The 72,089-nt window shown below is 39.5% G+C and overlaps 1 protein-coding gene across 3 annotated transcripts; it reads right to left on the reverse strand.

Annotated features, from left to right (window-relative positions):
* Window positions 1-25,624: 25,624 nt before the first annotated feature.
* On the reverse strand, window positions 25,625-32,560 carry LOC107802857 (uncharacterized). 3 transcript variants are annotated; one of them, XM_016626433.2, is made up of 7 exons: window positions 32,385-32,560; window positions 30,171-30,446; window positions 29,949-30,004; window positions 29,777-29,855; window positions 29,551-29,689; window positions 26,380-26,493; window positions 25,625-26,130 (listed from the first exon to the last, which is right to left on the reverse strand). In XM_016626433.2, the coding sequence occupies exons 2-7, from the start codon at window positions 30,338-30,340 to the stop codon at window positions 25,939-25,941; spliced, it is 750 nt and encodes a 249-aa protein (XP_016481919.1). In that variant the 5' UTR covers window positions 30,341-30,446; window positions 32,385-32,560; the 3' UTR covers window positions 25,625-25,938. The 3 variants fall into 3 exon arrangements, with proteins under 3 accessions (XP_016481919.1, XP_075089478.1, XP_016481921.1); XM_075233377.1 differs by having other exon boundaries at window positions 25,625-26,180; window positions 32,385-32,549; XM_016626435.2 differs by having other exon boundaries at window positions 32,308-32,386.
* Between the last annotated feature and the right edge of the window lie 39,529 nt (window positions 32,561-72,089).

The raw sequence follows: 72,089 nt of genomic DNA on the forward strand, positions 1-72,089 counted from the left end.
ACAAGGACCCAAACAAGCTTGGGTACCTAAAAGAATGTGACAATTCTATTTTGTAGGAACACTACAGAAAGAGCTGCTAAGGAAAATGGTATTTAGACAGTGCGTGTTCCAGTCACATGACGGGTGATAAAAATTTCTTCAAAGAAGTTACAAAAATAAATGGTGGAAATATCAAATTTGGTTATGATTCAAAAGGAAAGATAGTTGGTACCGGTACAGTTTCATTCAACAATTATTGTGATATTATAGAGGTATATCTTGTAGATGAACTCAACTACAATCTTTAGAGCATAAGTCAGCTATGTGATTCTGGATATGAAGCAAAATTCAAGAAAACAGGATGCGCCATTGAAGATGAAACATGTAAAATCATTCTTCCAGAAAAAATATATGGAAATGTGTATATTCTTGATGGCATTGAAAATCTAGATAGTCATATTTGTCTAGCATCCATTTCTGACGATCCATGGCTTTGACATAAAAAATTTGGTCATGCAAGCATGCATCTTATTGAAAAACTCTCCAAGCATGATTTAGTTATTAGTCTTCCCAAACTCAACTTTTCTAGAAATAATGTATATGATGCATGTCAGATTGGTAAACAAACTAGAAACTCTTTTAAACCCAAGGACATTGTGTCAACTACCAAGCACTTGTAATTGCTTCATATGGACTTGTTTGGACTCGCTAGAACTACCAACATTGGAGGTAAATGTTATGCTTTTGTTATTGTCGATGACCACTCACGTTTTACATGTGTAATTTTCTTATCCCATCAAGATGAAGCATTGAAAAGTTTTGAGATTTTCTGTAAAAGAACTGAAAGAGAAAAAGGGTATCTTATCACAACCATCCAAAGCGTCCATGGAGGAGAGTTTGAAGACAGATCATTTGAAGAATTTTTTAATGATAAAGGGTATACCCATAACTTCTCAGCCCCAAGATCACCCCAACAGAATAGGGTAGGTGAGCACAAAAATAAAACTCTACAAGATATAGCAAGAACAGTGATATTAGAACATTCATTGACAAATCACTTCTGGCAGAAGAAGTTAGTACATCATGTTATATTCTCAATAGGTGCCTCATAAGACCTATTTTGAAGAAGACTCCATATGAATTATGGAAAGGTAAGAGGCCTAATATTGGCTACTTTCACCTGTTCGGAAGTAAGTGTTTCATTCACAATAATGGTAAGGATAACCTTAGAAAATTTGATCCAAGGAGTGATGAAGGTATTTTTCTTGGTTATTCAATTAATAGTAGATCATTTAGAGTTTACAATAAATATATTATCTGTAGAAAAATCAGTGCATGTTATATTCGATGAAAATAACTCTATGGCCGAGAAATGAATCATTGCAGGTGATGAAGATACTAGCCAAGAAGTATCACATATAATCCACAAAAGTCGACTGATACCCCGGTCATAGTTACAGAGTCAACTAATGAACATGTGATCAATCCTGCTAAACCATAAAAAGAGTCCACTACTTCTGCAGGTGAACCCGACCGAATGATGGAGAAGCGAACCTGAATATCCTCAAAAGTTCATCATAAGGTATCCAAATGAAGGGATGAAAACTAGATGGTCTCTCAAAAAGAAAGCAAATATTACACTCATCTCTCAAGTAGAACCAAAGAAAGTTGATGAAGCCCTAAAGGACTCCAGCTGGATACAAGCTATGCAGGACGAACTTGATCAATTCGACAAAAACCAAGTTTGGGAATTGGTACCTAAGCCAGCAAATGCTACTATAGCCGGAACAAAGTGGGTATTCCGAAATAAGCTAAATGAAGAAGGAAAAGTAGTGAGAAATAAAGACAGACTAGTAGCTCAAGCTACTCACAGCAGGAAGGAGTTGACTATGATAAAACCGTTACACAGGTAGCACGGTTAGAATCAATTCGTATATTTCTTGTGTATGCATCTTTTAAAGGTTTTAAACTATTTCAAATGGATATCAGAAGTGCTTTTCTAAGCAATTTCATTGATGAGGAGGTATATATAAAACAACCTCATGGCTTTGAAAACTCACAATTTCCTTATCATGTGTATAAGTTAGCTAAAGCTCTCTATTGACTCAAACAAGCTCCTCGAGCTTGGTATGAAAGATTGAGTTCCTTTTTAACTAATCATGGGTTCACCAGAGGTAAGGTGGATACTATTTTATTTATCAAGAGATCTGCTGAAGGAAATCTCATTATTCAAATCTATGTAGATGATATCATATTTGGTAGTACTAATCTTTTTCTGTGCAATGATTTCTTGAATCTCATGCAAAGTGAGTTCGAAATGAGTATGATGGGAGAGCTGATATTTTTTCTTGGACTACAAATCCATCAACAGAAAGTGGAATATTCATCTGCCAAACCAAGTATACAGAGGAGTTGATTCAAAAATTGGGAATGAGCAATGCCAAATCAATTAGAACTCCTATGAGTCCCTCTACAAGTTTAGACAGGGATGAACAAAGAAAATCTGTAGACAAAATAAAGTATTGTGGAATGATTGGATCTCTATTATATCTAACAGCTAGTCGACCAGATATCATATTCAGTGTTTGTAAATGTACCAAGTTTCAGTCAGTTCCTAAGGAGTCTCACTTAACAGCAATAAAGCGAATTATTCGCTATCTTATTAGAACCACTTCTTACAGACTTGGTATCCTCGATCTAACAATTTTAAACTTGAGGGATTTTCATATGCTGATCTTGCAGGAGACAAGGAAGATAGAAAAATCACAAGTGGGACTCATCGGTTACTAGGAAAAGCACTAATCTCCTGGAACAGTAAGAAATAAGGATCAATAGCTCTTTCAACAATTGAAGTAGAGTACATTGCAATTGGACAATGCTGTGCTCAATTACTATGGATGTATCATCAACTCGGTGACTATGAATTATTTTTTAAGCCTGTTCAAATATTCTGTGATAATTCTAGTGCTATTTTTCTATCAAAGAATCTTGTGCATCATTCTAGAGCTAAGCATATAGATATTAAGAACTATTTTATTAGAGATCGTGTTTTTAAAGGCAACATAGAAGTATTGTTTGTAAGTTCCACCGATCAATTAGTAGACATATTTATAAAACCCTTGCTAGAAGACAAATTTTGTGCATTACGAGACTCTCTTGGCATTGTTTCTATAAACTCATAATTTTAGGGCCTTTGTGGTATTTTTAATTATTACCGTATCTTAGTCTAAATATTTCCTTAAGTATGTAAGGTGCATTAATTGTGTGTCTGTTACTTTTCCTTTTTCACATCTTTTCACACCCTTTCAGAGACCGGTCAATCATTGCGTCAAATCTCTGATGCCTTTTCGTCTATACTCAACCGCCGTTTATCATCCTTTTAGATCAAGGTCTCTTCAGTCCTTCTCACATTGTTTGTATCTCCACTCTCCTGTTCCAAACCCTACCATGGCGAAGCACTCCAAAAACCCCTCTGCTTCAACCCACAAAAGCACTCACTCTAGGACAAAACCCTCTTCTGAACCTCCTAAACCAGTTGATCTAGGATCAGAAAGCTCTAAGGATTTTGCCTTCTTTCAAGATCTCTCAGATGATGCTCACAGTGTCAATGAAAATGCCCTAGGAAAATGACTCATGGTAGACCCCCCTGAAACCATCATTCTCAAAAATCCCAAAACTGATCTCTCTAGTTAACTTGAGTCTAACCTAAATTTTTGGAACACTCCAAACAGGGATGCTTTCATTGCCTTCAAAGACAAGCATGTCGCTCATGGCAGAGTTGTTGATTTAAATGTCTTGGACAGTCTCAACTGCAAAGTGAAGGAACTCTTCGACTTTCAGAGTTGGAAAATTTTTCTCTCCTTGCCTCCCCCAAAGGTATATGAACCCCTTGTTAGAATGTTCTATGCTAATCTTCGCTCTACAAAACTGATAAGTTAGAAACCTTGGTTCTTGGCAAACATATTATTTTGGACTATGCTATATTTGATACTATTTTTCAATGTAGTTGTTCTGGTTTTTCTATGCTCTTTAAGAAAATCTGGCCTGAGGACGTTGAAATCCCTTTTGATTAAGCTAAAAGGTGTATAGCTGAATCACGCTCTGACTCTCTTCCTAGTCAACTAGGATCCAATTATGTCTACTATGAAACTTGTGTGTTAGCACATATTGTAGCAACTACTCTTCTTCCAAGAACATGATCCTTCTCTACCTTCTCCCAGCATGATGCCTCCTAGTTTACTGTCTTCTGACTAAACACAAGGTCAAGTTGTCTTCTAGGGTCATCAATTTGATAGAAAGTGTCGATGATCCGACAAGTCTTCCTTATGGTATGGTTATCGCCCATCTGCTAGAAGCCAACAACGTATCCCTTGTTGACCATCCCTACATCATTGTTACCAAGTCTTACAATTCCAGGAGATTTGCTAGCATGCGTTATATTTTTGTAAAGGGAGTCTAGGTCAAGAAACAAGAAGGTAAAACCAAGAATGTCCCCTCCAGCTCCAAGGCAAAATCTCATGTGTCTCACCCCAGTACAAGTGATTCTAAGCTCTTAGAAAAGCTTGTCTCCATCAATAAAACATTATCTGTCATCAAGGATTCCCTAACCTTTATGCAAATCAAGATTGAAGATATCTATAGAATGGCAAAGGAGACAGGGTTCGACGTGTCCAAGATTCGAGTGGAGATTCTCAAGAGTGTAGAAAAAGCAGTAAGGGCCTTCAAAGAGATGCACGACAGAATTGATGGGGTCTCTGTCACAGTGAATGCCAGTGTCACGATCCAAATCTCCTTACGTAGGAGGTCGTGATGGCACCTGGTCTTGGAGACTAGGTAAGCCTAACAATTATTGAAATAAAAACAATAATAAATAACGATTTACAAATGCGGAGAAGAAATCTTGGTACAAAGTTTACAATCCCTAAACTGGTAATACAAGTCATAAGCTCTACAGAGTTTGCTAGAAACCTCTAAATACAATTGTTTCGAAATAAGGGTAAATATTGTAAAAACACGACATCAAAAGGTGCCTCCGAAGCATGCGAACGCAGTAGCAGGTTTACCTTAAGTCTCTACAGCAAAAATCCGCACAACTAGCTAACGATCGACTGACTTCGAAATACCTGGATCTGCACAAAAATTATGCAGAATCATAGTATGAGTACACCACAACAGTACCCAGTAAGTATCATGACTAACCTCAGTAGAGTAGTGACAAGGGACAGTCAAGACACCTACTGGACTAGATAAAATGAACAAGTATAAGTAGAGAACTAATAGAGTATGGTGTCTCTACAAAACTATGCATAATGACAATAATGATACAGTGCTTACAATGAGAAAACAGAAGTAACAATTAGCAGCAGAGCACAACAAGTAATAACACAGTAGAGTAAGTTGATCACAGTCTAAATCCGATTAAAATAGATAAAAGAAGGATAAGTAGCAACTCAACAAGAATAACCGTCTTCACACCACATTTTTCCATTAACCTCCACAAGGTACCAAACCTCAAATATTCACAAATCACGAGTCTCACTTTATAAACCCTAAACACTTGGCATCTTCTGCCCTCATCTCAATTGATAACTGCATGGACGACTCACGTGCCAATAGAACCGTTCTCATATAGAAGGCATGTAGAAAAGGGTGGGCATCAATACTCAATAATATCAGGATCCATCCTCTTAAACCGATAGGAGTGATTGACTACGTGTATGCTTGTGCAAGTGTTCTAACACAGTTCATGCCAGCTAGTAAGTGTTTAGAAAATGGATAGCACGTAAGAATATTTTCCCATAATTTTCCACAAGATAAAGCTCACACAGGTAAGTGTACCATTACATAAGTATCAACAACAAGAATGCCCCCAGGCTATCACAAGTCATCACAAATCAATCCCTAACATAGCCCACCTTGTCTCGCCACATGCGCAATAACAAAGTAAATGCCCGCCTTGTCTCGCCACACGTGCATAATAATATTCCTACCTTGTCTCGCCACATGCGCAACCCACATATATAGCTTGCCTTGTCACGCCACATGTGCACATATCAATAATAACAATAGCAAAGTAGAAACCTCGTGCAACACAACTACAACCGCACGACAGAAACCTCGTGCATCACAATAACAACCGCGCGCCAGAAACCTCGTGCATCACAATAACAACCGCACGACAGAAACCTCGTGCATAACAACACTGAGTACAACATCAACAATAACAATTACACAAGAGCATGGAAAGTAAATCAATTCAAGAGCTTTCTATCACAAAGAAACAGTAGAACTAGTTCACAAAGAATAAACGCAATAGAGGATACTAGTCATAATAAGAAGAGCTCAACAAGGGAGAAATAATATGTAACAACGATCCCACAAAGTACAGTTCAACAACAAGGGAGATAACACGAGTCAATAATTCCAAATAAGGATAAGTCAACTAAGATATAGGATATCCAAACTTCTTTTAAGGTTGAGAAATTATGAAAGAGATACAACAAATTCAATTAAGGGTAAGCAGCGAAAAGATAATCATAACCTCAATTAAGGATGAACAATTACAAAAGAGATAATTATAATTTCAATTAAGGAGAAGCAATTAGGCAGGGATAGCATGGCAATAGAAGAGATAACAACTTCAGTTAAGGCACATAAGAGTCAAATAGGCAATAAGGGCGGATCATGAAGCAATTAATTCCAATTAAAACACGTAGAGGTTAAACTAGTAAATAGGGAACTCAATCATAGCAAAACAACTTTATATATAGTGAACATAAAGACCTGAGAGCCCTAAAAGGTCAAACTTCCACAAATAAGCTCGAGCACGCACTCGTCACCTTCCGTATACGGACTTTACATCATACAATTAGCATAGAAGACTCAAGTCCTAAGGGGTAGTTCCCCCACACGAAGTTAGGCAAGATACTTACCTCAAAGAGACAGAACGTCACTCTAAAAGGAACCTCTCGAGTGAAATAACCTCCGGACGGTTCAAATCTAGCCAAAATAACTTCAAAGCACAAATAAAATTCATAAGAAACTATTCTGGATAATAAAGCTTCAATATTTATCAAATACTAAAAATCAACCCAAAAGTCAACCCTCGGGCCCGCACCTCGTGACACGATAAATTTCAGAAAATCCGAACACACATTCTGATATGAGTTCAGCCATACCAAAATTGATACCAATTCGTCCCTCAAATCATCATTTTACATTTTGAAAGGTTGCTTCAAAATCCCCATTTTTCCTCAACTCAAAATACCAATTTAATGATAAAAATAAAGATTGAATCATGGAATATAATAAATTATAGGCGAAGAACACTTACCCAATTGATTTTCTTGAAAAACCCACAAATCGCTCAAAACCGAGCTCTAGAACTCCAAAAATATTGAAAATGGCTAACCTCAGAATATAGTACTTTATATTCTGCCCAGGTCTTTATGTATCACGATCATGGAACATTCCTCGCGATCGCGAAGAAGAAGAATGAAGACTGCCCAAAATGACCATACGCGAACGCGATGAATTAGGGAAGCAACCTACGCAAATGCACAAGGAGACACGCAGACGCGAAGAGTAAATGGTCATCAGCGCCCAATGCCTAGTTCTACTACACGAACGCGAAGAGGCTGCAGCGAACATGAAGAAGAGAAGTGCAAAATTATGTGACAGCGTACATAAGCATGCAAACGCGAAGAGTAAATATTTCATCCTCCAAAAATTACACTACGCAAACGCGAAGGAATTGATGCGAACGATATTAAGGAAACCGGATATCAGAAGAACAACAGTCTAAAAATAGAAGGAAATGGCCCGTAGCCCATCCGAAACACGCCTGAGGCCCCCGGGACCGCATCTAAACACACCAACAAGTTCCATAACCTAACACAGACTAGCTCGAGGTCTCAAATCACATCAAACAATGTCTAAACTACGAATCACACCATGCATCGAACTCATGATCTTTCAAATCTTCCAACTTCCAAAACTTGCGCTGAAACGTATCAAATCAATCCGGAATGACGTCGAATTTTGCAGGCAAGTCCCAAATAACATAAAAGTATTGTTACAACTCTCATAAATGCATTCCGACCCCGATATCATTAAAGTCAACTCTTGGTCAAACCTCTCAACCTTCCAAAACTTCAATTTTTCCAACTTTCGTCGAAATGCTTCAATTACCCTATGGATCTCCAGATGCAAATCCGGACAAACGACTAAATCCAAAATCACCATACGAAGCTGTTGCAATCATCAAAACCCTATTCTAAAGTCGTTTACACAAAAGTCAAATTCCGGTCAACTCTTACCGTTTAAGCTTTTGAAACAAAAATTCTTCTTCTAAATGGACTCTGCATCATTCGATAACTGAACTCGGCCATGTACGCAAGTCATAACACATAATACGAAGCATCTTATGACCTTATTCCATAGAACAGGTCTTTAATTCTCAAAACGATCGGCCGGTTCGTTACAACCAGCTTTGATCGCCTCAAGGAGGCAGTTTGCAATACCCTTACCGACTTTCTACTTCGCTGATGTTTAGTTGTTTAAGACATTTTTTTGCTTTATTTTTGACTGATGATTCAGTCATAAGTTGTACTCTTAGGACAAGTACTTCTTACTTTCCTGCTTGCTTTTATTTTGTTTTTATTTATGGCAAATGGGGAGAAATAGTAAGCAAGCTCAAGGTCTGTGTTTCTATCTATTCCCTGCTTCTGTGCTCTGTTTTCAACTTGCAGGTACATTATATGGTATACAACTGAGAGGGAGTCAACTAAAATTGAGGCATAACAGAATATCCAACTGAGGGGGAGTCGACTAGACACATCTACCAAGAAATGCAGATTGAAGAGTTGACTACAATACACTCAACGCAACTGATCAACAGGGAAGTATTTTCATTGTTATTTTGTCATCATAAAAATGAGAGAGATTGTTAGATCTTAGTAAATTCAATGATGGAAAATAACTAATTACTCCTTGTGTGCAGGAACAGATTCTAAGCAATAAAATGGAGGCAAAAATGAATCAAACGAAAAAAGGAAAGAGAAGCGAAAAAATTAAATCAAAGGAGCTGGCAAAGTCAATTAAAAGGGATATTATAGGAAGGATCTCAATCAAAGGAGATCAAGGGCACGAAATCATCCGCTAAAAATTCTCCCACATAAAGACGTAAATCGAAGCATCAATCAAGGGATTTGGCAACGGGAATATTCTCTCATTTAAGGAAGAAATAATTCAAGCCCGCGAGTCAAGGCAAGTCAGTAGAAGAATCAATCTTGGAAAGAATCAAATTACGATTCCTTCTGAATACAACTCCCTTAGCTTTGCAATCTATCAAAAAGACGTACAAGACTTGAAGGCCTCGAGAAGTATAAATACCTACTGCACCAGCCTTGGAAATTCATATTTTGATCAAACCAACTTCATTCTCTTTGTTCTACTTCAAACAAAACACTATAGTCTGCTTTAGATTTCTTGTGTAACAAAGAAAAGAAGAGAGAGAGAGAAAAGAACACTGGTGAGGCATTGTATCAATTATAAAGAAAAGAACAAAGTGACAAAAGCTGTTGGTGTATAACAACATCAATTCATCTGTACTAAGCTACTTCATACTTAAAAGAGATCACCTTTGCAACCCAAGGGGACTGGACTTATGATTCACTTTGAATCCGAACCAGTATAAAAACATAATGTGTCATTTACTTTATGCAATTTATCTTTTATATTATGTTCCTGAAAAGTCCAATCGACTAGATCGCAAATTTGTCGACTATCTCGAAAAAGAAAAGAAAAATTACAATTTACCCCTGCACTTTCACAAACATAATTTCAAATTCTAAATACCATTTTTCAACTTAACTCCAAATACTACCTTTTAAAAAAAGTTATAATTTTTATGTCCAAACGCGTGCTAAAGATGAGTATACAAGGTTCTTATCTTGAAACCACGTTATTTGCTTTTGGAAATAGGCCCATTTTTCCTGGATTTTGATATTAAACTTTTGTGACCACATATATACTTGATTGTGAATTGAGCACTTCCGATTTCAGTATAATTTTTCCTGTTGATCAATAGCAGCTGTCTCCTCCTTTTGTCTGTTATTGGTTTCGGGAAAGGATAAAAAAGAAGAAGAAGATTGTACTTGGCATAGTGCATAATTAAAATGTGTTATTCGATTTCTATCAATGAAAGCCATAATTAATTTAATAAATTATAAAATTGAAAAGAGTTCCTTAATAACAGAATCTTCATTTTGTCATAAATATAAATTATTATGAATGAATATTTTCCGTTTTCCACATTAAAATATAAATCTGGACAACTCCATCCCCCATTTTAAAGTCAATAAAAAGGGACCATTTTATTTCCTTAGTCTTGTAGATAACGTAGAAGTTTGTTACTGAACATAAAAACCATAATACATACTAGGACCATGCAGTATTCAAGTTTTCGTATGGATTCTAATTATACGAAAGCATAAGAAAAGAGTTTTCGTATAGATTCTACGGAAAAGGTCTATATATGTCCCTGCATTAGTAAATATTAGTTATATGAACCCTCCGTTATACTGTTCGACGCTTTTTTCCCTTACCGCTACCCATTTAAACATATTTACCCTCTAATTTAACGGACCTATTCCTCCATACACGTGGCTGCATTTTAAAACCCCAACCCATATTTTAATCCCTATTACCTATACCCACCCGAACCAGTTCACCCGAAATAGACTAGTATACCAATAAGGATTTAGAGATGCCATGGCAACCCTTCAAGCTTCAAGTCACTTGAGCTTATTTTGTTCTGCTTCCTCATCGTCATCTTTCCAAACAGGAAACATTACAGCAAAGATCATTGACGAGAACCCACAAGCAGAGAACAACACGAATAAACACCTCATTTGGTTTTGATGAGAATGGATCGGAGAAGTACATCAGAGAATTTGGAATTGTATTTTTATCTTTTATTATGTCTTATGGAGTGATTGAGAATATATGGTGATGATGAGCTTACAGGATATTGTATCACCAAAAAGTATATTACTCTTTGTTAAACTAATTAAAAGATAACTGAGGTGAAAGGTGAATCCTAGTCACGCATAATAATTCTTAGATCTAGCTAAGAATTTAAATGATGCCATTTACGTAGTGCCCAGAGTCGTGTATTCAATCATTAAATGCGCACTTTGGGGAATAAATAAAGAATGAATGATGAGCAATAAATATGAGAAGTGACAATAAATATAAATAGGAAGAACAATTCACCCAAATATCAAATGATGTGGAAGATTCGTCCTTCTGACAACGAAATATGACAGTAGATAAGAAAACACACAATGCTTTCTAGGATCATGTGAGTGGAAGGGAAGAATAATCGATAAAATCAATCACTATGGAAAGGTGAACTTTGTATTTTTTCTCTCAAGGGTCAACCTTTTCCAATAATTTTTTGGGAGTGAATCTCACGTGCCTCTTGCCTCTCTCTCTCTTTTTCTATTTCTATGAGATGTTCTCTAAAAACCCTAAAAAAGTATAACAAAGGGAATATTCAAGAGAATATTCCCATCTCTAGTCCCGAGACTACACTAGCCGTTATTCCTACTCCTCGCTATTCGACCTCAGCTTCAACTGCTTGCTCAGCGACTCCTCGTTGTTGGGTTTTGGTCGACCTCGGCTTTGCCGCCCAAATCGAAACAGTCTTCTCACTTAATGACCTCCTCACGTCCGTTTCCTAAGTTCGATTTTGACCAATACAGTTAGTCCCTTCACTTGTCGAGGTCGTCTTCTGGTCGGCCCCGATGAGCGAACTTTATCAGTTGGCAACTTAGGAAAAGGTTTTTAGCGTGGTGACCGAGTAGGGGTGTTCGCAGCTGAAGCGATGATGTGTCATTCTGAGAGTCGTTGGTCATGAGGCTAGTGCAGGGTAATGTCACGATGCATGCATCATCATTGCGTATCGTTCCGATGCATTGCCTCATTCTTCGAGCTCATGTCCTTTCGATTCTAGTGCCGTTGGCGGTTGCTTGCATCAATTCGAATGCCTCTGATGTCTATAAATATAGAGGGGAAAACTTCTTAAAGGAACTTTTGCATTCTTCTAATTTCTTTAGCCCAACACTTGCTTCCCTTTCTCCTTCTTGTGTTCTTGCTCCCTGCAATCGCTGCCGTTGCCACCCTTTCTTCTTTTTCTGTCCCCTCGTATACACATCATCGGAAAATTGCTACCTTGACCCCCAATGTTGAGATAATCTCTGACCCTACTCCATTATCGGTGGCCATGACTTTTGGTGGCAGAGAATCAGTGGTGATAGAGGATGAGAGCTTTCCCACTATGGAGAAGATCATTCCTTGTAACCCTACTTCTAGGTCTGACTTCTCTAAGGAGCCCACCCTTGAACCGGAGTCTGCGAAGTATGAGATGGAGGCGAAACACCTTGCCACCCTTAGGACCAAATACGACATTCCGGCCAACGTTGACCTGGTTCCAGCAGGAGATGATGTGGTTCAAGTTCACAGGCCGGGGTATTGTGCGTTCTACGCCTACCCGTTCCAGATAGGCTATTCTCTTCCTCTGCCTCCGCTGGCGGAGGAGTTCTGCTGCTACTACCACATTTGCCCGGCACAACTCTCTCCTACCTTTACAACAGCTTCCTTATGTTGGCAAAGTTTGTGGAGCTCGCCGGCTGCGAAGTCTCTATCTGCCATTTACTGCATCTCTTCGTGTTGAGCTTCTATAGGGGTACGATGATTTACCTCTGCCACTGAGGAACTAAAGCAATGGTGGCGGGGATAAATGATAGGACGAACCGCCGATTTTAGGCCTATTATTTCTTCATTAAAATCGAGCACGTGGTGGCAAACCCTAGCAACTTTCCTGAACAATGGAATTTTGCTCGTAAGTATCATTATTTGGAGTACATTCTTTCCCTCTCTTCGTGATTCGTGACTTGTTACGTCGATTTTTCTTTTGCAGCTGAGAGGCATCTCCCATCTTTGGTCGCCGATATTAGTGATTGGGCGGCCCGCGTCTTGCCTCACACCGTAGGGATCCGTGACTGGGCATCCTTCAATAAGAGATTCAGGCTCAAGCCCTCGACCGGTAAGTTGGGTTTTACCCTTATAACTATCTCGCTTTTGCTGTGGTGCATTTCTTTTTGCCATTTATAGTTTTCCTTTGATGCTAGGTCGGATAACTTCTAAGAGGGTGAAGGCTCCCATCCCCGCATTTTGCCAGGCGGTTGCTTCGGCTGGGTTACAGTTTTTGTTGCCCGAGTCTGTGTGAAATACTTCTTCCTAGACTCCGGTATTAAGCGGGCCTGGTCGTTAGATGGCCACTCCATCAGTGGAGATCCTGGCCTACTCGATGGTTTATTTAGTGGACGAATCTTCCCCTAGCGAGGAGGAAGCGACACCATTGAAGAGGCGATGAGTAGAGGTCGTGGTCGCATCTAAACAGGACATGATCGTGGATGTGGAGGTGACATACACTTCAGTTGTGGGGACTTCTCCCCCACCGGAGATTGCCACGAAAGCTAGGCCGTTGGAGACGGCGGAGGATTTTGCAGAAATGGAAACACCGGGGTAAGACAAGGTTGGCTCATCATCTGCTGCTGGTAGAGGAAAATGGTCGTTATGGAGGATGACGGGTCCGGTTCTAATATCGACCCCGAAGAGGTATGAACTTTCGAGGATAGATTTACTCGAGTGGAGGTAAGGATGGAGGGGTCCACTCGAAATATTGTCATCCCCATGGATTTCAACTTGTTGGTCAACTCAGAAAGTGTGGTTCTAGCTTTGGCCCCCTATGTGCGGAGTCCAAGAACAGGACCTTGCAGACGTTGAAGGATGCAGACCTGTCGTTAGGCATTTCTGGCATGGCCCTGCGACTAAGTCTTCTCTTAGCATTTTAGTTTCTTCTTCCCTTTATATTATTTGTCTTTGCTGGCCTTTATTCATCTCTTTATCAGACCCTTATCTTGGAGATTGAGAGCACCCGCCGGGAGGAGAAGAGGAAGAGACTCTATAGGAAGATGGAGTCAAAATACAGAGAGTGTCGTACCAAGCACAAAGCCCTGGTCCGCATGCTTGGTGAGGACGTTTTGTTCCCAATTCTCCGTGATGATTCGAGACAGAAGAGTGAGGAGTTGAATGCGAAGCATGACGAGTTGAAGGAGAAGGATGATGAGCCCTTGAGGATTATTGGCAGGTGCAACGAGCTCGAAGAAACGTTAAGGACCAAGAACGATGAGCTCGAGGTGAGCAGGGGTATCATGGCTGAGTGCTTCGACCTCCAAGCTCAAGTGACGAGTAAAGGCTTAAGGGACGAGCTAGCTGCTAGAGTTATGGAGTTGGAGCGAGTTGAGAAGGCTAGAACAACTGTTGTGGCGGAGAAGGCGACATTAGCAGGCACTATCCGCGTCCTCAGATCAGAGCGAACTAGTGAAGCAGAGATTTCTGCTCTTAAAGAGGGAAGGCTCGAAGAGCGTATAGGTGGGTTGGAAGGGGAAGTCCTGGATTTGAACGAGTAGATAACCGTCCTCAAGGCCGAGAAAACGCAACATCAGGCTTAGTTGTCTACCTCTCATGCTTCAACTTATCCCGACGTTCCACAAGATTTGTATGAGAAGTGAGTCCATATTGAGGCTTATCTTGACATATACAGGGGTTTGATGGCGTCCAGAAAAGCTTCTGAGGTGGAGTTTAAGGATGAACGTGTTAAGGAATGTGCAGCTCGTGCCACTTGTAGCTATGACCCCGGCACGCTCGGGATGGATAATGACGAAGAAGATTTGGACGAGATTGAGCTAGATGCTTGGTATGATGATGAGTATTCAAATGGTGGGGGCGTCGGTGGTGATGGCGATGAGGGAGTTGCGGTTGAGTAGTGTGCTTTTATCTATACTTTTGTTCCCTTTTTTTGTGTTTTGTGAGCACTTGTTTGGCCCTTGTAAGATGATATTTTGTAATGATAACACTTTGGTTTTCTGTTCTTGGACTTCTCATTTTTCTTCGCATGCTTTTTCCTTCGTAAGAGTTCCTGACTTAGTTGAATCGAACGAGGTCGAATGCTAATTAATTTGAACGAGGTCGAACACTGGTTTATTCGAACATGGTCGAATATTAATGAATTTGACCAAAGTCGAATGTTAAATAATTCGAACGAAGTTGAATGTTAACAAATTCGAACGAAGTCGAATGTAAATAAATTCGAGCGAGGTCGAATGTGAGTTTATTCGAGTGAGGTCAAATATTTGACTTTTAAGTGATTCGAACGAGATCGAATGTAAATAAATTTGAGCGAAGTCGAATGTGAGTCGATTTGAGCGAGGTTGAATGTTTGATTCTTAAGTGATTCGAACGAGGTCAAATGTAAATAAATTCGAGCGAAGGCGAATGTGAGTCGATTCGAGCGAGGTCGAATGTTTGACTCTTAAGTGATTCGAGCGAGGTAGTGTAAATAGATCTGAGGAAGTCGAATGTGAGTCGATTCAAGCGATATTGAATGTTTGAATCTTGGCGTAATGTATGAACTTGGTAGAGATGAAAAACTCATGTATTTGTGCATTTTGCTCTGTTTATACATTCATTGGAGAAGTTTACATGTCTTTGCTATTTTCATGCATACACTGGGGAAGTCCCAGTTTATCTAGTCCCTTCATTGATCGACCTGGAAAAGCAATTTGAGAGGTCGAGCGATGAACTTATACTCAAACTTCGAGATGCTCTCTTCTTCGCCTCATTAAAAACCTCCTCGAGAAAACCCAATTGGGACAAAACTCAGGTAAGGGAAAAAAGAGCAGGACTCGGGAGACGTCTATCCTCAGAAGTTGAAGTATTTGAGGTGGGGCGACGTTTTAATTGTTTGGTAGTAATTTTCCTTCCATTGTTTCCAGCTAAAATGACCCTTTGCTTACTGCCACCATGATTTTGTATGGGCCGTCCCAATTGGTTCCCAGTTTGCCCTCTCGTGGGTCTTTGCTCGTTTGTGTTTTGGCTTTGACCACGTAATCCCCGACTTTGAGTGGCTTGGTTTTGGAATTTTTGTTGTAGTACCGCTCTGCCTGTTGTTTTTGAGCTATCATTCTTATGTAGGCCATGTCTCTCCGCTCTTTGGCTTCGTCAAGGTCTTTCCTTCTATTCTCATCGTTGCTCGGCCCGCTTTTATTTTAGTATCTTAGGCTTGTTTCCCCGACCTTAACTGGTATCATTGCATCAATCCCATAGACTAGTGAGTACGACATTTCCCCTATGCTCGTCTTTGGCATGGTGCAATATGCCCATAACACTTCTGGCAGCACTTCTGGCCACAGTCCCTTGGAGTTTTCGAGTTTCTTTTTCATGATATTCAATTTTGTTTTGTTGTAGGATTTCTCCTAACCTTTGACTTCGGGATGATATGGCATGAAGAGTATTCTTTTGATGTGCCATTTTTCAAAGAACTCAACGGTCTTTTTTCCAGTGAACTGGGGACCATTGTTGCAGCTGATTTCTTTGGGGATGCTGAAGCGACATATGATGTTTCTCCATATTAATGTGATTACTTCTTCCTCGTGTATTTAGGCGAATGCACCTGCTTCTACTCACTTGGAGAAATAGTCAGTTAAAACCAAAAGAAATCGTACATTACCTCGTCCCACCGGGAGGGGTCCGAAGATGTCCATTCCCCATTTGATGAAAGTCCAGGGTGAGGTGACTGAATAAAGGTGTTCGACCTCTTAGTGAATCATGAGGGGCGTATCTTTGGCATTGCTCGCACCTTTTGATGAAGTCGGCGACTTCCTTTTTCATCGCGGGCCAATAGTAGCCTACTCGTATGAGGCATCTGATGAGAGCTTAGTTGCTCGTGTGAGCTCCGCAGTGGCCCTCGTGTACTTCTTCGAGGATGCGCCATGTTTGATTCGGTCCTAAGCACTTTGCTAGAGGACAACCAAATGTTCTTTTGCACAGGTCGTTATTGATGACGTTGTACCTGGCCGCCTATATCCGAGGCTTCTTAGCTTCTTTTTTGTCGGGCGGGAACACTCCGTCCTGCAAGTATGAGGTAATACGATTGCGCCAGTCCCAAGTTAAGTTTATAGATCGTACCTGGATTTAGTCTAGTGATGAATGGAGGAGATTGACCACGTCCCCCTCTCCGGTTATGCTTTTGGTGGACGCTGCCAGTTTGGGACCATCTGCTTTGATGTTTTGCGCTCGGGGTATTTGATCGAGTTGGCATTCATCAAACTCGGGTAATAGTTTGCAAATTGAGGCATGATATTTCTATAACCGCTGCTCCTTAATTTGGAAAGTCCCTGTGACCTGATTGATGATGAGTTGCGAGTTGCATCGAAGGATGACTCGTCGTGCTCCGTACTTGAGTGCTAATTTTAACCCTGCAATCACGACCTCATACTCATCCTCATTGTTAGTCATATAAGGGCATCATATGGATTGCGAACCATTTCGCCTGCTGGGACCTCAAGCACGAGTCTTAGTCCAAATATTGATGCGTTAGAAGCGCCAGCGGTGTACAAAACCCATTGGTCGTGTACTTTGGTGGAGGTAACGACTATTTCCCTTTCAAACTTGGACATTATCTTCGCATTGAAGTCGGCAACGAAGTCAGAAAGAACTTGCGACTTTATCGCCATTCGCGGCTGATAGGTTATATCATGCTCACTCAGCTCTATGGCCCACTTGGCCAATCTGCCCGACAATTCGGATTTGTGCAAGATACTCCTTAAAGGAAAATTCGTGACCACCAAGATGGGGTGGCATTGGAAATAAGGTCTAAGCTTCTGCGAAGCTACGACCAAGACTAGAGCTAACTTTTCGAGGTGGGGGTACCTCATTTCTGCGTCGACCAAAGTTTTGCTAATGTAATAGATTGGAGATTGCGTACCTTTATTTTCTCGTACCAGGACAACACTTACTGCGACGTTGGATATGGCTAGGTAGACGAGGAGGCGCTCTTCGGGTTCTGCCTTAGCAAGCAATGGTGGCGAAGGCTTGTAGGCTTTTAATTCTTTTAGGATGTTGACACACTCAAAATTCCATTGGAGTCCGTTATCCTTTTTGAGTACACCAAAAAATTTGTGGCATCTATCGGAGGATCACGAGATGAATCTCGACAGGGAGGTTATACGGTCGGTCAGCTTTTGCACTTGTTTTTTGCTGGTTAGTGTTTTTGGGATTCCTTCTACAGCCTTGATTTGGTCGGGATTGACCTCGATGCCTCGTTGTGATACCAAGAAGAGGAGGAATTTTCCCGATGTCATGCCGAAAGCACATTTTTGGGGCTTAATTTCATGTCGTACCTTCTGAGTATGTCGAAGGCTTCCCTCAGGTGGTCGATATGATCTTCCTTTCTCTTTGACTTGACCAATATGTCATCTATATATACTTTCATGGTCTTACTAAGTTGATCTTTGAACATTTTGGTCACCAGCCTCTGATACGTTGCCCCCCACATTTTTTAACCCGAACGGCATCATTGTGTAGCAGTACGTCCCCTGATGGGTGATGAAGGTGGTTTTTTCCTGGTCTTCCTCCTCCATAAGGATTTGGTTGTAGCCCGGATAGGCATCCAAGAAACTTAGCAGTTCATGCCCGGTTGTGGCGTCGATGAGTTAGTCATTGTAGGGTAGCGGGAACGAGTCTTTTGTTCAGGCTTTGTTCAGGTCTGTGCAGTCTACACACATCCTCCACTTTCTGTTCTTTTTTTTCACCATGACTACATTGGCGACCCACTGGGGGTACTTTGATTCTCTGATAGAGACGTTCACTAATAATTTCTTGACCTCTTTACGAACTACGTCGTTTATTACAGAGTTGAACTTTCATTTCATTTACCTTAATAGGGGGTAAAATGGGTTGACGTTCAACTTGTGAGTTGCTATCTCCTTTGGGATACCTGGCATGTCTGCATGGGAAAAGCAAATAGGTCTACGTTATTTTTTAAGAGTTGATGAAATTTACCTGGATCTTGGAGTTTATGGTTGAGGAAAGCTTTCTTGTTGTGGTCATCGTCATCTAGTTGGACGGGGTCAAGGTCCTCTACGGTTGACCCCATGGCTTCTATGATTTCAGGGTCGCTGATGATGTCTTTCTTTTCATCGCCATCCGACCCCGACTTTGTTAAGTGCTATGCTTCCTCGGGTTTTCCTTTCAACTGTTGGGTGTATGTACAGTCTTGGCGGTGCGTTAGCATTCTCGAGCCGTGTGTTGCTCTCCTCGGATGCAGAATACTCTCTAAGGAGTGGGAAATTCAATGACTTGGTACAAGTGGGAGGGGACGACTTTCATGGCGTGTATCCATGGTCGGTCTATGATGGCGTTGTATGCCATGTCCTGGTCCATGATGTGGAATGTGGTTTCCAAGGTGACGTCGCCGGCCAAGACGGGCAATGGAATTTCTCCAAATGTCCGCTCAACTACATTGTTAAAACCTGTTAGTGTGATACAACGTGGCACTATCCTGTCCTCGAGCTTTATTTGGGTGAGAACTCGACGATGGATGATGCACGCACCGCTTCCATCATCGACCATGATACATCTTACATCAGTATCAAGAACACGTAAAGTAATGATAAGGGTGTCATAGTAAGGAAAGACCAAACCGTTGGTATCTGACTTATCGAAGATGATACTTTCTTCGAGTTCGTCATACCGTTCATGGATGATTGACCTCTTGAGCTTTTGAGTGGTGGTGAACTTCACGCTGTTGATTGATGCGTCGTCGCCTCCTCCGATGATCATTTGGATGGTCCGAACCGGGGAAGGTGGTTTGGATGGCCCTTAATGCTGTTCTCGCCCTTGGGAAGTTGGCCCTCCCTCGATCGCTCATCAAATCTTTTAGGTGCCCTTGGTGAAGCCTGTCTAAGGGTGATGCAGTCCTCAATCTTGTGACCCCGTTCCTGATGAAATTTGCAAAGGGCGTTTAACTTTCTGGTGCTGTGTCGGATTTCATCTTCTGTGGCCACTTTACATTTGGGCCGAGCTTTACTAATGCGTAGACTGTTTTTAGGGGAAAACACAAAAATTGTGAGCTGATAATAAGGGGGCATACCTATTTCATTTCGGTGGATTGCCATTCGCGGCCTGGATGTACCTTCGTCGTGAAGTGGATGCGCATGAGAGTGCCTTTGATGTAAGGCTGATGTCTTTCTCGATTAGGTCGTGACCCTGCTAGATCTCTTCTGCTTTCGTTTCTTCGGTCTTTTCTAGATTCCATTTGGATCGAGTTCAGACGTTGAGTAGGTCCGTTGAGATCATCCTCGTCGGCTATTACCTCGGCACAATAGGCATTATGTATCTCGTCCCAAGGGGTTGGAGGGTATTTCATGAGTCGGTTTAGCAACTTTTTGGTCGCCCGCGACCTACTTATACTCAGCCCATTCTGGAAAGCGGCCACTGCCATTCCTTCAGATACATTCGAAAAGGTCATTCTTACGCGGTTGAATCGGGCGAGGAAGTCTCTGCGTCCTTCGCCAGGTGATTGCTTAATGGCGAATATGTTGCTCATCGAGTATACTGTTCAGTGTACTCGTTAGTCATGCTTCTAGTAGCTTATTTACCGCTGGTGGTGCTTCTTCCGTAGTGGACGTAGAGGCTCCCTTTCCATGAGAACCGGTAACGCTGCCATGAAGAGGGGTGAATCACTTCGTCTGGGTGAGGCTCTCGGTATCACGTTCTCCTCGTCTTTTTCGTGAGCTTCATTGATGGTATTTAGGAGATTAGTAGCAAGGGTTGCTACTGCTTTTAGTCTTTCTTCTTCATTTCCTGCCATGTTAGATTATGCAAGTAGGGGAAAGAAAATTTTGTACTTTGCTATTGGTGTGTTTTTGTAGATATAGAAAGACTATGATTTTGACTAGAAAATCCCTACAGACGACGCCAAATTATTTGACCAAAAAGTATAGTACTCTTTGTTAAACTAATTAAAAGATAACTGAGGTGAAAGGTGAATCCTAGTCAAGTATAATAATTCTTAGATCTAGCTAAGAGTTTAATTAATACCGTTTACTTAGTGCCTAGACTCGTGTATTCAATCATTAAATGCGCGCTTTTGTGAATAAATAAAGAATGAATGATGAGCAATAAATGTAAATAGGAAGAACAATTCCCAAATATCAAATGATGTAGAAGATTCTTCCTTCTACAACAAAATATGATAATAGATAAGAAAACGCACAATGCTTTCTTGGATCATATGAGTGGAAGGGAAGAATAATCGATAAAATCAATCACTATAGAAAGGTGAACTTTGTATTTTTTCTCTCAAGGGTCAACTTCTTACAATAGTTTTTTGGAAATGAATCTCACGTGCCTCTTGCCTCTCTCCCTTTTTCTATTTATATGGGATGTTCTGTGTATATTCTAAAAAAGTACAACATTTCATCTCTAGTCCCAAGACTGCACTAGCCGTTATTCCTACTCCTCGCTATTCGACCTTAGCTTCAACCGCGTGCTCAGCGACGGCTCGTTGTTGCATCGACCTCTGATTTGCCGCCAAATCGAAACAGTCTTCGCACTTAACGATCTCCCCACGGCCGATTTCCCAAGTCCGATTTTGATCCATACAGACATCATCCGCGGAGGAACTCTAAATTTGAATAAAGCTCTGTAAACACTACTCCGTTGTGGTTCCAAGGAATAGTGCAAAGAAGAAGAAATTTTGATTAATTTCCAATAGAACCCAAATATAGATACCCATGATTGTGTATATCTGTGCGCGTATCTTCTGTGAGCTATGAATTATTATTTTTTTGGTTTTAAAGTGAGCTGTGATTATTTTTTTCAAGTGACCTGTGAATTGTTAGAGTATGTATTAGTGAAGAAATTGTTAAAAAAAAATTCAACAAATTCCAATCGGCCCTGGATTAGTTCTGACAAGATTTTCGCTGGTTCTTATCAGTTGGAAACCGAGAAGCTTTGCGCAATCAAGGAGGCGATAGAGTGGAGATGCATAGGAATACTGGAGAACAAGAAGCTAATGGAGTAGTATGGTTTTGACATCCATTAATGGCATAACTCTCCAGTTGGTACTCGGTAGGGGAAGAATTGGTTGGGGTGGGTATAGGTATTAGGGATAAAAAAAGAGAAATATGGGTTGGGGTTTTAAAATGCAGCCACGTGTATGGAGGAATGGGTCAGTTAGATTAGAGGATAAATATGTTTAAATGGGCAGAAAGTGTCGAATAGTATAATCGAGGATTCATATAGATAATATTTAATAGTATAGAGACAAATATAGATAGACCTTTTCAGTAGATTCTAATTATTTTTAAAGTGACAAGTTGACTTGATAGTAAGACTGTATTACTAGCCCCATATTTATTTCTTTGCATATTACTTATATATGTATTTTACCGATCAAGCGTGCCGGATAAAACCACTTGGAATAAGGTAGGGGCGTGCATTCGATTTATCGATTCGATTTTGACCCTTACCGATAATTACTTATCGATTATCGATTTATACATATGCTTATCGTTATCGTTTCAATAAGGTTTTGATTTTTCCGATTTCGATTTATCGATTTTTTGGGGCTTATCGATTACACCAATAAGAAAATTTGCGGGATTCTACGGAAAGTATATTGCTATAAACACGCCTAGCTAATATGGACAAAAATAAGTTAAAATAAGACGAATACCGTTTATAACATAAAAACTGTGTCAACAAGCACATGCAACGAAACTAAAGTAAGGGATCAAATGTATGCCACAAACACTCCAACGGTATAAAAAAATAAAAATACATCATCACGGCTAATTCTATTTTCCATTAATTTGAACTTCATTCCCTTGAGCTTTAAATATGATCATTTCTTAAATGTGGTAGATGAAATAATAGGGTTAGGTACTTAGGGTAAAGGAAGGGTATTATAGAATAATGGTTAAAAAAAAGAATTAAGTATATCTTATCGGTTTATCGATAAACCGATAACCGAAGAGGACAAAATCGAAATCGATTACTCGATAAGAAAAATTTCAAAAGCGAAATCGAAATCGATATATCGATAAACCGATAACAAATAATCGATTTGATTTATCGATAAATCGATTTGAATGCACACCCCTAGAATAAGGTGTTTCCGCCCTTGCTTTTTGGTCAAGAATATTGGTCAATATATCCATCGACGGATATATATGTGTAATCATCTCATACTTTTTTTTATTCACAAAAAGAAAAACAAAAAATCAGGTCCTTAATTCTAGAAAGTCCAAAAATAGTGGTGGATGGATCGACCTAAAGGATTCTGGTATATCTTCTTTATATACATAGTATAGTATAGTATAGTATAGTATAGGACCAGAGTATCCATTAATGGAAAAATTGGATTCTTCATATATCACCTAAAGGAAGGGAATTGCAGTGAATTCATCCATAAACGCACTATATATGGTGACTTCTCATTATCTCTTGGAATTAGTTATGACTTATGAGTATTTTATTGTACCTTTTAGAACCCTCTTAAGCAAACAAGGAATTTTGCAACAATTGCAATGATTGGGTTCAGTTCAATTAAAGAGATTTTTAATTTTAATATACTAGGGCATTTTGGACCTAGTACATCCGTAAGGACTGCTAGCTTATTGGCCGATCCATTAAGTCTAACCCTAAGACTAAATGCAGTCTATATAAATACCATTACCATTATGGGTGTAGGGAGATTCACTTATTCATACAGAAAACGGCTATAGTTTGTTCTCTGCATCATTAATTAGGGATAATGAGGTTGTGAAAACATCCGTTACGTGAGGACTCCCAACGACCAGTAATTCGAATTGGATTGCTACAGACGAGCCGCTTCCCTTATTAGCATTATTAATAGGGATGACCCGACGAATTTTGTGGCCTAAAACCAAACTCTATGAGAGACCTTAACTTTTTAATTTTTTTTATTATTTATTTGAAGTCTATTTATTTTTTTATTTTTTTTAGATACAAAGTTATTAATAATTTTCTTATATCAAAAACTCTTAATAAGTATTTCTCAATTGACAATATAGCTAATCCATTTAATCTTTCTTGTGACATTATTGTTCTTAAATAAGATTTTGCCAATTTTAATTTTGAAAACTTCTTTCTGTTGAAGCAACGGTAACATGAGTTATGAACATTATTTCATAAGCTGGGCTACTGTAGCTTATACCCTCAGCTGAAGCAATTTTCAATCGTCGGCATTTTCCTTTCCTCCTTAAACTTTTATAGTCTACTTTCTTTGTTACCCTCTTTTAAATAGTTGAGTTTGTAATTTAATATTTTGTTGATTCCTGTATCCTCCTAATTAGAGGTAGGCTTGTTTAATCCTGGAGAGACATTTTACACTGCTGAAATAGTTTCTTAGGACAGTGCCCAGCACGATTCAAGCCAATCCGTGTATTTATTTACATTAATATTGCAGTGTTATTATTGATTTTTTTTTGCTCTCATTTCCTACAGTTGAGTTCAGGATTCTAGTTCGTTTATGTTACTGAATTCTAAATTAACAATTTATACATATTCAATATTTTTTGTAAGACAAATACAAATATTGGACTAATATTATTGGATTCGGCCGAATGCGCAACTCCTATGCTAACTTCGTCCTGGAGGCCATGTTCCAAAGGAAAGGTGACAACTTTAATAATTACGTAAAAGATATACCAAATTTATGTGCACCATTCTTATTGCCTTGAGATGGTGACAATCAATTCGTCCTTGAGTCATATATGGTTGGTAAGCATGGCCAAAAGGACATGATTGAAAGGTAAAAAGTGGTCCTAAGATGTTACACATACTTTGGAAAGTAGAGTAACTGAATGTTTCTTTATTTCCTAGCACAAGCCAAATAATTGGTGGAGATAAGAACATATCATTCAATTTATAAACTTATTCTATGCTGTAAGTATTATCATGTTTGAGGAACTAGTGTGAAATTGTCGGGGTACAGAAACAGTGGTGGATCCAAAATTTGGATACTATATCAGTTGAGAAAACTTTTTTTAAAATGTATATTTGAATTTAGGGGAAAGGGTCAAAAGTGTCCCTCAATTATGGAAAATTTTCCATCCGTTTGAATTTGGTCCCAACATGCCCTTACCTTAGCAGAGTGGCTCATAGACAGGGGCGGAGCTAGAAATCCAGTTACGGATTCGGTCAAACCCGGTAGCTTTTGCTGAGATAATGTATATGTTAAAAAATTCATTAAAATACATACAAATATTAAATTTGAAATCTAGTTATTAGCACTTGAAGTTGTCGTCCTAAAATCCAGAACACGTAAAGTTGAAATCCTGGTTCCATCTCTCTGCTCATAAACCCGTAGTTGAATCTGCCACTGTAGCTTACTGTTGTTGCCGCACACTAGATTTAATTTGAATTGATGTTGTATGTGGCAAATTGCTGTAGGCAGTTCAAGCCCAAATGACAGAACAATATAGGCAAAGGTAAGTCAGTAAAATTGCTACATAGAGCTCTTTCTTGATTCTACAGCTATTTGTATGGCCATTCTCAGGTGGTGAAGCAATTTGTCAACACAAGCAGTTCCACAGCAAATTGTGAAACAAACGAGTTCAAGATAATCCCATTTACACATCTTAGATGAACTGCAGATATTCAACAGAATTCACATGAAAAACATTCCATAAAAGTAGCGCTCGACTTCAAGAATACTGGACTTTCAACAACAGAAAAGTTCATAGCAAGACTGCAGATATATCATATCTTGCAAATAATGTTTACATTGCATAATAAATATAGAGCAACACTAATTGCCATAGTTCTATGGTTGTAAATAACTAACCCGATAAACACTATCAACGAATAGTCAAACAAGGATGGACCATTGAATTACAAGACTAATCCAAGATCTCAATGTGTGCCTTTTACTTCCTTGTTTGAATAAATGGACAATCTTTGCCGGCAACGGCAAGTGGTCTCGACAAATTTGACAGGAAATTTAATTGCAATATCAGCCTACTCAAGAAGCTTATTGCAAGTACTCACACCAACAGCAGCAGCAAGATGCCAACCAGCATGCAAAAAAGGTGTTTCAGGAAAGACATCATCAGCGATGAAAAGAGCGCCACCTAACAATGATGACATTTTATGCACATTGTGGGCCATTCTCAGTTCTGGATCTTGGATTGCTCTTTTTGCAAATGCAACCTACAAAAAACAAAAAACAAAAAAAAAAAAAAAAGAAGGAAAAGATGGTCCTATAAAGCATGTAAACACCAGTAGAAGAGAGTATAGAGGGAAGATATCACGATTAAAATCTTAAACATAGAACAGAATAAAATTGTACTGAAGTTCAGTTCGTTCTGAATATCACATTTGGAACTTCAATGTAAAAGAGAATAAATGGTAGTGAAATTTGGTTCATTCAAGCATCACATTTCGGTCGCAGATATCTACCTCCATAATTCCAGTGTGAACAGCAGAAACCATCAGAGGCTGGATCGGTAGGAGGACAGCAGATGCTGCCATCAGCAATTTTGGATTCTCATTTCTTAGTGCCCTTGATAAACACTGCAAAAAAAAAAAAAAAAAAAAAAAAAATCAACACTTAAGTTGGCTTATTTTGAAGCTAAAAAGTTTCAGAGCACCACTTGTTGTAAAGCACCAGCAGAACAAAACTCAAGAGTTTAATTATAAAAACTTAAAAATATTGATTAAATATTGTTGTATAATAATAATAACTGATAATGACGAACTCAAAAACTAACTTGAATATGGAGGGATTTTTTTCTCCTTGAAAACTAATACTCCTACATGAGAGAGAAAGCTTGCTTCCACATGAAAGGTTTACAGAGCAAAATTTAAAGAGAGCTCGAAACATCAAGTAAGATATGCTCTTTGATACAAATGCAAGTAAGATATGCTCTTTGATACAAATGCGGGCAGTTTTATAGGCTCTGACTCAAACTATAAACATATATAGGATAACGGTGGTGTTTAGGCCAACTCGTGCGCACATCAACTATTACCACCAGAGCTACCGGTAATTCTATCCGCTAAGATTCAGATAGATAGGAAGAAATCATCTTAACTTACTAAAAAATAAAAGGGAAGGGGAAAGAGGGAAATGATAATTGAAACCACTCTTATTGTGTTATAGACTCCCATCGATACTACTATAAGTCTCTGCCCCACTTCACATTTTCTTTTGAAGTGGAAAATGGCCAAGCTAATCTCAAGAATGATATGAAAGGAGTGTTGTGGAAATACTTGCTTTATAAAAATGGGCTTGCTTCTTCTGTAGAAAGAAAAATTGTTACTTCTAGAAAAAAGAGTGGTTAATTACTAAAATGGTGGTATCAAAGAAGAAAGAAAAGCGACAGCAGAACAATCAGATATCTTTTCCACCAGAAGCTTTATACTCGGTTATTGATGATTAAATATAGCACCTTTGTTATTTGGTTATTCTTCTCTTGCTGAGCATAGCAACACACTTCGCTCCCCTTAGTCTCGCATATTGGAACCGCCAGTTTTGTGATTTATCTAGTAATAGTTAATGCATTGTAATACAGAAAACAACAACAACAACAACAACAACAACAACGACCCAGTATAATCCCACAAGTGGGGTATGGGGAGGGTAATATGTACGCAGACCTTACCCCTACCCCGAAGGGTAGAGAGGCTGTTTCCAGGAGACCCTCGGCTCAATACAGAAAACATACTTGTAATTTACATAGCACATAACATGTTTGTGAAATAATTAATTAAAACTTATTAGCCCACCAAAAATATGCCAGGAATCCCCTTTTAACAAGATACTATAGCTGGAGGTGGGCTGAACCTTACTAATCTACAAATATGGAACAAAGCTGCTATAGCTAAAGTATGCTGGGATTTGGCTCGTAAGGAGGATAAGTTATGGATCAGATGCATCCATACTTACTACATCAAAAATCAGCAATTCAACAATACTCCGGCCCCTCAACAGGCTTGCTGGATGGTTAGGTTGATCTTTGAAGCTCAAGGTTCCTTAGAGAATATTATACTTGCACAGACACCTAAGAAGAGCCTAATCAGACAAATATACTTCCATCTTTTTGGTGACTATGCAAGGGTTGAATGGAAAAGCATCATGTTTAACAATGCTGCACGACCAAAGGCAAAGTTCACAATGTGATTATTGATGCATGGAAGACTACTGACAACTGATAGGTTAAACAAATGGGGTATACATGTGAATACACAGTGTGCCTTATGTAAAGAGAGGGAAGAAACAAAGGAGCACCTGTTTGTGCACTGTACGTATGTAAGAGCTGTATGGACAAAAGTAAGGCATTGGATACAGTTACATGAGCCTGCTACAAGAGACTGGAGTGAATAAAGCCAATGGGTCATCAAGTGTTCAAGAGGGAAATCCCAACAAGCACTGATCTTCAAACTGGTCTATGCAGAGGCTATTCACCATACTTGGATTGAGAGGAACTTACGAATATTTGACCAAAGGAGTAGACAGTATGAAAACATTGCGAAGGAGATAGCTTATATTTGCTGTGTTCTGGCACCCCCTAGAATCAAAGCTCACCTACAGTCCCATGTCTTCTGAGATGATCAAAGTGTGGAGTAGGTAGTTTTGGAGTAGGAGTTTTTTCTTTGTTTGTTTCCTATTGATATAGCTAGCTTTGTTGGCTTAGCTATGGCTTTGTAATTGATTGCTTTGGTGATTAATAAAATTAAGTTAGTTACCAAAAAAAAAAAAAATACTATAGAAAGAAAAAACAAACAAACTAGTAATGCTGGTACAATAAAAAATGCACATTATGTTTTTCGAAAACATAAGAAAAGAGAACATAGAATATTATTGCTTTCAAAATGTTAGCCAAAGCAAAATGTAGAAAAGTTATTTTCTTTTGATGAATCTTTTTAAATCTGCGCAACGTTGTGATTTGTGAACTTACTAAACATAATGGAATTTGTATGTGCTTCATAAAATCATTGAGAAAACAAACTCATAAGTCTAATATAGCATTGCTAGTAAAACTAATCACATTTAAACATGTATTAGTCCAGGGAATAAAACACAAAAAAATAAAAATGGTCATTAGGGGAATGGTGTAGCTTTAGTATTTTCTTTGAGGTACTTGAGACTTAAATGTCGAAGATTGCATCATCTTTTTTGGAGAAGTACTATCTGATAGAAAGTTCATAATGAATAAAATTTCTCAAAACACAAAAAGATGCTTTTCTCAAGGTAGTACACCAAAATTCCAGCATAGCTCTATCTAATTGGCATCCAAAAATAAGCATTTCTAGGAATTTGAGCACTCTAATGGAAAGGATCATCACTTCCATGTGTCGTAGATACCTCTCACATAATTTAGCAAATGGAGACCAAGTAGTCTATTCGAGCACACCCTCCTGCTATTTCAATGTCGATGGCACAGACCTTTCCTAATTCTTTGCACTTTTTTATTTCTGGTGTTGAAGAATTATGTAGTTATCAATAATATAATTTTCAGAAAGACTTCTTGTGTGATTAAAGATCCAAACAAAATTGCATGTTGTAATATCTAGGCAACATAAAGATCCTGAAAAGATTTAAAAATGAATGAACTGCTTAAGACTTACCACTGTTGCTGTTGCTATCATCGTGTAGTCAGCCCATCTCAGATACCGTCTTATTTTCCCTCTTGAAGAATGGTACAAAGTGGAGGCAATTCCAACTCCAATCAAAGAATTTGCATAAAGTTTGCAATGGAGATTCTTCCTGCAGCAACAAACAAAGAAATTAAAGATTATGCGAGTAATCAAATGTGGTCATCTTAAAGCAGCTCTAGAAAATTAAATTTCTGACCTTGGAGCCTGAAGTCCAAGTGCAATAAAAGGAAGAGAAGTGATCACATTAGCAATAGTTTCAGCAACAGTACTATCACCTAAAAGAAAAACAACTGATCGATTAGAAATATGTTGGAGGCAGTATGATACACCTAAGTAATAATAAAAGAGATTGCTCTTTGTATCTTTACCGTGGAGACAGCAACGGATGGGCCTCAGGCAACCAGGCCTTTGCTGCCAAACTCTCCTGGTGAACAAGATAACATGACGAGTCAAATTCTTATTCAACAGGAATCCTAACTTTGGATCTGAGTTGACAATTCAATCATCTACGTTACTTCAAGAAGATAGAAAAGCACCTCCGCACAAATGATTAGAGGTCAAGTGAGAGAACCTCATTTTTTTTCACTTACTGAACTATTAGCTGATGTCTTGTTCCAACAGAAAAACTTTCATGACGAGGTTGATGCAAGTCCCCACGTTGTTTTATCTCTTCCAATGCAAATGGTGAATGAGGCACCACTTGCACACCATGCACACCCGCTAAGGCTGTATTAGGCTTCAGTGAACTCTGGGTACCCATCTGCTAATTGGCAATCAGTCAAATGAATGACTGATTGCCAGCATTAACACGCTGATACCAATATTTACCAGTTAACGTGCAATAATCCAACCACTTCTGTGCTTTTCTGTAACAAGGAAAGGAATCAGTCGAATTCTCATGTTTTCGAGTGATCAAGAATATATACTAAAATTCTTTTAAGCAAAGAAAATCCTCCAGAGAACACCAGGGATTCACCACAAAAGATCTTAATAAACTATAGAATTATTGCTTCACACAGCATTGCTTACAAAACCATAGGGTTCTTTACATTTTACACCCTAAATGTATGCCACCTTTTTATTTGCACTATATCATCTTCTTTTTTAGATCTACTCGCTAACCTGTTCATTTCTTTGCAAAACTTCATTTGGTGAGGGGAGAAATAAGGAGCTCAATTGTTTCTAGGTTTATGACTATCTGTTCTCAACGGTTATCTTTTAGGTATCCTCAGATGCATGGAATTTTTGTTTCTGCATTGAGGAGTAGGTACCAGAAGGTAAAGAAACTATCTCAGATTGAAATTTTAGAAGTTGCCACAATTTCTTGAATACTTTCATTATTGAACCACATCCGATTTTCTAGAAGCTTGAGCTTTGAATACTCCGGGAGTTAGATTACACTTCACTAGCTCAACTAATATACTTTTTAGTAGAGGCGGATCCAAGATTTAAACATTATAGGTTCCTACATAGATTTCAAGTGTAGTAACTGGGCTCACAGTAAAAGATTTATAGATAGTTAGTGGGCTTCTTAATAGAAATACACGGACTGCACAAAAGTTACTGGGTTCTTTGGAACCCATAAACTATGCACTAGAGCCGCTACTGCTTTTTAGCCATTTTTTTTGTCTCAATAGGAACCATTACACAGTACAACTTGCATATATAGCAGCAGAATCTTATCATGTCAATGGTGAATCAGAGTCGTAACTTGTAACCTAGTAAAGTGACATAATGATTCAGAAATTGATCTAAGATCAAAATTTTCTATAAGAAGACATCAACTTCAAGTCATTAATTTCTTGCTAATGTCATCTAGAAACCTTCCCAAACAGTTTTTTAATAAAGACCAAATAACAACAATAAACTCAATTTAATACCACAAGTGGGGTCTGGGGAGGGTAGTGTGTTCGCACACCTTACCCCACCATGAAGGTAGAGAGGTTGTTTCTGATAGACCTCGGCTCTCGAAAGACAAAAAGAAAAGTAGTAGCACCAAGCAGTAATAACAACAAGACAGTAAGAAAACGAACCGAAAGGAACAAGTAATACTAAAACATCTAAGAATAATAGAACACAAGACTAGAACTAATACTCTCGACTACCTACTAGCCGTCTAACTTGTTTCTTGACCTCCGCACCTTCCTATCAAGGGGTTCCGAATAATGTACCTACTAGCCGTCTACCTTGATTCTTGACCTCCGCACCTTCCTATCAAGGGGTACCGAATAATGTACCGTAAAAAACTCTATTATGAACCTTTCATGGTGATTCATATCCCTTGTTTATCTCATGGTTTTATATGTCAATAAAAAGATTCCATTTTTCCTTCTTACATTAATTTAAGTTAATCTCATAAGCTTGCATTTTTTTATCAATTCACATATCTTAAAATGAATTTGAAAAATCTTGACTTTGGCATCAGTAGTCAGTTGCAAAGCTAAAAATTGACTTAATAGAATATCAAACAAGAGTTAATTATACGTATGTATAATTCCCTTCTTCACCCATAACCAGAATGACAATTAAAACTATATTGCTGAATCCTCAAATTCCTAGCAAAACCCATTTCCTTTTGGGTCAATTCCCCAATAATTGAAGCTTAATCAGTACTAATGCATATTCTGAATCTCAACATTAGGGTCATAAAGGTGGTACGGGAAACATGAAACTTGGGGGGGGGGGGGAAGGAAATCAAAATCCATAAAGTCATTATTATAAAATTACAGGGATCAATCTTGAAATTCCAAAAGAAAAAAGGATCTTGAAATTCGAGTGAGCAAGATAGGGAAAGAGAAAAGAACCTGTGAAATAGGTATGTGGCAATGCGCTAAATAGGGCGTTGAGGGGGCAGAGAGAGAGAAGGGTATTTAGGGAGAGAGATGAAGAAGCGTGTCCCAGGGGAGAACAAAATAATTATGGGAATATGCGAATGTACGCATCTTTTGTCTGGGGAACCTTGCGCATATTCGGGTGTTCCTTTGGCATATAGGCTGCTCAAAGGTCCGAATCTTGCTGCCTCTACTGCATAATTAGCCCAAATAGTCATCCACGCAACCTGCTGACAATGATAACAACCAATTACTCATTAATCAATAATAACAACAATTACTACTTATTAGTCTCAGCAAATTAGAATAACTTGTATAAATTGTTAATGGATAACGTCTGCAGCATTAAGATTCTTTTCATGGATTATTTTTGTAAAATAGTAATATAGCATGTTTGGCCAAGCTTCTTCAATCCTAGAAGCATTTATTTTTTTTAAATGCTTTTTTTTTTTTAAGTTGAAGTGTTTGGCCAAGCTTTTGGAAGAAAAAAAGGTGATTTTAAGGAGAAGCAGAAAAAAGTAGTTTCTCTCCAAAAACAATTTTTTAAAAGCATTTATGAGATAAATACACTTAAAATCAGTTTTTAAAAGCTTGGCCAAACACTAATTGCTACTCAAAAGTATTTTTCAAATTAATTAGTCAAACACAAATTGCTTCTCACCATAAGTACTTTTGAGAAAAAATACTTCTCAAAATAAACTGATTTTCGCAACTTGGCCAAACATGCTATTATAGCATGTTTGGCAAAACTTCTAAAATCGGCTTATTTTGAGAAGTGTTTTTCTCAGAAGTACTTTTGGTGAGAAGCAACTTGTGTTTGACTAATTAATTTGAAAAGCACTTTTAAGCAGTAATTAGTGTTTGACCAAACTTTTGAAAACTGCTTCTAAGTATTTTTCTCAAAAGTGCTTCTCAGAAAAAAGTGATTTTGGAGAGAACATACTTTTTTCTGCTTCTCACAAACTACTTTTGCTTCTCCTCAAAAGTACTTTTTTTTCTTTCTAAAAGCTTGACCAAACCCCTCAATTTTTTGCCAAAAAATACTTTTAGCCCAAAAAAAACTTGGTCAAACATGCTATTAATGTTTGGGCCCCTTTTGTACTTTGGCTAACTACTTTAGGTTAGAGTGATTGGGCTCTTTGATATTGAAATCTTATATGGAGTCTTAATAAAATTAAGATGTTATTCCAGATTCTATTTATTTAATTTTAAGATTAAGATATATAAATATGAATATACATTTGAATATTAAAATGTTTATTACAATTAAGACTTATAAACAAACATTTGAAAGTTAAGATGTTATTTTAAGATTGGAACACAAAATATTAAGATTGTTATTTTTTTTATCATCTAAATATATAAAGTTTATTTTTACTTAAAATTAATAAATAAAAAATTGAATAAAAGATCAATAATTAATCTTAATACTATATCAAAAATATTTAAAGGTTAAATTGATATGATAATTTGTAGTGGTGATGACTAACAATGACAGCTATGGATGCTGACTGGAGGCGGTGGCTGGTAGCAGTAGCAGCTAATGATCGTGGTTGTGGTAATAGTGGTTGACAATGATATTTAATAGTGGTATTTGGTTGTGTCAATTGATAACTGTGGTAGATGATGATAATAGCTAATAGTAATAACAACTGATAGTGGTAGTTGGCAATATATTAGTGGCTAATGATGGTGAGTATTGGTGGTGGTTGATCGTGGTTGTGGTAATAATAATTGGCAGTATGATTGTAAATTGTCAAGACTCTAAACCCGGACCCGGTCATGATGGCGCCTCTCGTGAAGACAAGGCCAGCCAACTATTCCCAATTCGATGTTAAATAGTTAAACAGCAAGAAAACAGTCTAAAACATGATTTAATAATACTAAGTAGCAGGTAATATCAATAAAACGTGGAAGTACAACCCAACACAGCCTTAACCGGAGTGTCACAAGTCACGAGCATCTAACAACACTGAATACCCAAAAGTAACTACAGAGTTTAGTACTAATCTAAGGACATAAAGGAAAAGAGATAGGGAGGAGCTCCGGGCTGCGAACGCCAACAACTACCTAAAGACTCCTCGAATTCGCCTGAAGCTGGAATGATCAGCACTCGGGAGCGGGATCAGCTACGCCTGAATCTGCACACAGGGTGCAGGGAGTAAAGTGAGTACTCCAACTCGGTGAGTAACAAATGTAAATAAAGACTGAAAGCAAGAAAATACGTAAGGCACAAGGTATTCTATAATGAAGCAGTAAAACCACTTAAAAACAGTAAACCAGTTAGAAAGATAAGTAAAATCCTTTTTCAACAAGTAAACATATAATTGACACGCAATTAAGGAAAAATAAATATGTAAAGGTTCGCCCCTCGGGCAATGTATCAACAAAACCGCCCCTCGGGCAACATCTCAGAACAATACCAGTCCATCGGGCTCAATCTCACATCACAATGGGTACCTGCGCTCACTGGGGGTGTGCAGACTCCTGGAGGCGACCCCTACGGCCCAAGCGCAATAACAAGCCATCTTGTGGCATCAAAACTAGGCCCTCGCCTCATATCAATCAAGCCACCTCGTGGCGTACATATCTCAGGCCCTCGGCCTCAAATCAATATCAGTGTTTCCTCACAACATAGGCCCTTGGCCTTACTCAGTCAAAATTCCTCCCAAGCCTCTCGGGCAATAGTAAAGCAGTATTTCTTAGCCCAAACATCATTTAAAATATCATTTAAGTATTAAATCTGAGTAAACATGGCTGAGTACGAAAACAGTGGAAAATAACATGATAGAGTTCAAGTATAAAGTCAAAACAGTGAGGAAATATTAATAAAAATCCCCGAAGGATTCAATAGTTGGCATTCAGTCCAAATAATGATGATATCAAATAGATTTCAGTCAAATACACGGTTGTAACGACCCGGCCAGTCGTCTCATAAGTTACCACTCCGTTTTCCCCATTTCCGCTTCATTATGCTTCGTTATCCGTATTTTATGTGATCAAATTGAGTAGTTTGCGTTTGGAGTTGATTTGGTAAGAAATGAGACACTTAGTCTCTTTTAAGAAGGTTTAAGTTGGAAAAGTCAATCGGATGTTGACTAATGTGTTAGAGGGCTCGGATGTGAGTTCCGATGGTTCGGTTAGCTTCGGGAGGTGATTTATGACTTAGTAATGTGATCGGAATTGGTTTTGGAGGTCCGAAGTAGAATTAGGCCTGAAATGGCGAAGTTAGTATTTTGGCAATTTTCGGTTGGTTGGCGAGATTTTTTATCCGATGGTCAGAATGGAATTCCGAGAGTTGCTATAACTTCGTCATGTCATTTGGGATGTGTGTGCAAAATTTCAGGTCATTCGGACGTGGTTTGGTTGGGTTTTAGATCGAAAACGTATTTCGGAAGTTTTTAGAAAACTTAGGCTTGAATTCGATGTGAATTGATGGATTTGGCGTTGTTTGAGGTGTTTTGATGATTGGAACAAGTTTGAATGAGTTATTGAGTTGTGTTGGTGCTTTTGGTTGAGGTCTCTGGGGTCTTGGGGTGATTTCGGATGGCTAACAGGAAGTTTTGAAACTTAAGTGATTGCAGATTTTTCTGCTGCTTCTGGTGTTTTCGCACCTGCGGTTTGGGGACTGCAGGTGCGGTATCGCAGATGTGTTGATTGGGTCGCAGAAGCGGAGAGGTTAAGGAAAGCCTGGAACCGCAGATGAGGAAGGGGGACCGCACCTGCGGAGCAGCAAAAGCGACGAGTGGACCACAGATGCGGTGTTGGTCCATTAAGTGAACTTCCGCAGATGCGGAGATATGACCACAGAAGCGGCTGTTTGACCGCAGATGCGGTTATGTCTGGGCAGAAGGTATATATGTTTCTTTTTCGCGATTTTTAAAGGGTTTAACCATTTTTAACTTCGGACTTAAAGTTTTTGGGCGATTTTGAAGAGAGATTTCAAGGGAACTTCGATAAGGTAAAGATTTTGGACTTAAAAAACACTTCTATGGTGGTATTTCATGAAATAGGACTGAAATTAAGGAATTAATGGACTAAAAATGGAGATTTAGGGCTTGAGTTTAAGATGACTTAAATTAAGAATTTGAAGGGTCAATTGAACTCTGATTCTGGTGTTTTTGATATGTATGAACTCGTGGGGAGATAAGGAATCTAATGATGTGAAAATTTTTGAGTTTCGAGAAGTGGGCCCGAGGCTCGGGTTTTGCTAATTTCAGGATTTTGATATTTTTCGATTGTTTTTGCTTGGGCTTTATTCCCTTAGCATATTGTGACGTATTCGTTCTGGTTTTGGTCAGATTCGACACGCGAGGAGGCCGATTTGAGAGGCAAAGGTGTCACGAGCTAGAGATTTAGCCGGTTTGAGGTGAGTAATGAATGTAAATGATGTCTGAGGGTTTAAAACCCCGAATTTGCACATCGTAGTGCTATATTAAGGTGAGACACGCGCTTGATGATGAGCGTGAGGTCGTTTACTATTAGAGGTTGTGACTTGGTCCATCCCGATTGATGATTTTACCGCGTATTTGATTGAAACTTACTAGTTATCATTATTATTTGGACCGATTGTCATATTTGGGCTTCGTGCCAACTATTTGAACCCTCCGGGGATTTTTATCACTATTTCCTCACTGTGTTGACTTACTACTTGAACTCAGTCGTACTGTTTTCCACTGTTTTACAACTCAGCCACTTTTTACTTGGTTTTGGAACTAAAATAATATTTTAAATGATGTTTTGGGCTGAGGACTACTGTTTTACTAATGCCCGATGGGCTTATATGATTTCTGGACTGAGTATGGCCGAGGGCCAGATGTGAGGATACAATGATACTAATATGAGGCCGAGGGCCTGAGATACATATATACGCCACGAGGTGGGTGATATTGATATGAGGCCGAGGGCCTAGATTTGATGCCACGAGATGATTTGATATTGCGCTTGGGCCGTAAGGGTCCCCTCCCGGAGTCTGCACACCCCCAGTGAGCGCGGGTACCCAGTTGTGATATGAGAGAGAGAGAGCCCGAGGGGCTGGTACTGTTCTACGTGTTTATTTTTCTTTAACTGTCTGTCACTTAACTGCTTATCTGTTGTAGAATTTTCTCATTCCGCTTTTTATTAGCTTATTGCTTTTATACTACTTGTTTAACTGCCGCATTATAGATTAACCTGTGTATACGTGATTTCTTACTCTCAGTCATTATTTATGCTTATTACTCACTGGATCAGAGTACTCACATTACTCCCTACACCTTGCGTGCAGATCCAGGTGTTCTAGAGGCTGAGTAAGAGCTTTCGAGTCGATCAGCATTATCTGGGAGTATCGAGGTAGCTGCATGGCGTCACAACCTTGATTTCTCCCTTCCTTTCTATTGTATTCCACATTCCTAGACTGTTTGTGCAGTAGGCTGTTGAACTTGTATTAGAGGTTCGAGACTTGTGACACCGGATCGGTGTGTATGTAGTAGTATTATATTTTGACTTCCACATAATTAACTTGCTGTTTCAGAACCTTATTATGTTAATTTGACAATTAAACTATGTTAGCTGATATTGGACTTCATAAGAAAATGGGTTGTGGTTGATAGTTGGTCAGGCTTGCCTAGCATTGTGTTGGGAACCATCACGACCGGGGTTGGGATCGTGACAACGGTAAAATATTAATTGGGACGGACCAAGTCACAATCCCCAATAGTGTACGACCCTACGCTTGTCATCAAGCATGTGCCTCATCTCAATATAGCACTACGATGTGCAATCTGGGGTTTCAAACCCTCAGAACATCATTTGCAATCTTTACTCACCTTGAACGGTCAAATCTCTAGCCCGTGACGCCTTTGCCCCTCGAATCGGCCTCCACTCGCGTCGAATCTATCTAAAATCAGAACGAGGACGTCAAAATATGCTAAGGGATAGAAGCCCAAGCGAAAACAATTAATAAACGGCACAAATCCCGAAATTACCAAAACCCGACCCCCAGACCCACGTTTCGGAATTCAATAATTTTTTTACATCAATATATTCCTTATCTCCCCACGAGTTCATACATATCAAAAGTTCTGAAATCCGACCTCAAATGGTCCATCAAATCCTCAATCAAAGGTCTCAAATACTAAGCCCTAGTTTCCCCAATTTTCTCCCTTAATTTCCATAATTTCTAACTTTAATCCATGAAATAATAGCATAGGAACGAGGTTTAGGTCCAAATTCCTTACATCAATGAAGTTCCCTTCAAATCCCTCTTCCAAATCGCTCAAAAGGTTCCAAAGCGGAGAAAAAATGGTGAAATTAGCTAAAATTTGCGAAGGCCACAATTTATACTTTATACCCAGAACATTTCGCATTTGCGGCCCAATACCCGCTTCTGCGGTACCACATTTGCGGTTCATCATCCGCTTCTGCGGAAATCACTTATCCAGCCAAAAATCGCATCTGCAATCACACTTCCTCATCTGCGGCATTGCAGATGCGGTCACCCTAACCGCTTATGTGGTCTCTGCTCGTCTGGCCCTTTTTCGCTTCTGCGATCGATCTCCCACACGTGCTGCGTCGCACCTGCGGTCCCAAATCTGCAGGTGCGAAAATACCAGAAGCATCAATTCAGCAGCTGCAACAACAATCCAAACTTCCCGTTAACCATCCGAAATCACCCCGAGGCCCCTGGGACCTCAACCAAAAGCACAAACATATCCTAATACTTTATTCAAACTTGTTCCAATCATCAAATCACCTCAAATAACATCAAATCACCCAAAACACATCGGATTCAAGCCAAATTTTCTAAAGTCTTCTGAATTCCGCTTTTGATAAAAAACCCAACCAAACCACATCCGAATAACTTGAAAATGTGCACACACATCCCAAATGACCCAACAAACCTACTGCCAAAATATCAACTTCGCCAATTCAAGCCTAAATCTACTCTGAACCTCTAAAACTTATTCTGATCGCACTCCTAAGTCACAAATCACCTCCCGAAGCTAATTGAACCATCAAAACTCACATCCGATCCTTCTAACACATAAGTCAACATCCAGTTGACTTTTTCAACTTAAACTTCCTTAAAAGAGACTAAGTGTCTCACACCTTACCAAAATCATTCCGGATTCGATCCGACCAACCCGATACCACAAAACACGGATAACAAGGCATAAAGAAATAGAAATGGGGGAAACAGAGTGGTAGCTCATCAGACGACTGGCCGGGTCGTCACATCCTCCCAAACTTAAACAAACGTTCGTCCTCGAACGAGTCATGAAACGTACCTGAAGCCTCAAATAGGTGAGGATATCTGCTCTGCATCTCCCGCTTGGTATCCTATGTAGCCTCCTCCACGTTCCGACCTCTCCACTGCACTTTCACTTAAGCTATATCCTTTGACTTCAACTTCCGAACCTGACGACCTAAAATAGCTATTGGCTTCACATCATAGGTCAAATCATCATCCAACTGAACCGTGCTGAAATCCAGAACATGAGACGGATCCCCAATATACTTCCGGAGCTTAGAAACATGAAATACTGGATGCACACTCGACAAGCTGGGTGGAAAAGCAAGCTCATAAGCCACTTCCCCAATCCTCTGAAGCACCTTAAAAGGTCCAATGAACCGCAAACTCAATTTCCCTTTCTTCCCAAATCTCATAACACCCTTCATGGGCGAAACCATCAACAGAACCTTCTCACCAACCATGTAGGACACATCTCGAACCTTCCTGTCAGCATAACTCTTTTGCCTCAACTTCTATGTACGAAGCATCTCCTGAATCACCTTCACCTTCTCTAAAGCATCCTGCACCAAATCTATCCCCAATAGCCTAGCCACACCGGGCTCGAACAAACCAACTGGAGATCTACACTGCCTCCCATACAGAGCCTCATATGGAGCCATCTGAATACTCGACTAGTAGCTGTTGTTATAAGCAAACTCTACAAGCAGTGGAAACTGATCCCATGACCCTCCGAAATTAATGACACAAGCACGCAACATGTCCTCTAATATCTAAATATTGCACTCAGACTACCTGTCCGTCTAAGGATGAAAAGTTGTGCTCAACTCAACCTGAGTACCCAACTCTCGCTGCACAGACCTCCAAAACTGCGATGTAAACTGAGTGCCCCTATCCGAAATGATGGAAATTGGGACACCATGCAAATGAACAATCTCCTGGATATAGATTTCTGCCAACCTCTCTGAAGAATAAGTAGTACATACAGGAAAGAAGTGCGCGGACTTGGTCAGTCGATCCACAAACACCCAAATAGCATCGAACTTCCTCAAAGTCTGTGGAAGTCCAACAATAAAGTACATAGTGATCCTCTCCTACTTTCACTCGGGAATATCCATCTGCTGTAGCAAGCCACCCGGCCTCTGATGCTCATATTTCACCTGCTGACAATTGAGACACCGAGCTACAAATCCCACAATGTCTTTCTTCATTCTTCTCCACCAATAGTGTTGCCTCAAATCCTGATACATCTTCGCGGCACCCGGATGAATGGAATACCGCGAGCTATGGGCCTCCTCCAGAATCAACTCTCGAAGCCCATCCACATTGGGCACACAAATTTGGCCCTGCATCCTCAACAACCTATCATCACCAATGGTCACATCTCTAGCATACTACCCTCGAAAGGGTATAAGGGAGTTTTTCCAATTAAAGTGACAATCGAAATGAGATTATTTATTTAAGATTCTGAGTCGCCACTTGGGATAATTTATGGTGTCCCAAGTCACCGGTTTTAAATCCTGAATCGAGGAAAGATTAACTCTGTTTATAGTCCGCGAACACAGAAATCCGGGTAAGGAATTCTGTTAACCTGGGATAAGGTGTTAGGCATTCCCAGGTTCCGTGGTTCTAGCACAGTCGCTCAACTGTTATTATTGGCCTAATTATCTGATTTTAAAACACTTTTAAACCTATGTGCATTTTTAACTTTAAAATCGCTTTTATTTATTATTTTTAGGAAGATTCAACGTTATTTAAAACACGCCTTGAACCACACCATATAAAATGCACCCGTGGTCCATGACACATTTTATTTAACGTTGTTGAGACTTGGAGTTAGGTCACATGAAATGCACACCCGAGTTTAAGGAAATTAATTTAAATAGCGCGCCTAAAGCAACTATGCACTTTCAAGTTTACGAGGGCCATGAAAAATTCAACTAATAACACACCTCGATTTCTAAAGAGTTAAAATTAATTAAGTGAGAGCCATGAGTTTTGGGATTTTATTCGACATGGCGCACCTTGAGTCCAAATTTTAAAGGAGGTTTGAACTAATCTTTTGAAGGCCATAACCTATATCTTACTTAATATGGCACGCCTCAAACCTAATTGTTCAAATGATTTCTTATTCTTTAATCATGAGGGCCATAAGCTATTGGTGTTATTTAATATGGCACACCTCAACTAATTGTCACACCTCCTTTTTGCGCGCCCCGCCCCGAAGGGTTAAATGCGCGAGGGAGTTTTTCCAATTTAAGTGACAATATTCGAAATGAGATTATTTATTTAATTCAGAGTCGCCACTTGGGAAAGGTTTGGCTTTTGGTGTCCCAAGTCACCGGTTTATCTTGAATCCCAAATCGAGGAAATTTTCGACTTTTCCAAATGAAGTCTGCGAACCAGAAATTCTAAGTAAGGAATTCTGTTGACCCGAGGGAAGGTGTTAGGCACCCTCGAATCCCGTGGTTCTAGCACGGTCGCTTAAATTGTTATAAAGTCTAAATATCTGATTTCAATATATGTTATGACTTACGTGCTTTTATTAAGTTTAAACTGCTTTTACAATTATCATTTATTTTTTATAGAATTGCAACGTCGTGAAAATGCATCTCGAACCACGTCACAATCAATGCACCCGTGGTTATTAATACATTTCGACTCCGTTGAGATTTGGATCTGGGTCACATCAATGTGCACCCGAGTTTAAGAATGTAATCTAATTAAGCCGTGCCTAAAGCGACTAGCGTGTTGTTATTTTAGGAAGGCCGCAAAATTCGCTAAACGGCCTGTCCCGAATTCTAAGCATTTTAATGTATACATTTAGAGGGCCCCGCAGCTGGTGCATTTTGTTTGTTGAGGCTCGTCTCATTTTTATTTAAAAGGATAAACCTACAGTGACTACATTTCTATTGTGTTCGTCTCTAATAAAATGAAAGAAGAAGGAATGCGTGATAATTACATGCTTGACCAACTTCAGATTCTTATTTGATTATCTAATTAGTTATTTATGAGGCATGAATTGTTTTGTGCCTTATTTCATGGATGAACATGTTGTTAAATTGCTAGAGGAAATTAATATACAAGATTAATAAAACTGCTAAAAAGCCTATGTTAAATGTTCTTCAAATCCGAATTTGAAACTCACTTATTTAAACCAGGTCAGTAGAATTAACTTATCGGAAACTGTTACTAATAGGGTTTGAACGTGATCATGTGAACTGCCTAAAAAGATCCAATAAAACTACATTATATCTGGCAAGATTAAGGCATTCTGCTCTATACATGCAGAATATAGCCGAAAAGTTATCTAATTACCTGTGTGCCAAAACACTCATGCATTCCTTATCATACAACCCACTAAACAACTGAAATCACAATTTGAAACAAACTAAACTGCAATTAAGTACAAGGCTACCTAATGTGTTTCTTTATTGAATTACAAACTAAACAAGTTACACAAATCTAATAACATTCGTAAAAACTGTAACTGCAGCAACGAATGATTAAACTCCCGCATATCTTTTATTTCATGCTTTCATTGTTACATCAGATGCAAAGTTCTAGTATGCACCTGGATGTTGGATACAACAGAAGAAGCAAGGGGGTCAGTTAAAGCGATAGAAGCAATACCAAACATCAGTAGTGGCAGCAGGTAACAAATAGAACAAATCCCAGTGCAAGAGACAACTAGAGCCGATGGAAAATGGCAGAATGATAGCAATAACCAGTAGTATAGAAACAGAGATCCAGACAATCCAATTCCAAGAGAAACAACCAATACGAACCAACCAATAAACTTAGCTGATACTTGAAAGAAAACAGAACTGATTGAACAGTTTGAACAAACTGAGAATCGAACAAACAACAGGAAAAAAACAGTTTCTGATTTTTGTATGTTTTTCTCTCTCATATGTGTGTCTGTATAAGCCTCTCTGTGATATCCCTCTCACTATCTCTTTTCTTTTCAAAATCCAGTGCCAATTTTCAGTCTTGAAATCTATTTGAGTTATCAAAAAGAATTCTTTTTCAGTGTTTTGTCCTTCAAACCTCAGTTCTCCATGTTCAGTCCCTTTTCTAATGGAAGTTCCCCTCTTATAAGCCTAACATCAGGCCATTTAAACAGCCTGTTAATCAATCAGAAAACCCCTCCCATGTGCTGTCTTCTTTTTCAGTTTCCACTCAAACCTTTAAGTATACAACCCTCCCATGATATTCCTGACAGTACCCTTTAACATTTATTAAACTAAAAAGCAGACAGGGGCAGCAAGAATATAATCTGACAACACATGCTGTCAAACTATTTTAATCAAAAGGGCTTTTATGCACATGTTGTGCACCAATGCACATGCCCTCCAATTCAGATTGCAGCTAACAATCCAACCTTTTTATTTTCAGATTCAAATACATCAACTATAAGTAGCCATATTTGATTCTTACTTTGATTCAAACAAAGTTGCAGCAGGCAACGGATTCAATTGTTAACATTCAAACTACTGAAATTAATTGACGACATATGTCGACTCGACTATACTAATCATAACATGTACAATCGTAGCCAAAGATCAGAAATCCAAACAGTATCAACAAGGGGTTCAGATTGCAATGTCAATACAGAAATGACCTTGGGAACTAATTGAATGACCAATTACAAATTCAAACCGAATATGCAGTTTACAAAACACACACATCATCAGTGAATAAAAAAGAACTTGACCATGTACAGAGGCCCGGGCAAGGTGGGCAGGACACAATCAACAAAACTTAAAGCAAATCATGCGAACAAACTTTTAACACACATGAATTGAATAATAATAAAACAAACTTACCTTAAAAACCTTAAAAATCAGGAAGCCTTAGCTTGGATTTGAACAGACCCTTCTTGGGGTTGAACGGACTTTAATCGAAGTGTTTCTCAAATGAGAAACACTTCGATTAAGGTCCATTAGACCCTAATCACTTGGCTCAAACAGACACGGACCAGGCTTGGGGTTTCTAGGGTTCATAGATGGTAGATTTGGGATTTGGGTTTCCATGGTTAGATTCGGACCAAACCAAGCATGGTTTGGTCACGAGGGAGGTCCGGGGACTGTCTGGTACGAGTCTAGGGAAGATCGGTGTAAATCGAGTTTTGATTCGAATCTTCAAATGAAGATTCGAGAAGGTGGGATGGGATTCGAGCTAAGCGGTTAACAGATCCGTGTTCAGGGCAGTGAGGTGGTCCTACGGTGTTAAGGTGGGAGTCACCGGCGTCCAGGCCACCGGGATTAATGGTGAAGGAAAAGGGGGCGGCTAGGGTTTCGTGGGGAAGGGGATGAGGACGAAGGCGGGGGTCTTGGATAGGGGGGCAGGGTATGGTAGGAAAGCTTATATATGGAATGGGTGGATTGATCTCAGCCGTTGGATGAGGCGAGATGGAAGGCCAAGATCTTTCAACTGATGGGGAAACGGTGTCGTTTCAAATGCCAGGGTTTGGGTTGGTTCGGGTAAGACGGGTCGGATCTGTTCGTGGGTACGGGGTGTGTGATCTTGGCCGTTGATCATTCTGAGATCAACGACCCAGATCAGACCATAGCAAAACGATGTCGTTTGGAAGCTTTTGAAGTCAGATGGTCTGGACCCGGGCAAACACACGTTCTGGGCTTGATTTTGGGCCTCAGATTAAAATGAAAACAGGCCCAAACTGATTTCAACCCAATTATGCACTCTTTTTTTTATTATATTTTTTATTTTAAAACAAAACCTAAGTAAACCAAATTAAAATTCATTAATTAAACACTTAATACAATTATTTACACACATATATTAAAATATTTAAAGTAGGTAAAATCAAACAAAGCAAACAATCACGGACAAAGATGTGTATTTATGATTTTCCATTTAATAACCGGATTACGGTTCAAACTACGCATGACACACATTTTTTGTATTTTGTTTTAATAAAAATAAAAATGGGCCAAAATCATAAATAATTAACAAAGTGCCACGTAAAAATCCAGAAATTGTACGGCAAGACCAATTGCTATTATTTTTATTTCCTTTTGGAGTGATTGTCGCGACAACAAAAATCACGTGCTCACACTAATTATTGGGCATAGTTAATTGATTAAAAGACTAAGGGAATTTCTACTTTATTTTCAAGCAAATGTTTAAACTAAACTTTAATAAACAATGAACTAGTAGTAAACAAACCAATGTTTGATTGTTGAAGGGGCCCAGGCTGGCTGTAGGCCCAATGGCCAATTGCCAATTACTATATAACCAGCACGAGAAACAACTGGGCTCAACATGAAACCCAGATTGATAATCTAATTGCTGAGGGGGAAATTGAACACAACTGGGCCAACAATGGCAACCCAGTTTCATGATTTAAAACTAATACTTGAAGCAAACTACATTTTTTATGCAAGTCTTGAGTTTGAAAACAAATGCTAGTAAGTCTTGCCACATCTGCACAGATGCACAACGAAAATTCTTAAGCTCAAATCACATTCCGTAATAAAATGCCAACCTTAATGTTATATAGTTCAAACACCATTATTTCGTCTTTTAACATAGTAGAAATCCGTTTTTAGCCAAAACAAAACTAACATGATGTCAAAAGAATGCATCTACTAAAACCTATCTAACTGCCAGGTCTTTTAAAGAATGAAAGAGTGCTGGCTGATTTCACCACAAACTAAATAGAATCAAAACTAACTTAAGGTTCAAAACTGATACTTTTCAGCAGAAACCTAACATCAAAAGCTTCATTCTTTTGCCTCTGTTATTTACAAACAAAACAGTAAACTTTGAAGTCATTTGAGAACCAAAATTATGACAAACGAAATCATAGAAATTGACTTAGAACACAACACCATCATACAACTTACAAGTTATTCACTAAGTTATGTCCATATCTTAATAGTACGATATTAAATATAATGACAAAAGTTTAGCTATTAAAACTAAAATCCAGCTATAAGATACTTGACAAGAATTCTGGACCCACATACTAAGTAAAGGCCTAATACAACCCTTAGAAGGAAACTATCATTTAGCAAAAGCAAAATACAAAGAATAAAACATTGTAGTGCAGAAAAATAAGGCTAGAGTATAATCAAATGAGTTGATGTTGTGCTTAAAACCCCACATTTCAATTTCATGCTCCAAATCGAGCTTCACATTCAATGGGATCTAGAAACAAGTACCTGGGAATTAAAAGGGAATCAAGAAGGATGAAGAGTTAGCAACAACAGCAACAGAATTGGCTTAAAATCCCAGCAATACCAAACAAAAACCAACTTCTTCAAACCAGTAGAGAGCCCAAATGAATACCCCTCTTTGAAAACTCAAATAATCTGATCAAACTCGGAAGTTTTAAGGCAGAATTGAACCAATTTTGACCAAAGAACTGCAGGAATTTCAGTGTTCTTTTAAAGCTTTTAAAACTCAGCCGTTTGCAAATTTTTAGTGTTTCTAAGCCTCTAAAATCTCTGACTTGATTAAGAAGTAAGGGCCTTTTATAGTGAAGTTTTAGGGTAGCAGAAACGAGTTCAGACTTTGCTCATTAATCCTTTTTCAATTTTCATTTTTGCTATTGAGTCCTTAGTTTAAAAATCTGTTTGTTAAACCAGCCCCAAACCCACCTTCCTAGCAGCTTTCTAAATCAGTTACCGAAGATTCTCCTACTTAAAATCCTTAGACTACCCCTTAAACCCTCTGTTTTTACTCCTGGAACCAATCGGGTCAAATTGACCCAAGACTTAAACCCAAATGAATGGGTTGTTCTTGAAAATGGGTCAGAAATGGCCCCAAGGCCCAAACCACATCAGCAATCCATTTTGGGTAATTCACAAGAAATAGAAGAAGAAATAACTTTGAATAATTTCAAAACTAAAAATATAAACTAAGTGACTGATTTCCTTTTAAACTAAACAATGATCTATAGTTAAACTAAATGACCAAATTAACACAAAATCTAATTAAGCTGGATATAAGACTAAAATAAAATCAGAAACTTAACATGACCTAAATAAAAGCTAAACAAGCAAAATGCACAAACCAAACAAAATTAACGAAAATTTTAAAAGAAAGCTGGAAAACACACGGAATAAATTTGAACACCAAACAAACAAGGAAAACCTAAATTCAGAAGTTAAAACTTTCACCAATTTCATCAGAATAAACTAAACTAAGGAAAGTAGAAGAAAAAGAGGGGAACAGATGGTGAAACAACAAAAACGGACAGAAAAGATGAAGAAGACTTACCAAATTAAACTCGAAGCCAGCACTGGACGCCTTGATTTAAATGAAACTGATGCTAATCACTTGTTCTTTGTCAAGAACAAATGAACATCATCAATTTGCATTGAATCAAACTTCAAAACTCGAAAGAACTGGAAGCCTATGGTCATGCATGCCAACAGATTCAACGGAAGTTGATTTTGGGCTTTAGGGATTCAACACTAAATTCTAGATTCGAGCAGATGCCAAATGAATCGAGGGAAACTTGTTAGAGATTGGGAAAGGGGAGACCATAGGGGTTTTGTGGTGTTGATTTGGTGCCTTTGAGGCGGCGCTGCCACAGGGGTTTTGTGGTGTTGATTCGGGGCCGATTTGAGGTGGCGCTGCCACCGGAGAAGGTTGGCATTTTGGGGCGGCGCTCTAGGGTTCTTGAAAGAGATAAGAGATATGGACGGGAGGGGGGTGTTGTGTTTGGACTTAGGCTATCTCTGAGGTTTTCAGACAGATTTAATTAAAATGGGGCAAGTGGTTTTAGCCGTTGGATGAGGATAGATGAAGGGCTAGCATTAGTTTGAATAGGGGAAACTCAAGACGATGTTTTTGGATACTTGAACGGGCGGACCGGGTTAGGACACAGGTTTAGGCTAGTTTTTGAATGGGAAATGGGCAAAATCGTTTGGGCCTGGGGGATTTTAATTGAATTGGCCCAAAAAATCAAACTTCTTTTATTTCTTTTCCTTTTCTTTTCATTTTCCAATTTTTTTTCTTTTTCAAATTAAAATAAAAACCTAAATTAACTCTTAAAAACTAAATTAACCTACCAAATTATATTAAATACTCAACATATTTACAGTAATTAATTAAGTCCTAAATTTAAAGAAGAACTATAAAATTCAAAATTAAATAGTTAAAATGCAAAAATGAACTATTTTTGTGATTTTTTATATTTTATAAAACAACTAAGTTAATAAGTAATCTAAAAATATAAAATAAAATCCTAAATGCAAATGCAATGTATTTTTGTATTTTCATGAATTAAATAAAATTAAACATGCGCAGACAAATGCAAACAATTAACAAAATGCTACAAAAATCTACGAAATTGCGAACAATGAGAAAATTTTTATTTTGTTTAAAATGTGGGAGTAATTCATATAGGAAAAAAATTATGTGCCCACAGCTTTCCCTCTTTGCTCGGAAACACGAAGAGTTTTCGTGCAAAGATAAAGTGAGCGGATACGAGCGAATTTTGCCCATTTGAATACTCTGTGGGAAGCATTTTTGAAAGATTTGACCGCACCCTGCTTCCGAGGTTGCCTACTTATCCTTGGCTATAAAGGAATCAGGTCAGTGTAGTTCGGGAAGTCTCGGTAGCTGGGACTACCAGGAAGCTGTGATTTCACTGTTGCTGTTGCTACTACTACTTACTGAACTCCTTATTACACCAAGACAAAATAAAAGAAGCTAGACAAAACTATGATCTATGAATTACAAGAATCCTATCTATATCTTCAAACTTGATCTTGCAGTTCCTGTTGCTCTGTTGACTCGTACTTTCCAGGTGAAATTCCTTTGTTTCTTACTTGAATTGTAATTTGAGATGCTTTCCCTTTTCTCCTGGTGGGCGCCTGATTGCTGAACTTGAACCGTCTTCCTTTGACCACTGTTGCCTTCTCTTTGTTCTCTAGGTGGGCTCCTAATTTTCAACACTTGAATTATCTTCCTTTCCTCCGAAACTTGCCTTGTTCTCCAGGTGGACTCCTGACTGCCGATCTTCCTTTGAATATTGTTGCTTCCCTTTGTTCTCCAAGTGGGCTCCTGATTGCTGTCTTCCTTTGAACATTGCTGCTTCCCTTTATTCTCCAAGTGGGCTCCTGATTACCAACATTTGCGCGGCTTTTCCTCGAAACTTGAACTGCTTCCCTTTGTTCTTCAGGTGGGCTCCTGATTGCTGAACTCCTTTGAACCTTGCTGCTTTCCCTTTGTTCTTCAAATGGGCTCCTGATTGCTAAACTCTTTTGAACCTTGCTGTTTCCCTTTATTCTTCAGGTGGGCTCCTGATTGCTGAACTCCTTTGAACCTTGCTACTTCCCTTTGTTCTTCAGGTGGGCTCCTGATTGCTGAACTCCTTTGAACCTTGCTGCTTTCCTCTGTTCTTCAGGTGTGCTCCTGATTGCTGACACTTGAATTGCTCTCCTTTTGTTCTCCAGGTGGGCTCCTGATTACCGATAATTGAACTGATTCTCCCTTTGTTCTTCAGGTGGGCTCCTTACTTCCCACACTTGAATCGCTTCTCCCTTTGTTCTTCAGGTTGGCTCCTGATTACCGACACTTGAACTACTTCTCCCTTTGTTCTTCAGGTGGGAACCTGATTACCGACACTTGAACTGCTTCTCCCTTGGAATTTGATTTGTTTTCCCTTTCTTTCTAGGTGGATGCTTGATTACAACAGAATAGCCACAACAGAGAAAATTTCTTGCCCCAGTTTGGTAGTTGGGCACATCGGTGAGTGTTAATTGAATCATGTTACCAAATATCTCTAAGAATTTACAAGCTAGATCCCAATGACAATTTTAAAGTTAAATTATATCTTCTAAAGGTACGACTTCCGCTAAATCTTGTTATCTAAGAAAGTATTAAAACTATATCCCATTATCCAGGAGGGTCCTGAAAATCAAAATCAAGCCTTATCTTAAGAGTGACAACTTTAAGGCTAAATTATACTTCCTTACAATAGAACTTACGCTAAACCTTGTTATCTAATGGAAGCCTTAAAGCTAAGTTCCATTATTCAAGAGGGTCCTGGAAATTTTGAATTGAATCATATCCTAAGAATGAAAACATCAAAGCCAACTTATGTTTCTTTAGGGTAAGACTTATGCTAGATCTTGTTACTCATGAATGTTTTGAATTTTAAACTAGGTCCCATTATCCAGGAGGGTCCTGAGAATTTACGGTCAAGTCTGTCTGGTGCTTGCTTTTTCTTACGGAGGGTTTCTCCGAAACAAACAAAATTTTCTACCCCTGTTTCAAATCAAAGAAAAATCTTGTTAGTTTAAAAATATATGGTGGTTAGTTTGTGGCATTCTTGTCAAAGATGGCTTTTCCCTTGCCGTGCTTTGCTTTGACTGGCTGCCTTGAACTGGCTGATGGTGGTTTGACTTTTTGACTGATCCTCAATCGTAGGACCCTGGATGACCCGAGTGCTCTATACCTAAACCGTTGTTTTACATTTCTGACCCTTCTATCTGAACCTCTGCATTTGCCCCGAAATTACTAAACCATTCCATCGATGGAACTTTCACTGACACTTTATGTCCCATTTTACATCATACTATCTCTAGCATGCTCTGGCCGCACTGTGCTTTGTGCAATTTTGGAAGTTGGTAGTGAGCTTTGAAATCCTTTCTTGTTTGCTTAAATAAAACTGACATTGGAAACATCTTAGAGAAATAGACCTAAAAGAAATGAAATGCAATGACTTTGAGAGTTAGGAATAAGGAAGAAAAATCCAAAATAGGATGACTGTTTGAAGGGGAAAAAGAAAAGAGACTTATCTGAGTGGAACAACTGGTACCAATGATCACGACATGCATTTTGGATTAATTAGCCCAGTCTATCCAACCCATCAACTTTCAGTTGTCATACTTTATGCCCCGAGATCATCAGAACCCAATTTCTTCACCAAATCACTGACCCTATTCGGCCTGCGTTGCCCTGAAGGGTTTTCACCAACAAACCTCTCTTATTTGTTCATCTCTCAACTCGCTGTCGCCTTACGGTGCCCGTGAGGGTTTTCACCAATAAGGCTCTCTCATTTTTCATTTCTCTTGCTCAGAACAGAGTGTTGCCCTTGATATGAGTCACCTCTACTTGCTCGATTCGGCATCTCTTAAAGACTGGTCGGAAGGTCTTTCTTTGGACCGTAATATGGGCTTTTGGATAGGGTTAGAAACAAAGGGTATCATAAGGCTCAAAAATAGCTTTAAAAGGGCTCAAAATTACAGCTTTTGGAATTAGATCTCTTACAACAACCACAACTTCTGCCCCAGTTTTTTTTGCTTAGGGACTTTTGAATTTTTATTTTGATGGGACCGAACCGTGAGGCTGCCTACGTATCCTTAAAAGGAATTAGGTCGAACGTAGTTCATGACATAGGAATTACTTTGTTGTTGTGATTTTTTTCTTTCTTTTCTTTTCTTTTCTTCTTTTTTCTTTACTTTTTTTCTTCTTCTTTTTTCACTCTTTTTCATTCTTTTCTTTCTCTTTTTCTCTTATCTTTTTCTCTCCTTTCCTTTACTTATCTTGTGCGTTCATGTTCCTGAATTTTGTTACTAATTCCAAAAGAGGGGTATGAAAGGAAATAAATAAGGCTTAAAGGGGTAACAAAGGATAAAATGTTTAAATAGCAGAACAAAATGTCTTCGTCATTCCAATCTTCAAAACATGCCAAGTACAAACAAACATAATTTAAACCAAAGAAATCATACATAATATCTTTTGACTGCATCAAAATTGATAGCCATATCTACACATTTGCCTTCTATATCTGTTAAATACAAAGCACCATTGGACAACACTCTCGTTAAGATGAACGGCCCCTGCCAATTTGGGGCGAACTTACCTTTTGCTTCAGCCTGATGTGGAAGAATGCGTTTCAATACTTGTTGACCCACTTCAAATTTTTGGGGACGCACCTTCTTGTTGTGCGCTCTTGCTATTCTCTTTTGATACAACTGGCCATGGCATACTGCTGCCAATCTTTTCTCATCAATCATTGCTCCAGACGGGTTTTGACCTACTCATTATCATCAATTTCAGCTTTAGCAACAATCCGAATGGATGTAATTTCAACCTCCGCGGGTATCACTGCTTCTGTGCCATATACCAACAAATAAGGAGTTGTACCTACTGAAGTGCGAACAGTAGTGCGATAACCCAACAACTCAAAGGGAAACGTTTCATGCCATTGCCTGGAACCCTGCACCATTTTTCGAAGTATCTTCTTTGTATTCTTGTTGGCTGCCTCGACTTCTCCATTCACCTTGGGGTGATAGGGGGTGGAATTGCGATGCGTAATCTTAAACTGCTGACACACTTCTTTCATTAGATGGTTGTTAATATTAGCACCATTATCTATGATGATCACCTTTGGGATTTCGAACCGACAAATGATATTTGAATGAAAGACTTGAAAGTTTTAGCTTCAACCCACTTAGTAAAATAGTCAATGGCTACCAGAATGAACCTGTGCCCATTGGATGCTGTTGTCTCAATTGGTCCAATGACATCCATGCCGCAAGCAACGAAGGGCCATGGTGCAGACATTGTGTGCAATTCGGATGGCGGAGAATGAATCAAATCTCTGTGTACTTGGCATTGATTACACTTGCGCACAAAACTGATACAATCTTGCTCCATGGTGAGCCAATAATAACCTGCTTGGAGAATTTTCTTCGCCAGAACATACCCACTCATATGCGGCCTGCAAACCCCAAAATGTACTTCGGTCATGATAGTTCATGATTTTCTAGCATCTATGCATCTTAACAAACCAAGATTTGGAGTCATTTTGTACAAAACTCCTCCACTGAAGAAAAACCCACTTGCCACACGTTGAATTGTTCTTTTTTGATCCCCCGTGTCTTGTACCGGATACACCCCCATTCTGATGTACTCCCTGATGTCGTGGAACCACGACTCACCATCAAGTTCTTCTTCTACCATGTTATAGTAAGCATGTTGATCGCGGGCTTGAATATGCAGAGGGTCGACATAAGCTTTGTTCGATGGTGCAACATTGACGCCAAGGTAGCCAAAGCATCGGCAACCTCATTATGGATCCTTGGAATATGCCTGAACTCTACTGATCGAAACCGTTGACAAAGATCATGCAAACATTGTCGGTATGGTATGAGCTTTAAATCTCGTGTTTCCCATTCTCCTTGAATATGGTGCACCAGAAGGTCCAAATCTCCCAAGACCAAGACTTCCTGGACACCCATGTCTACAGCTAACCTCAAACCCAAAATGCATGCCTCGTACTCGGCCATGTTGTTGGTACAATAGAAACGAAGTTGAGCTGTAACAGGGTAGTGATGCCCTATTTCAGAAATGAGTACAACTCCTATCCTGACACCTTTCATGTTTGTAGCTCCATCAAAGAAGAGTTTCCAACCGGGCTTTTCCTCCTTCTCGACCTCTTTAATGTGCATTACCTCTTCATCTGGGAAATAAGTTCTCAATGGTTCATATTCCTCATCGATCGGGTTCTCGGCCAAATTATCGGCCAATGCTTGGGCTTTAATCTCTGTCCGAGTCACATATATAATGTCAAACTCTGTGAGCAAGATCTGCCACTCTGCGAGCCTTCCTATGGGCATAGGCTTCTAAAAGATATACTTTAACGGATCCAAGCGAGAAATGAGGTAAGTAGTTTAGGATGAAAAATAATGCTTCAACTTCTATGCTACCCAAGTTAGGGCGCAACATGTCCTTTCAAGGCGAGTGAACTTAACCTCATAAGATGTGAACTACTTACTGAGATAATAGATGGCTTGCTCCTTTCGGCCAGTGATGTCATGCTAACCCAACACACAACCAAATGAATTATCCAGGACTGTCAAGTAAATAATCAAAGGTCTCATTGGTTCTGGTGGGACCAGCACAGGTGGGTTTGACAGGTACCCCTTTATCTTATCAAATGCTTCTTGACACTCATCAGTCCATTTGACCACAACATCATTCTTTAACTGCTTGAAGATAGGCTCACAAGTTGTCGTGAGCTGAGCAATAAACTTCTTGATGTAGTTCAGCCTCCCTAATAGACTCATCACCTCGGTCTTATTCCTCGGCAGTGGCAATTCCTGGATAGCTTTGATCTTTGACGGATCCAATTCAATACCTCGATGGCTGACTATGAATCCCAACAGTTTTCTGGATGGAACACCAAATGCGCACTTGGCGGGGTTAAGCTTAAGATTGTACCTGCGAAGCCTCTGGAAAAATTTCCTCAAATCTCCCACGTAGTCGGCCTGCTGCTTTGACTTTACGATCACATCATCCACGTAAACCTCAATCTCCTTGTGTATCATGTTATGGAACACAGTAGTCATTGCCCTCATGTAGGTTGCCCCAATATTTTTTAAACCGAATGACATTACCCGATAGCAATAAGGTCCCCATGGCGTGATGAATGCCGTCTTTTCCGCATCTTCCTCATCCATTAAAATCTGATGATACCCTGCATAGCAATCCACAAAAGATGTTTGGCATAATTATCGATCAAAATATGGATATTTGGCAGTGGGAAGTTATCCTTTGGACTTGCTTTGTTGAGATCGCGGTAATCAACACACACTCTGGTGTTGCCATCCTTCTTTGGCACTGGCACAACATTAGCTAACTAAGTGGGATATCGTGTGACCCGAATGACCTTTGCGTCCAACTGCTTGGTGATTTCTTCCTTAATCTTCACACTCATGTCAGTTTTGAACTTCCTCAACTTCTGCTTGACGGGAGGGAATGCCAGGTCAGTTGGCAATTTGTGAACCACCAAGTCAGTGCTTAGACCCTGCATGTGGTCATATGACCATGCAAAAATATCTTTATATTCAAATAGTGCTTTGATTATTTCTTCCCTGATCTGTGGTTCAAGATGGACACTTATCTTAGTTTCTCTAGCATTATCTGGGTCCCCTAAATTGATTGCTTCCGTATCATTCAGTTTGGGCTTGGTTTTTTTTTTCAAAATGATTTAATTCCTTACTAATCTCTTCAAAGGCCTCATCCTCATCATATTATGATTCATCATCACACTCTATTTCTTGAATTATTATTTCAGAATTAGATTGACTTTTAAGACTGGGCCGAAGATTCATCATGCATGTCATATAATTGAAATCAGCATAAAAAGAACTGTACAGAGAAGAAAAGAAAAAACAAAATAAAACTATCAGGAATGATGGAAAAGGGAAATTACATTTTATTGAAAATAAAGGATAACATGGTTTGTACATCCAAACGGACAAAAAATAAAATCTGAATTACAACCCTGGAATAACCAGATAAACTGAAAGAAAATCAAAGCAAACTACCAAAACTCCTTCCGGGTAAGGACAGGAGTAGCCTTCCAATTGTTAAGCTTTGCATTCGGCCGGACAAACTGCACATTTGCCTTGCTAGAACCTTCTCCAACTTCCACCATGTTCACATCATCTAACAACCTCTGGAACCTTTCAATTAACTCTTCATCAATGTCAACCACAGAACTTGGAACTATTGTCACTGGCGTTTCCTGGCACCGGGCTTGACAAAAGACCTGGAGAGATGCGGGATAGGCTTTGGAAGTGCCCACGCCTTCTGTTTCAACTTTCTAGCCCTTTTCACATCTGCTGCTGTGGGTTTGAATCCCAGACCGAACGTACCCAATTTTTCAGAGAGGGACACTGGCTCTACGATACCCTGCAGAGATGCACCCAGACCTTTACTGGGCACAAAACCATTTTTCAGCATTTCAAAGGCCACCATGACCGATGCGGAGGTTATCTTTGGAGTTGGAACACATTTTCCCTCTCAAACCTTCTCGACCGGCACTGTTTCAAAAACTTGATAGACCCAAGGCCCTTTGTCATCTTCAACTTCAACGAATGGGACAGAGGCATTACTTGAGCACACAAATTATCTTCACCATGTACGACGATCTCTTGTCTATCCCATTCGAACTTGACCATCTGGTGCAGAGTGGACAAGACTGCTTTGGCGACATGAATCCAAGATCGACCTAATAGCAAATTGTAAGAGACGGCTACGTCTAGCACCTGAAAGTCCATGGTGACTTCCACCGGTCCTATTGTCAACTCAAGCACTATATCACCAACTGAATCTTTCCCTCCACCATCAAATCCCCGAATGCAGATGATGTTCTTGTGAATCCTCTCATCATCCACTTTCAACTTGTTCAGAGTAGAGAGAGGGCAGATGTTTGCACTGGAACCATTTTCAACTAATTCCCTGGTAACCACAGAATCTTCATATTTTACCGTAAGATAGAGAGCTCTGTTGTGTTTAGTACCTTCCATAGGCAACTCATCATCAAAGAAAGTGACCCTGTTCACCTCAAATATTTTGTTGGCGATCTTTTCCAGATGGTTCACTGAAATTTTGTCGGGAACGTGAGCCTTATTCAAAATTTTCATCAAGGCCCGACGATGCTCGTCTGAGTGGATTAACAATGACAACAATGAAATTTGAGCAGGCGTCTTTCTCAACTGCTCCACGATGGAATAGTCTTGTACCTTCATTTTTCTCAGAAACTCCTCTGCCTCTTCTTCAATCACTGCTTTTTTCACTAGAACTGGGTTATCTCTGGATGTTTTAGCTTTCCTTAACTCTTCCGGAGCAAAGCATCTACCCGAACGAGTTAATCCATGGGCCTCATTGACTTTTTCTTTCACCTCCTTTCCTTTGTAGGTCATTATCACCTGTTCATAGTTCCACAAGATAGCCTTGTTGTTGACTATAGTTCCACAGGATAGCTTGATGATGACAGGATCCGTATGAGCACCCTCTACAATTATGATAGGCTTGTTTTCCACTATTGGCATAACCACTTTTGACTTTTCTTGTTTTGCTGCAACATCACTTGGGGACCCTTTCTTGACTACCGCAGATGGTTCACCTTTTGTCCCACTCAACTTGTTCACTGATCCTTCAATCGTGGGTTTTTTGACTAGCTTGACCTCACTGGACCAAATCATCATGACGGTCTGCGAAGGCTTCTTGGGCTCCCCTCCCTTATGTACTATCTTGATCATGTTCGTTTCCTGATGGGTTGGCAATGAGTTCTGGTTAATGTTGGGTGCCTCTGGAGTTTAGACTTCAATCCGGTTTGTGTCAATAAGCTTCTAGATGTCATTTTTCAAGTGCCAGCACTTCTCCGTATCATGCCCCGGAGTACTAGAACAATATTCACAGCTTACAGAGTAATCAAGATTCTATGGAGGAGGGTTTGGCAATTTCAATTCAATCGGCCTCAGCATATCCAATTGCCTTAATCTGTGGAACAAACTAGTATAGGACTTCCCCAGCGGGGTGAAGGTTTTCTTCCGCTGCAACCTTGCGTTTTTAAATGCTTGATTGGGCCAGAAACCTGGGCCGGCAAGGTTTCGGTAGGTTCGTGAGGGTGGGTAAGCATTTTTTGGAGCTGGGTAGGTGTTTTGTGGGGCTTGCGCATGCCACTGTGCGTGAGCAGGAGGTTGAGTGTATGTTTGGGCATGATGGACAGAAATATGAGGGTCTGGTGATGGGAAGTAATGCTGGGGTGGATTATACGGGGTTTGGGTGTAGGTTTGATGGTGGGGTCGATGCTGAGTATAATGGTGTGACGGGCCCCTGGGTCCAAACCATGATCCTGAATCAATTGTTGCCACATCTTCTTTCTTCTTCTTTCCGATTACTCCCCCAGTACCATTTTGAATGGCTTGGGTAGTTGCCTTAATAGCCGAGTAACTCATGATTTTGTTTGATTTAAGCCCTGTCACACCTCCTTTTCTACCTCCACCCCCGGAAAGGAGTGTATATGGGAGTTTTTCCAATTAAAGGACAATCGAAACGGGATTACTTACATTAAATTCAGAGTCTCCACTTGAGATAATTTATGGTGTCCCGAGTCACTGGTTGGAATCCCGAATCAAGGAAAATATTGACTCTGTATTACAGTCAGCGAGCCAGAAATCCAGGTAAGGAATTCTATTAACCCGGGAGAAGGTGTTAGGCATTCCCGAGTTCCGTGGTTCTAGCACGGTCGCTTAACAATTTATACTTGGCCTAATTATCTGACTTATTACACGTTTTAAACTTATCGTGTATTTTTAGCTTTTATAAATTTCAGAAGTCAGACAAGCTCAATGGAACAGTAGTAACTTTTTTAGTAGTTTCAGTTTTTTCTCACTTCTCCCCTCTCTGTATCCAAATCTCCTCTTTTTAATCTCTCTCAGAATCCCTCCTTTTTATCTCTCCTCCCATTCCTCTTTTTCTCTCCTCCTCTTCTTTCTTTCTAATTTTCAGCTCCCTTAAATGGGCATTCCATTAGTGCATTTTCCACTACAACTTATCTTTTCATTTTTAAATTATCCACTCAATTAGTCCACTCAATTATCCACTCAATTATCTAATCCATTAGTGCAATCCTAACCTTACTATCCACTAGAAACTTCTTAAGTTAGGTGAATATCCCTTTTTATTAAACAATTCTCAAACTATATTCTGAAATCCGAATTATTTGATCAGAACTACTGAAAGTTCTGATTGTTTGCAAACTTGCACAAACAATTCTATAAAAATAAAAATCATCAAGCAGCCAAACCAAACAACATCAATTTTTGAATATATAAGGGAAAAGAAATCAGAAAATACCCCAAACATGAGTGATTTAGAATTGAAACAAACAAGAAATAACCAAAGAAATGAACTCATTTGTGATTCGATCTTTAATTAACACCAAATTAATTAGACTTGTTACTAAACAAATTATAAAAAAATTTAAATTATAAAAAAAATCTAGTTAAACTGACCAGAGAAGTAAAACAAATACTAAAAAAATAATAATCAAGAAAACTTACCGGCTCAACTGGACAACTTGATACCCAAAATTTCCTTTTAGATTTCATCGCCAAATGATGTTAGTCACTTGTTCTTTGTTAAAAGCAAGTGATTAACACCATTTCGTGATGAAACCGGCTCTAAAGTTATCATCACTTCTCGAGTTTAGGTTTGGCTTTAGAACTCGGACCCTTGAATTTATGATTCACGCAGATCGAGCCCCATTCGAAGGAAACTAGTCATGGATTAGGGAAGAGGGAGTTGTGGTGGTTCTACGGTGTGAATATGGGGTCGATCGGGTAAGCTAGGGTTCAGGGTCAAATATTCGATGCAAGATTCGAAGAGTTATGGGGTGATTTGAGGAAAAGGGAGTGGGGATTTGGCATGAGGGGAGTGGGGGGGTTCTATGGTGTTAATTTGGGGCTGTCTGGGCCACCAGAACCGCCGTGAGGCGATTTCCGATGGGCGGGGGACGGTTGTGTGAGGCGGTGCATTTCTGGGTCTCTGAAGAGACGAGTGTGGGGGGGGGGGTTTGGTATATTAAATTAGTCAGTTAATTTGGGTCGTTGGATGATGGGAATCCAATGACTCCGATTAACTTTCTGATGAAATATGGTCGTTTTGTGTAGTAACTGGGTGGTCCGAGTATGGGAATGGGTCGGGTTGTGGGGAAGGTTTGAGACCGTCCGATCAGGTTGGTTCAATGGTCCAGATCTAAACAACCGAAACGACATCGTTTGGTCTAAGCTGTGACGGACCGGACTGTGCTTGTGTTGTGCTGGGTTAATTATTTGGGCCTGAGATTTAATTTAAAATTTGGCCCAAATTTGACTTCCTTCTCTTTCATTAATTCTTTTTCTTTTTTTTTCTTTTAAAAATTAAACTTAAAAATCCTAAATTAAATTATAGAAGATTTAAATTAGCTTAAAATATTAATTAACTTTAAATAACACCTATCACAAATAATTAAACACTTAAATTAAAAGAAAATCACACAATTTGACCAAAATACAAAAATATGTTATTTTTTGTGAATTTTCATTTTTGTAAAACACCTAATTATTAATTAATTCTAAAAAATGTAAAAATCAAATCTTAAATGCAAATGCTATATTTTTTTTGTATTTTTGATGCATTAATAAAATTAAACATGCACACAAATACATGCAAACAATCAGGAAAATCACATAATAATTCCTAAAATAACACATAATTAAAGCCAAAACCTAATTTTGGGAATTATTTTGGAGTAATTCGTATGAGGCAAAAATCACGTGCTCACAGCTACCCCTCTTTGTCCGGAAACACGAAGAGTTTTTGTGCAAAAATAAAGTGAACAGATACGAGCGATTTTTGCCTGTTTGACCACTCCGTGGGAAGCATTTTTTGAAAGATTTGACCGAACCTCTGATTCAAAGGTTTCCTACATATCCTTGGCTATAAAGGAATCTGGTCAATGTAGTTTGAGAAGTTTTGGTAGTTGGGACTACCATGAAGCTGATGTTTTACTGTTACTGTTGTTGTTGCTGCTGATACTGCCTACTGACCTCCTTATTGCACCATGACAAAAATGAAGAAGCTAGACTAAGTTATAATCTATGCTTTACAAAGATTTATTTCCAAACTTGATCTTGTGACTGACGTTGCCTCGTTGACTTGTATTTTCCTCATAAGTTCCTTTGTGGCTGACTTGAATGATATTCTTTGAAATGCTTTCCCTTCTTCTCCAGGCGGGCACCTGATTGCTGACCCTTTAAATGTCTTCCTTTGACTATTGTTTCCTTTCCTCTGTTCTCCAGGCGGGCTCCTGATTATTTGAAATTTGAATTGCTTCTTCCCTTCGTTCTCCAGGCGGGCTCCTGACTACTTGAAATTTGAATTGTATTCCTTTGTTCTCCAGGTGGGCTCCTGATTTCTGAGACTCGAAATGTATTTCCCTTGTTCTCCAGGTGGGCTCTTGATTGCTGAAACTTGAATTGTATTCCCTTGTTCTCCATGTGGGCTCCTGATTGCTGGAACTTGAATTGTATTCCCTTGTTCTCCACGTGGGCTCCTGATTTCAAAAAAATAGACAATAGCAAAGAAAAATTTCTGCCCCAGTTTGGTAGTTAGGCATATATGTGAGTGTAAACTAAATCAGTAAGAACTTGAAAGTGGAAACTTGAATTGTACTCCCTTGTTCTCCAGGTGGGCGCCTGATTGCTGAAACTTGAATTGTTGTTCCTTGTTCTCCAGGTGGACGCCTGATTGTTGATACTTCAACTGTTATTCCTTGTTCTCCAGGTGGACGCCTGATTGCTGATACTTCAACTGTTGTTCCTCGTTCTCCAGGTGGACGCCTGATTTAAAAAAAAACACACAAAATAAAAGAAAGTTTTCTGCCCCAGTTTGGTAGCTGGGCGCATCTGTGAGTGTTAAACTGAATCATATTACCAAATATTATTAAGAATTTGAAAGCTATGTCCCATTATCCAGGGGGGTCCTGACAACTCCTAACTAAACGACAATTTTAAATCTAAGCTATATCTTTTAAAGGCATGACTTCTGCTAAATCTTGTTATCTAAACCAGTTTTAAACTATGTCTCATTATCCATGAGGGTCCTGATAACTTACGCGAACTTTGAAGCCAACTTATATTCTTTTTGGTGCACATTTGTCCTATATTTACTACTTATGATTGTTTTAAAGTTTAACCTAGGTCTCATTTTCCAGGAGGGTCCTGAAAACTTTAAATTAAATCATATCCTAGCAATAAAAGCTTTAAATCCAACTTATATTCTTTTGGGGGTACATTTATACTGGATCTTGCTACTCATGATTGTTTTAAATTTTAAACTAAGTCCCATTTTCCAGGAGGGTCCTGGAAATTTATATGATCAAACCTGCATGGTACTTGCTTCCCTCACAGGGTGCTTCCTGAAAAAAATGTCATCTTTACCCCTATTTCAAATCAAAGAAAATCTTGTCAGTTCAAAACGGGGTGGTTAGTTGTGGCATCCTTACTGGGAAGGGTTTTCTCTTTGCCCTGCTTTGCTTCAACAGACTGCCTTGAACTGGTTGAAAGGACTGTTTTGACCTCATGACTGATCCTCAACTACAGGATCCCCAACTATTGTTTTCACTTCTGACCCTTCTGTCTGAACTCATATATATCCCATGACATTACTGAACCATTCCACCGATTCCACTTTTTCTTACGCCCTATGTCTCATTTTTCATCATATTATCTCCAACATATCCTAGCCGTATTTTGCTTTGTGCAATTTTGAGTCTTGGTAGTATACTTTGACATTCCTTCTTATTTGTTGGAACAAGGCTAACCTTGGAAGAGCTTTAAGGGAGTAAAAATTAAAAGCAATGAAATGCGACGATTTTGAGAATTAAGAATAAATAAGAAAATCCAAATTTGGATGACTGTTGGAGATAGGAAAAAGGAACTTATCTGAGCGTAGTCACTGACACCAATGATCATGGTATGCATTTTGGATTAATCAGCCCAGTCTATTTAACCAATTTCCTTTCCAATTGTTTTACTTTGTTCTCCAAGATTTCCACAACCCAATTTTACTTTCCACCAACTTACGGACCTTGTTCGACTTGCAGTGCCCTAAAGGGTTTTCACCGACAAACCTCTCTCATTCGTTTGTTTCTCAATTCCTTGTCGCCTTATGGTGCCCGCGAAGGTTTTCACTGATAAGACTCTCTCATTTTTACTTTTTCTCAGCTTTCGTCGCCTCATGGTGCCCATGAGGGTTTTCACCGATAAGACTCTCTCATTTTCACTTTCTCTCAGCTTTCGTCGCCTCATGGTGCCCATGAGGGTTTTTACCAATAAGATTTTCTCATTTTCATTACTTTTCCTGCTTGGACCAGAGTATTATCCTGATATGAATCACCTCTATTTGCTCAACTTGGCATCTCTCGAAGACTGGTCGGAAGGTCTTTCTTTGGACCGTAATGTGGCCTTTTGGATGGGGTTAGAAAGAAAGGGTATCAAAGACTCAAAACAATTTGACACGGGTTTAAAATTACAACTCTTGGAATCACATTTCTTATTACAAGTACAATTTCTGCCCCAGTTTCTTGCTTGGGGACCTTTTGCTATTTTATTTTACTATGACCGAGCCGTGAGGCTGCCTACGTATCCTTAACAGGAATCAGGTCAAACGTAGTTCACACCTGAATTTCCTTGTTATTATACTTTTCACTTCTTTTCTTTTCTCTTTTCTCTTTTTATTTCTTTTCCTTTTCTTTATGTTATTGATTCCAAAAGAGGGGTATGAAAGAAACAAATGCGGCTCAAAATAGGGAACAAAGGGTAAAGTGTTTAGATAGCAGAACAAATTGCCTTCGTAATTCCAATCTTTGAAACAATGCCAAGTACAAACAATCAACAATTATAACAAAGAAATCATACATAATATCTCTTGACCGCGTCAGAATTGATGGCCATGTCTATGCATTTTCCTTCAATATCTGTTAAACATAAAGCACCATTGGACAATACTCTGGTCATAATGAATGACCTTTGCCAATTCGGGGCGAACTTGCCTTTTGCTTCAACCTGATGTGGAAGAATACGTTTCAGCACTTGCTGACCCACTTCAAACTTTTGGGGACACACCCTTTTGTTGTACGCTTTTGTCATTCTCTTTTGATATAACTGGCCATGATATACTGCTGCCAATCTTTTTTCATCAATCAAGTTCAACTGCTCCAAACGGGTTTTGACCCACTCATCATCATCAATCTTAGCCTCAGCGACAATCCGAAGGGAAGGGATTTCAACTTCTACAAGTATTACTGCTTCAGTGCCATATACCAACAAATAAGGAGTTGCACCTACCGAAGTACGAACAATAGTGCGATATCCTAACAACGCGAATGGTAATTTTTCGTGCCATTGCCTCGAACCTTCTACCATTTTCCGAAGTATCTTCTTTATGTTTTTGTTAGCTGCCTCGACTGCTCCATTCGCCTTGGGAAGATTTGGGTCAGAATTGCGATTTGTAATCTTAAATTGTTGACATACCTCTTCCATCAAGTTACTGTTAAGATTAGCACCATTATCTGTGATGATCACCTTTGGGATTCCGAATCGACAAATGATAGTTGAGTGAACAAAATCGACCACTGCTTTCTTGGTCACTGATTTGAAAGTTTTGGCCTCAACCCACTTGGTGAAATAATTAATGGCTACCAGAATGAACCTGTGCCCGTTGGATGCTGCTGGCTCAATTGGTCCAATGACATCCACGCCCCAAGCAACGAAGGGCCATGGTGCCGACATTGTGTGCAATTCTGATGGTGGATAATGAATCAAATCTCTGTGTATCTGGCACTGATGACATTTGCACACAAAATTTATACAATCTCGCTCCATGGTAAGCCAATAATAGCCTGCTCGGAGAATTTTATTTGCCAACACATATCCGCTCATATGTGGTCTGCAGACTCCTGAATGTACTTCGGACATGACAGTCGTAGCTTGTCTAGCATCTATGCATCTTAATAATCCAAGGTCTGGTTGTTCTCTTATACAAAACTCCTCCACTTAAGAAGAATCCATTTGCCAACCGTCGAATTGTTCTCTTTTGATCCCCCGTGGCTTGCACTAGATATATCCCCATTCTGATGTACTCTTTGATACGTGGAACCATGGTTCGCCATCAAGTTCTTCTTCAATCATGTTACAGTAAGCATGCTGATCTCGGACTTGAATATGCAGAGGATCGACATAAGCTTTGTCCGGATGGTGCAACATTGATGCCAGGGTAGCCAAAGCATCGGCGACCTCATTATGGACCCTTGGAATATGCCTGAACTCCACTGATCGAAACCGTTGACAAAGATCATGCAAACATTGTCGGTACGGTATGAGCTTCAAATCTCGCGTTTCCCATTCTCCTTGGATTTGGTGTACCAGAAGATCCGAGTCTCCCAAGACCAAGATTTCCTGGATATCCATGTCTGCAGCTAGCCTTAGACCCAAAATACAGGCTTCATACTTAGCCATATTGTTGGTGCAATAAAATCGAAGCTGAGCTGTAACAGGATAGTGATGCCCTGTTTCAGAAATAAGCACAGCTCCTATCCCGACTCCTTTCATATTGGCAGCCCCATCAAAGAAAAGTTTCCAGCCTGGTTTTTCAATTTGCTCCAGTTCATCGATATGCATCACTTCTTCATCGGGAAAATAAGTTCTTAATGGCTCGTAATCTTCATCGATCGGGTTTTCGGCTAAATGATCGGCCAATGCTTGGGCTTTCATCACGGTCCGAGTCACATAGATGATGTCAAACTCTGTGAGCAATATCTACCACTTTGCAAGTCTCCCTGTCAGCATAGGCTTTTGAAAGATATACTTCAACGGATCCAAACGCGAAATGAGGTAAGTAGTGTAGGATGACAAATAATGTTTCAATTTCTGAGCCACCCAAGTTAGGGCACAACATGTCCTTTCCAGATGAGTGTACTTAACCTCATAAGTCGTGAACTTCTTTCTAAGATAGTAGATGGCCTGTTCCTTTCTGCCGGTGATGTCATGTTGCCCCAGTACACAGCCAAATGAATTTTCCAAGACTGTCAAGTAAAGAATCAAAGGTCTTCCTGATTCTGGCGGAACCAGCACGGGTGGGTTTGACAAGTATCCTTTTATCTTATCAAATGCTTCTTGACACTCATCAGTCCACTTGACCATAGCATCCTTCTTCAGCAATTTATAAATAGGCTCACAAGTTGTTGTGAGCTGAGCAATAAACCTGCTGATGTAGTTCAACCTCCCTAACAGACTCATCACTTCAGTCTTGTTCCTCGGAGGTGGCAATTCTTGGATGGATTTGATCTTTGATGGGTCCAACTTGATGCCTCGCCGGCTGACTATGAATCCCAACAGCTTTCTGGATGGACCACCAAATGCGCACTTGGCAGGGTTAAGCTTGAGGTTGTACCTGCGAAGTCTCAGGACGAATTTCCTTAAATCCCCAACGTGGTTGGCCTGATGCTTTGATTTTATGATCACATCATCCACGTATACCTCAATCTCCTTATGTATCATGTCATGAAACACTGTAGTCATTTCTCTCATATAAGTTGCCCCGGCGTTCTTCAAACCAAATGGCATTACCCGGTAGCAATAAGTTCCCCACGGTTTGATGAATGTCGTCTTTTCTGCATCTTCTTCATCCATTAAAATCTGATGATACCCGGCATAGCAATCCACAAAAGATCCTATCTCATGCTTGGCACAATTATCGATCAAAATATGGATATTGGGTAATAGGAAGTTATCCTTCGGACTTGCTTTGTTAAGATTGCGGTAATCGACGCATACTCTGATCTTGCCGTCTTTCTTTGGCACAGGCACGACATTAGCCAACCAAACAGGATATCGAGTGACCCGAATGACCTTTGCATCCAATTGTTTGGTGATTTCTTCTTTAATTTTCACACTCATATCAGTTTTGAATTTACTCAACTTTTGCTTGACGGGAGGAAACACTGGATCGGTGGGCAATTTGTGGACCACTAAATCAGTGCTCAAGCCCGGTATGCCGTCATATAACCATGCAAAAACATCTTTGAATTTGACGAGTTCTTTGATTAACTCTTCCAGGATCTTTGGCTCGAGGTGGACACTTATTTTAGTCTCTCGGATATTATCTGTGTCTCCTAAATTGACAGCTTCTGTATCATTCAGGTTGGGTTTGGGTTTTTCTTTGAAGTGAATTAAGTCCTTACTAATCTCTTCGAAGGCCTCATCCTCGTCGTATTCTGATTCGTAATCACAACCTACTTCTTGAACTATTATTTCGGAATCAGATTGATTTTTAAGACTAGGCTGAGGATTCCTTATGCATTCCATATCAATAGAGCCAGCGTAAAAAGAACTATACAGAGAATAAAAACAAAATAAAAACCATCAGGAATGATAAAGAAAGGGAAACTGCATTTCATTGAATGAAACAAGGTTTGCACACTTCAAACAGACTGAAAGATAAAAATCTGGATTACAACCCTGGAATGATCCAGACAAACTGAAGGAAAATCAAAATAAACTACCAAGACTCTCTTCGAATGGGGAGAAGAGTGACTTTCCAATTATTAAGCTTTGTTTCTGGCCCAACGAATTGAATTTATGCGTTGCTAGGACCTTCACCACTTTCCACCATGTTCACACCGTCAAACAACCTTTCAAATCTTTCAACTAACCCCTCATCAGGATTAATCATAGAACTAGGAATTGTTGTTACCGGGCGACGTCTGGTACCGGACTTGACAAATTATTTGGAAAGACGTGGGACTGGCTTTAGAAGGACCCATGCCTTCTGTTTTATCTTTCTGGCCCTTCTTATGTCTGCAGCAGTGGGCTTGAATCCCAAACCAAATGTTCCCAAGTTTTTGGGAAGAGACACCGGCTGTATGATGCCTTGCAAAAACAAGCCCAAACCTTTACCGAGTACAAAACCATTCTTCAACATCTCATAGGCTACCATGACTGATGAGGCAGTTATCTTTGGATTTGGAATGTATTTCCCCTCCGGAACTTTCTCTACCAACATCGTGTCTGAAACCTGGTAGACCCATGGTCCCTGGTCATCTTCCACTTCAATAACTAGTACAATGACATTGCTGCGAGCACATAAACTGTCTTCCCCATGCACAACTATTTCTTGTCTATCCCATTCAAATTTGACTACCTGGTGTAGTGTTGATGGGACAGCTTTAGAGGCGTGGATCCATGGTCGACCTAACAGTAAGTTATAGGAAACGACTATATCCAGCACCTGAAACTCCATTGTGAACTCAACTGGCCCTATCGTCAGCTCCAGCACTTTGTCCCGAACTAAATCTTTACCTCCGCCATCAAATCCCCGCACGCAAATACTGGTCTTATGGATCCTCTCATCTTCTATTTTCAACTTGCTTAGAGTGGAGAGAGGACAAATGTTTGCGCTTGACCCGTTGTCAACCAATACCCGGGTCACCACAGAGTTTTCACATTTTAATGTAAGGTAAAGAGCTTTGTTGTGCTCAGTACCTTCTACAGGCAATTCATCATCGGAAAATGTGACTTTGTTTACTTCGAAGATTTTGTTGGCTATTTTTTCCAAGTGGTTCACGGAGATCTTATCGGGAACGTGTGCCTCATTCAAGATCTTCATTAAAGCTTGACGTTGCTCATCCAAATGGATCAATAATGACAATAGGAAAATTTGAGCGGGCGTCTTTCTTAATTGTTCCACGATAGAGTAGTCATGCAGCTTCATTTTCCTCAAGAATTCTTCTGCTTCTTCTTCAGTTACAGCTTTCTTTATTAGTGCTGGATTATTTTTAGCTCTTCTTAACTCCTCGGGAGTAAAACACCTTCCCGAGCGAGTCAGACCCTGTACTTCACAGATTTCTTCTTTGACTTCCTTCCCTTTGTACATCACCATTACCCGTTCGTAATTCCATGGAATAGCCTTGCTGTTGATTATTGGTAACTGGTTTACTGGCTTAATAATAACCCGATCTGCGCGGGCTCCTTCCACGATTATGATGGGTTTGCTAGCCGCTCCCGGTACAATCACCTTCACCCCTTTCCTGTTTCGTTGCCACTTTGCTTAAAGACCCCTTCTCAACTGCCACAGATGGCTCAACACTCTTATTGCTCTGCTTGAGCACCAACTTCTCATCTGCTGATTGTTCATCTGTCTTGACTCCACTAGACCGAATCATCATGACGGTCTATGATGGCTTCTTGGGTTCTCCTCCTGTATGCACTATTTCGATCATATTTGCCTCCTGATGGGCTGGCATTGGATTCTTGTTGATATTGGGTGCTTCGGGAGCTTGAACTTCAATTCTATTGGTATCAATCAGCTTCTGTATTGCACTTTTTAAGTGCCAGCACCTTTCTGTATCATGACCCAGAGTACCAGAACAATACTCACAACTGACAGTATAGTCAAGATTCTTTGGAGGAGGATTTGGCAGTTTGGACTGTATCGGCCTTAGCATATCTAGCTGTTTTAGCCTATGGAACAGACTGGTGTATAATTCTCCCAATGGAGTAAAGGTTTTCTTTTTCTGCAACCTTTCACCCTTGAGTGCTTGACTAGGCCTAAAACTTGGTCCGGGAGTGTTTTGGTAGGCTCGTGGATGTGGATAAGTATTTGGTAGGACAGGAGCACGCTATTGAGCGTGGGCAAGAGGTTGATTGTATGCTTGTGCATGGTGGACGGAAAAATGAGGTTCTGGTGGAGGATAGTAGTGTTGGGGTGGATTGTGGTGATAAGTTTGTTGGTAGGGTCGAGGTTGATTGTAGTGGTAAAGTGAACCTCTGGATCCGGACCAAGTTCCTGAATCAACCATTGCTGCTTCCTCTCTCTTCTTCTTCCCAATCCCTCATATACCGCCCTGAATAGCCTGAGTAGTCGCTTTGATAGCCGAATAGCTCATGATTTTATTCGACTTGAGGCCTTCTTCTACCATGCCCCCCATCTTTACTACTTTGTTGAATTACTTTCCCACAGCTGAGACCAAATGGCCATAGTAAGTAGGTTCCAAAGCCTGTAGGAAGTAATCTACCATCTCACTTTCCTTCATTGGGGGATCTACCCTTGTTGCTTGCTCCCTCAACTGGAAACCATATTCTCTAAAGCTTTCACTGTGCTTCTTCTCAAGTTTAGTCAAGGACAGTCGATCTGGAATGATCTCAAGATTGTACTGGAAGTGACAAGCAAATGCTTGCGCCAGATCATCCCATGTGTACCATCTCCCATGGTCTTGGCAGGTGTACCATTCCAATGCTGATCCACTCAAACTCTGACTGAAGTAAGCCATTAACAATTCATCTTTTCCTCCAGCTCCCCTCATCTTGCTGCGAAAACCCCTCAAGTGGGCTACTAGATCGTCGTGTCCGTTGTATAGACCGAACTTGGGCATCTTGAAACCTGCCGGTAATTGCACAACCGGGAACAAACATAGGTCGTTGTAGGCCATGCTGACTTGCCCTCCTAACCCCCGCATGTCTCTGAATGATTGTTCTAAGCTTTTAAATTTCCTGAACATCTCCTCCTGTTTGGTATTTTTGACCGGTTTATCCGCTTCTATCGGGAGGTCAAAGTAAGGAGTATAGGAATGGGTTTCTGGAGCTTTGAAAGTGGGTTCCGAGGGGTAGTATTGGTTGTCCTAGGCCTGGAACATAGGCTCACTAGGAGATTTGTGGAGTGTAGCTGGTGGAGGTGCTACGAAGACAGGAGTTACTGATGGAGGAGGGTATGGAATTGGTTTAGGGGGTGGAGATTGTGGTGTATGAGAAGTGGTCCCCCGGTAGTTGTCACACCTCCTTTTTCGCCCGCGCCCCCGCAAAGGGGCACGGAAGGGAGTTTTTTCCAATTAAAGGACAATCGAACGGGATTTGTTTACTTATTTTTCAGAGTCGCCACTTGGGAGATTTAGGGTGTCCCAAGTCACCGGTTTAATCCCAAATCGAGGAAAAGAATGACTCTGTATTACAGTCTGCGTACCAGAAATCCGGATAAGGAATTCTGTTAACCCGGGAGAAGGTGTTAGGCATTCCCGAGTTCTGTGGTTCTAGCACGGTCGCTCAACTGTTATATTCGGCTTATTTATCTGATTTTTACAATTATGTACTTAGTGCAAATTATGATTCTTTTACCGCTTTTATTATTATTGTTGTTATTTTTACAAAGAATTGCAACGTCGTGAAAACGTATCTCGAACCTCGTCACAATCAATATACCCGAGGCTATCGACACGTCTCAACTCCGTTGAGATTTGGATTTGGGTCACATAAATGCACACCCGTATTTAAGGAAATAATTTTAATAAAGACGCGCCCTAAGCGACTAGCGTAGTGTTATTTTGGGTGAGGCCGTGAAATTTTGCTAAACGGCCCGTCCCAGAGTCTAAGCAACTTCGCAAACACGTATAGAGGGCCCCGCAGCTTGTGCATTTTTTTGTTTGGCGAGGCTCGTCTCATTTGTTATTTTGTTTTAAAGAATTGCAACGTCATGGAAACGCATTTCGAACCACGTCACAATCAATGTACTCGTGATTGGTCGACGCATTTCGACTACGTTGGGATTTGGATTTGGGTTACATAAATGCACACCCGTATTTAAGAAGGTAAAATTAATTAAGGCGCGTCCTAAAGAGACTAATGTATTGTTATTTTAGGAAGATGCCGTGAAAATTCGCTAAACGGCCAACTCCGAAGTCTAACCAATTATTGTATACGTTTATTGAGGGCCCCACGATTTGTAATTTATTTGGCGAGGCGCGCCTCATTTTATTTTAAAGGTTGTCCTATAATGACTATGTTTCCTATTTCGTTTGTCTCTAAAATAAATGAAGAAAAGGTCCTACTTTATTTACATACTTACGAGTTATTATAGTTAAGTTTCGAGCATGATTCGTTAAATCTAAAATGAACGTAGTAAGAGCAGTCTGTTTGACAGTTATGGGCCCAGGCCCAATGTGCATGGCGTGAAACTGGGCCTGGGCCATTCTTATTCCAATTGGGCCTAGTTAACTTATTTTATATGTGTTTGACATTTATAAGGGGCTGAAATGTGAACCCGTGCTACCTAATTAAACAATGTTCCTATAA

Source organism: Nicotiana tabacum, chromosome 16, assembly GCF_000715075.1.
Source record: "Nicotiana tabacum cultivar K326 chromosome 16, ASM71507v2, whole genome shotgun sequence".
In the NCBI taxonomy this organism is placed as follows: domain Eukaryota; kingdom Viridiplantae; phylum Streptophyta; class Magnoliopsida; order Solanales; family Solanaceae; genus Nicotiana; species Nicotiana tabacum.

What these genes read in the sequence shown, in the direction of transcription:
- LOC107802857 (XM_016626433.2), bottom strand. Translation starts at nt 30,340, where the DNA reads ATGGGTACCCAGAGTTCACTGAAGCCTAATACAGCCTTAGCGGGTGTG. An exon ending in CTTGGACTTCAGGCTCCAAG is followed by an intron (nt 29,690 to 29,776) that starts GTCAGAAATTTA and finishes TTGTTGCTGCAG; the next exon opens with GAAGAATCTCCATTGCAAAC. An exon ending in TTCACACTGGAATTATGGAG is followed by an intron (nt 26,131 to 26,379) that starts GTAGATATCTGC and finishes TGTTTTTTGTAG; the next exon opens with GTTGCATTTGCAAAAAGAGC.